Here is a 72,089-nt window from a genome sequence, read left to right on the forward strand (position 1 = left end):
TTGACCAACCACACAGCTGCCAAAGGGTTAAGCCGCCTGTGGCGCCTGTAGAGGCCAGTCTGACCCAGAAGCCCCTCCCTGCAAGCAGCTGTGCTTTCTGATTGTGCAGTCACCTGCTATATAAGGCCCTTCACACACCTACTGTAATCCTGTGCTAGGATCCACCTTCTGCAGGGCGGTCTCCAGGCCAGACTCTGAAGGTGAGGGGCTGAAGCCAAGTTGTGTGTGTGTGTGGTGGGGCAGCTTGGGAGAAGCTGAAACCAAGAGAAGAGCATTGAGGGATGGCTGGGGTCCAGGCTCAGGAGAAGGAAGGCTGGAGAGGAGAGGTGTGTGGGCTGGGGTTTGCTCCTGCGTTGTGCTGGGTCCTTTTCTGAACTTGCCTGTGTATAAAATGAAATCAGTTGTGGTAGGATTCTATCAGAAAATATCCAATGATAGATGAGTGGTAAGGATTTTGCAAAGTGGTTTTTCAGATGCTACTTGTTCTCATTTTCTGTGTGAGGCTTCCTGCCCCAACTGCCACCTCATTGGTTTCTCTCCTCAGAGGTGGCGAGCAGGGCCCACGGTCTTGCCACTTCTAGGCTCTGACTCTCTGTGCCGGATCCTGATCTCTGTGATCTAAAGCCTCCTTTATTTCCCTCTGAAAATGAGGCTAATTATCAGGTTTATACCATAAGGAGAAGTGATTTATGTTTCTGACATGTAGCTGTGGCCTCATTACCTTCATCTCTTTCCTTCCTTCTCCTTTCTCCACACTCACAAGGCTTGAGAGGCCCTTCCCAGGAGCTTTGGCCTCTGAACCTCTCTCCCTACTGGGGTTTCAGGCGTAGAGGGTGATCAGGCATGGGGGCATGCAGGATACAAGGCATGGAATATCTGCCACAAGTTCCAAACCAGATATACTTAATTTTTCTCCTTGGGTTTCTATATAATGTGGTCCTTAGATAACAGATGGGCCCCTCTGCCTCCCCTGATTGAACTAGTTTCAAACTCTTCCTTTTCACCAACCCTTAATAAGTCAACTAAGAGATTATAGTTGCAGTGGTATATGTGGTGGGTATGTGTGTGTGGTGTGTGTGTGGTGTGCTGAGGTGAGAGGTGGGAGGCTGGCTGCAAATTCTAGGTGAAGGCCAGTTCTCCCTTGGTAAGTAGTAGCTGTCATGGTGCAACTCAGTCTTGGAGCTGGAAGGATGCTGAATGAAGTCCCAGTCACCCAACCTAACAGGCTGGGTGAATTTGGACAGCTTTCCTTATCTCTCCATTGGCAGGTTTCTCACATGCCAAGTGGGGCAATAAGCCACACTGTGCACTGGGACTTTCTGTAGTGAAGGGAATGTTCCAAAGTTGTGCTGGCCAATAAGTAGTCCCTAGCCAGGTGACTGAGAAACAAAATGTTTTTTTTTTTTTCTTTCATTCCTTCAATGAATCTAAATTTAAGTAGCCACATGAAGTTTGTGGCTACCATTTATAGGATAAATGAGCTAACAATCGGGAAGGACTCAACACAGAGCCAGATACTGCCCCTCTTTGCTGCTTTGATACATGGGCAAGTTGAAATTCTGGGAGCTCTGATTCAGGATCCTAATGAATCCAGGTAACCTTCAGCTATCCAGTGATTGGTGGACATCAGTCGGAGGTGTGCCGGGGCCTCTGGTTCCTTCCTGCAGGTCGAGGGTGTCCAGGCCTGGGGCTCTGGGAGTCACATCTGTTGGAGGCAGTGTGGGTGGTGGTTAGGGGCCTGGGCCAACCCCAACTCTAACACCTCCCAGGATTGTGACCTTGACTTGGAGTGGTTTATTTGATCTCTCTGGGACTTGATTTCCCCTATGAAATGAGGGTGATGCTAATAATAGTCCCTGACTGCTAGGGTGAAGGCATTACATGAATTAATGAACATAAAGTGCTCAGAATAGAGTAAGTGCTCAATAGGTGTCTGCCTATTGGGGTGGTGATGACAGTGACAGAGCCCCTAAGTGAATTATTTGAATGTGGCAAGATATTAGCTAGAAGACTACATTATGCTCTGGGAGAGAAGAGCCCAGCTTTCTTCTTGGACCCCATCCCCAGTGGGGCTAGCAATCATCTGCCTGCCCATGTTGTATCTGAAGTGGCTATAGGAAATGCCCAAGCTGTGTTTTGTGTCTGTGTGTAGATTCTTCTGCAGGCATCCAGGACTGGGGAAAGCCCAGACCGGCACAGGTATAAGGGCAGCATAGAAACTGCATCACAGCTCTCTGCTCCCAGCTGAGAATGCTGATTCCTTCTGCCACAAGGATGGGCTGTGTGCTGTGTTGAAGTATGACTGCAACCCCAGGGGATGTTGTGTCCTGGCAGCCTTGCAAGCTCCCTGACTGTCTTCTTTGTGTCTCTTCAGGCATAAGGTTCTGCACCACAGTCCTCATCCTCGGGAGACACCAGGTCCTGCACCATGAAGGGTATCCTTGTTGCTGCTATCATCACAGCATTTGTGGTTGCAGCTGTAGGTGAGGGAACCCACTGACACCCTTTGGGAATGAAGACCTCTTTTTATACCTCATCAAAGTCTTCTCACTCTTGGTGTTCTGGGGTCCTGTCCCATGGCCTCTCATGTCAGGGTGTGGTCAGTGGAGAATATGAGACCCCTCTGTGCATACTGCCCTCAGAGGAGCCGCTCTGTGCTATGGGTCTTCCACTGGGAAATGGTGCATGGTGGGGGAAAGTAATGGGGGTGGCTCCATCTCACAGTCTCAGATTTTGGGGGTCCCAGAAGGAAGGGATGCCATCCAGACTATTCTTTTGCCCTGAGATGGATGTGGTGCTTTGTCCAGAGTACAGTCTATAAGTGTCTCCTGAATGTTGACAGTTCTGTCCATCGTGTCTCCCCAGAATCCCTACGTTGTGTGCAGTGTAATTCATCGACAAACTCCTGTGACAACAGCAACATCACTGAGTGTCCCTCACATGCCAATGCCAGCTGTAACAGTTTCGTGACCAACTCTTCTTTAGGTGAGCCTGGGAGGCCGTAACCCCCATTTCTGGGATTTGCATGGGGCAGGAGCTGGAGAGAGTGGCCAGGGAGGAAAGGAAGGCTGAGGATGGGCTAGGTTGTGCAAGGAGAGAGATGGGGTCATGAAGACACCTTCCAGAAGAAGCAACACACAGGAGTCAGATGAGAATGCAGGGGCAAGCAGACAAGCCCTTGTGGAATTGCTGCCCTTGACTGAAACCTCATTCTAGACCTATATTGGTGGATGTGAGAAGCAGGGGCCGCTCTTCGTTAAGTTGCAAAGCAGGCAATTTGCTCTGGGTACTTCCATTCTTCCATTTTTCTGCCCCCCTTTCCTCCCCTCAGTACTCCTTCCTCCTCCAGATCCAACACGCTTTCACCCAGGGTGATCTGCTGGCATGATTGTTACCTCTCTCCTGGAGCACTTAGATTTCTTATTAACTTTTTATTGTGGACATTTTCAAATATACACAAAAGCAGGAAGAAGTGTATAATGAATTGCCATGTAACCACTATCCTGTGTCAAAAATTATCAACATTTTGCTTTTTTTTTTGCAATGGTATTTTATTTTTTTTTAAATTTTTTTTTTAGATTTAATTTATTTATTTGACAGAGAGAGACACAGCGAGAGAGGGAACATAAGCAGGGGGAGTGGGAGAAGGAGAAGCAGGCTTCCCGCAGAGCAGGAAGCCCAATGCGGGGCTCGATTGCAGGACCTTGGGATCATGACCTGAGCCTAAGGCAGACGCTTAATGACTGAGCCACCCAGGCACCCCTTATTTTATTTTTTAAAAGATTTTATTTATTTATTTGAAAGAGAGAGAGAGAGCGAGCACAAGTGGGAGGGAGGGGCGGAGGAAGAGGGAGAGGGACAATCAGACTCCCTGCTGAGCTAGGAGCCCCACACAGGGCGATCCCAGGATCTGGAGATCACTACCTGAGCTGAAGTCAGACAGTCAGAAGCTCAACCAACTGAGACACCCAGGCGCCCCTGCAGTGGTATTTTTTATTTTATTTTATTTTATTATTTTATTTTATTTTATTATTTTTTAAGATTTTATTTATTTATTTGACAGAGAGAGACACAGCGAGAGAGGGAACACAAGCAGGGGGAGTGGGAGAGGGAGAAGCAGGCTTCCCGCGGAGCAGGGAGCCCGATGCGGGGCTCGATCCCAGGACCCTGGGATCATGACCTGAGCCGAAGGCATACGCTTAACAACTGAGCCACCCAGTGCCCCAACAGTGGTATTTTATTTTATTTTATTTTATTTTATTTTATTTTATTTTATTTAAAGATTTTATTTATTTGACAGAGAGAGACACAGCAAGAGAGGGAACACAAGCAGGGGGAGTGGGAGAGGGAGAAGCAGGCTTCCCGCGGAGCAGGGAGCCCGACGGGGGGCTCGATCCCAGGACCCTGGGACCACGACCTGAGCCGAAGGCAGACGCCTAACGACTGAGCCACCCAGGCGCCCCCCAACAGTGGTATTTTAAAGCAAACTTTGATATCATGTAATTTCCCCTAAAAATACTTCATTATTTATCTCTGATAAGGACTCTTTTTTTCCTTTTTACATAACTACCATATCACTATATACCTAAGAACATTAACTGTAATTCTTTAATTTCTTCTATTAGAAGGCCGTCTTAGAAATGTCCCAATTGTTTCAGATGTTGTGTTATAGTTGATGTGTTAGAATTCGGATACAAACAAAATCCCCACACAGCATTTTGCTGTTAGGTCTATTACATCTAATTTGTTTTATAATAACTACCATCACTTTTTGTTGTTGTTGGTTTTGTTGTTGTTGTTGTTCAATACCATTGATTTGTTGGAGAAACTGGAACATTTGTCTTATAATTGTCCCATATTCTGGCTTTGGTTGATTGCTTCCTTGTGGTGTCACTTCTTTGTTCCCCTATTCCTGGTATTTTCCTGTAAATTGGACCCCTGCTGCTCAGTAGGACTGTCTTCAATAATGGAAATGTTTATATCCATGCTGTCCTATACAGTAGCCACACGAGCTATTGGCCACTTGAAATATGGTTATATGACAGAAGAGCTGAATTTTAAATAGCCACATATAGGTACTGGCTACCGTTATCAATTGCTCTGGTCTAGAAGCTTGACTGTATTCAGGTTTAACATCATATTGCACGTAGGACCATCATGTCTGCTTGGCTGTTTTTAGAGATGCTAAGACTGATCAGGGGGCTTTGGAAAGTCAGCCTGAACCACCATTTCCAAGCCCCCATCAGTCTTTTTTTTTTTTTTTTTAACTCAGTTGTCACTTTATTTATTTATTTATTTTTATTAACATATCATGTATTATTTGTTTCACAGGTACAGGTCTGTGATTCAACAGTCTTACACAATTCACAGAGCTCACCATAGCACGTACCCTCCCCAGTGTCCATCATCCAGCCTCCCCATCCCTCCTACCCTCTCCACTCCAGCAACCCTCAGTCTCCATCAGTCTTTGACCTGAAGTTTAGCCTGCATCTTTGCTCATCTCCAGCTAAAGGAAGGAACTACCTCATGGGGAAGGATTTTTCTGTTTGCCAGGAAACCCTCTCCAGTGTCTCTGAAATCACATTGACCTGAGGGAGTGTTTTCTGCTGTTGCCTGAAGCAGTCACTATGCAGGGTCTCTGCCCTTTCTGAAGCCTCCTACCCAGGGCTGACAGTCTGTGTTTCTCTTTGTGTAGGGGCAGCCAACATATACCAGCATAAAGCCTGCTCTGCGGAGAACTGCAGGGAAGAGAGAGACATGGTTGAAGCCTTCACTGTCCATGTGTCTGATAACGAATACTTCCATTTTATCAGCCAGTGCTGCCAAGGAAAGGAGTGTAACGACAGCAGTGATGCTCTGGGTGGGTGCTGGCAGCGTGCCTTCCTTCCTGTGTCCGCCCAACTCTCTCCCTTTCTTTGCCACCCGTGGTCCTCACTTTCTGGTGGACATCTCAAGTCCAAGTACTTCATTGCATATCTGGGTAACATCAACAGCTGACTTACAACAATTGCTTGAAAAACAAATGCGAAAGTCATCACTACTTTCATGCTTTCCTCTTTTCTCAGTACAGACAGAAATAATAGAAACTCCAAGTTGTATGGAATTAGATGCTTATTAGTATTTCTCAAACTTTGTGGTCTCAGGCCCTCTTTTAAGACTCCAAATCTTCAAAATTATTGAGGACTCTATAGAAATTTGATTTATATGAATCATACTATCAATATTTACAGTATTAGAAATCTTAAAAATTCAAAGAATTTCTAAAAAATTTTTAAAATCTTTATTTTTAGTTCACCAAGAAATAATAAACCCATTACATGTTAACATTAATAACATTTTTATATAGAAATAACTCTATCTTCCAAAACAAAAAAATACTTAGTGAGAAGAGTGGCATTTATTACATATTTTCTCAAAGCTCTTTAGTTTCTGGCTTAATAGAAAACAACTGAGTTCTCAGATTTGCTTGTGCATTTAGTCTGTTGCAATCTCTCATGCCATGTAGCCTCTCAAAAACTCCATTGCACATTCATGAAAGAAAGAGAGTAGAAGAGGCAAGGCACATCTTAGTATTATCATGAAAATGGTTTTGAATTTGTGGACTCCCCGAAAAGGTTCTTGGGGATAACCCAGGAGTTCTTGGACCACAATTTGAGAACCGTTGGTCTATACCAAAGCTCTCTTTTTTTGAAGAGAAGAAAACATGGCCAAAAGGACAAAGTTAAATTGCCTTAGTTCTAGAGTCCTGGTCATTAATAGCAGAACTGGGTCTCAATATCATTTTGTATTAAATGCTAAATAATGGCATATGTTCATTTATTCAGAGAAAGATTTAGTAATAGCTACACACCTATTGGCTGATATTCAGAATAGCAGGCTAATGTTGACATTGGTTGGTTTTATTTTTTATTTATTTATTTTTTTATTATGTTATGTTAGTCACCATACAGTACTTCAATAGTTTTTGATGTAGTGTTCCATGATTCATTGTGTATAACACCCTGTGCTCATTGCAGTATGTGCCCTTCTTAAGATCCATCACTGGACATTGGTTGGTTTTAGATCAAAATCTTACCTCTCCCTTCTCAGCCCAACACACCCACTGACCACAGTTCTTGAAGACTGGATGCTTTGTAAGGGGAGGTCTGTGCGGTTGTGTGCTGTAACTATGTTGGTGGGATATGAGGTTAGGATCACTGGTGTCTTCGTGCATTTGTCTCATTCTCAAGATCTCTCTGGCCAGCAGCTTTGCTTGCTTGTCCCCTTCAGTACAAGGCAGTACCATGTTCTATGTTATAACTCTGTTCTAAATTAATGATTCTTATTCTACCAGCTCCTCCCCTGGAAGATGTGTCCAGCAACACAGAGTGTCTTGCCTGTTATGGATCTAATGAAAGTTCCTGTAATGTGCAACACAGGAAATGTTATAAAGAAGAACGGTGTGTCAATCTAGTTGCAGAATTTAAGACTGGTACGTCTTGGGGTTTCAATTCCATTATGGGACTTGAGTTGAAAACATATTAAACCTTGGGTAATAAGTTCTGGGTTAACAATAGAAGCCTGGGGGAGGTTAGTAGGATAAAAGGATAAAGTCAGAATGCCTTTGAGATAATGAGGCTGTTAATGTAGCCTTGGGCTGGTTGCTATTTCTGCCTCCTTAGTCCAGAACCATTCCTCCTGAGCTGTCCATCTCTTGAACCCTGTTCTCCTGTGGCTTATAATCAAGCCAGGCTCATTTAGTGCCTCATGTCATTCCTGACATTTACTTTACTAGGTTGCATTGTTCTGTGGGTGTGTGGGTTTGACTTTTATTTCCTTTTATCCCTACATTTTTTTCTCTACCTGTCACTGAGAGGTGCTGGCTTATGACAACTTGGGTCACCTGACTGAAAGAGTCGGATTGGGCTTTAATATTCAACCAATTGTTCTTTTCTACAGAAATAATTTGATATAAGCCATTATGAAATACAAATTAACTGGTATAAAATACAAAACTAATACATATATTATTCTTTAAGTAGGCAGATGTTATGCCTATTTAAAGAATAATGTATTTATTAGTTAGGGTAAGTTCATTACTGTTAAAGAGCAACCTCTAAATCCTCTTCCTCAATGTAACAGATGTTTATTTCTTGCTCATATGGCAGTTTTTTGCAGGGTCCCGGGGCCTGTGTTCTTTCCATCTGGAAGCTCTGGCCCCCACCCACCCAGGACTTGGCCCCTCCCTGCTGTATTCTTTGCCTCTCAGCATCTGGTGGGGGAAGACGGGGAGTGGAGGAAGGCAGGAAGGTTTTTTTTTTTTGGACCATATTTTTTTATTGTTACGTTAATCCCCGTACATTACATCATTAGTTTTAGATGTAGTGTTCCATGATTCATTGTTTGTGCATAACACCCAGTGCTCCATGCAGAACATGCCCTCCTCAATACCCATCACCAGGCTAACCCATCCTCCCAGTCCCCTCCCCTCTAGAACCCTCAGTTTGTTTTTCAGAGTCCATCATCTCTCATAGTTCGTCTACCCCTCCGATTTCCCCCCCTTCATTCTTCCCCTCCTGCTATCTTCTTCTTCTTCTTCTTTTTTTTTCCTTAACATATATTGCATTATTTGTTTCAGAGGTACAGATCTGAGATTCAACAGTCTTGCACAATTCACAGCGCTTACCAGAGCACATACCCTCCCCAGTGTCTATCACCCAGTCACCCCATCCCTCCCACCCCCCACCACTCCAGCAACCCTCAGTTTGTTTCCTGAGATTAAGAATTCCTCATATCAGTGAGGTCATATGATACATGTCTTTCTCTGTTTGACTTATTTTGCTCAGCATAATACCCTCCAGTTCCATCCACATCGTTGCAAATGGCAAAATCTCATTCCTTTTGATGGCTGCATAATATTCCATTGTATATATATACCACCTCTTCTTTATCCATTCATCTGTCGATGGACATCTTGGCTCTTTCCACAGTTTGGCTATTGTGGACATTGCTGCTATAAACATCAGGGTGCACGTACCCTTTCGGATCCCTACTTTTGTATCTTTGGGGTAAATACCCAGTAGTGCAATTGCTGGATCATATGGTAGCTCTATTTTCAACTTTTTGAGGAACCTCCATACTGTTTTCCAGAGTGGCTGCACCAGCTAAGGCAGGAAGGTTTTTACAGGCAAAGCCTGGAAGCACGTGCATCACTCTCACTCACATTCCGTTGGCCGGGACCAAAACTTCACTGGAGGGTGGAAATGCAGTCTAATGGGGTTTAGTAGAGGTCCAGCAGGAAAGGAAGAGACATGAAGCTAAAATGAACAGCTAGCCAGTCTCTGCCACAAAATGGCTCAGAATAATAACAGTTTAAGAGCACCAACACCCAGGTACAATTTGATTTCAACTTTTATTAATGGCAATTGTAGTACTAGAAATCCATGCTTAACTGTAATTGCAGGTTTCTCAGTGGGGCCAAACACTTCAAGTATCTTGAACCCTTTTCAACTTAAAAAAATAAATAAAATTTATTTTTAGAACAGTTTTAAGTTCACAGCAGAATTGAGAGGAAGGTAGAGAGATTTCCCACATACCCCTGTCCCAACACATACATACCTCCCCCCCGTCAACATTCCCCACTAAAATGGTACCTACATGAATCCATGAACCTACATTGATGCATCATTATCATCCAGAGTCCAAGGTTTACAATAGGGTTACTGTTTATGTTGCATATTCTATGGGTTTTGACACTTGTAGAGTGAGTATAATCTACCATTACAGTATCACACAGAGTAACTTCACGTCCTAAAAATCCTCTGTGCTCTATTAATCTCTAACCCCTGGCAACCTCTGATCTTTGTATTCTCTCCATAATTTTGCTTTTATCAGAATATCATATATTTGGAATCATATAGTCTGTAGCCTTTTCACTAGATTTACTGCACTTAGTAATATGCATTTCAAGATTTTTAAAAAAATTTTAAACTCCCTAGGATGTCTACCCAGCTCTAAAGTTTAATTCTTAAGCTATGTCTGAGGATATGGGGGGTGGGGGCAGAGGGAGAAGCAGACTCCCTGCTGAGCCAGGAGCCAGATGTGGGACTCCATCCCAGGACCCCGGGATCATGACCTGAGCCGAAGGCAGACGCTTAACGACTGAGCCACCCAGGCGCCCCGTTAAAGATATTTTTAAAACGAATAAACCAAGTGGTAGGATTTTTTTAAACTTTTTTTTTAAAAGATTTTATTTATTCATTTGAGACACAGAGATACAGAGAGAGAGAGCGAGCATGAGCAGGGAGAGAGGCAGAGGGAGAGGGAGAAGCAGGCTTCCCGCCGAGCAGGGAGCCCGATGGGGGGCTCGATCCCAGGACCCTGGGATCATGACCTGAGCTGAAGGCAGGTGCTTAATGACTGAGCCACCCAGCTGCCCCAAGTCTACACATTTATTTATTTATTTATTTTTAATTTTATTTATTTGACAGACAGCGAGAGAGGGAACACAAGCAGGGGGAGTGGCAGGCAGAGGGAGAGGGAGAAGCAGACTCCCCACTGAGCAGGGAGCCTGATGTGGGGCTCGATCCCAGGACCCTGGGATCATGACCAGAGCCAAAGGCAGAGACTTAACCATCTGAGCCACCCAGGCGCCCCATGTAGGGTTTGTTTCTTTCTTTATTTTTGCCCAAGGTCACTTTTTTTTTTTTTTTTCAATACTGTAGACATGTGCCACGCAGCACATTTTTCTAGCTCACTGTAATTCAGTCTCCAGCACTGCTATTTGCTATAAAAAAGGAATTAATTGTTTTCTTCAAAGGGATTTGGAGGTTTCTCTTTCCTTCTCGGAACAAGTTTGTAGCCCTTCTGATGAGTAGCCCGTCCCCTCCTCCGTGCCTTGCTCCCCCGTGAGCCTCCTGTTCTCCAGGCCTGTTTCTGTAGCCAACAGAGCACTGCTCGCACATAGTACGAGCTCAGTACAGGGAGCTGCAGTCACAACCACATTTTGCTTGCAAATTCCCTTGGCCTTTTCCTAGGATCTGCACCTTAAAACAGTGTTAAACACAATATAATTCAGACTTAGAATTAAGATCACCTCCAGCTATTTTCCCCTTCTCAGAGAAAACTCAGGCAGAGAGAACTCAGGTCCAGAGAAGAGTGGGGGTGGAAAGCAGAGCCTGGAGGAGGGGAGTCTGGGAGGAGTCCTTCCTGGATTGAGAGCATAGGGCCCCAGGGTGTCTGAGCCCATCCCCAGATTTTATCACCTGCTGGCTCCTCAGGAAAACATTGGAGACTTGAGTCCCAGGCCCATTTCTGACCTTCATCTGTGAGGTCAGACTTGCATCCACCTTCTGGAGCCTCAGTTTCTTTTGGTTTTAGGTGGGGGAGGGCGTCTGGGCTCTGACCTTCATGGTTCCTCTGCCATGACCGTTTGGTGTTCTTGACCCTGGGCTCCTTCCTCCAGGCCCCTGTTTTAGGACCAGACCTATAACAGGTTGCTGGGAGGCCTGTGGAGGAAGGGTGAGAGGGCTATGAAGTCCTTATTGTCTCCACTGCGTTCACAGAGACTAAGAAGCTCGTGCTGAGAGGCTGTTCCAACATCAGTAACTCCACCTGTCAGTTCCTGTCTGCTGAGAACCGGACAGTTGGAGGAGTCATCTTCCGAAAGTTTGAGTGTGTAGACAGTGCTAACTCCTCCTCGACTGCCCCCCTGCCCACCCCTCCTGCTAGCAGCTCCAACGCCTCCTCAGCGCCCACCTCCAATGAGCTCACCACCCCGGACACGGGCTCCAAAGTCTCCTTCACCCCTGCGGCCTTTGTCAGCCTCCTCCTGCTGGGGCTGCTCTTCTGAGATCCATCCTGCCCTCAACTGTTTCACCTCTCCCCTGTTAACTGCTCAGTAACTAGCAGCCATAACCCTCAGGCAAAGCCCTGCGACAGCCACGTTTTTCTCCATTACTGAAGCACTGTTCACAGGCTGGCCAAGTCTGTCCTCACAGGTTCCTTTGAGCTGCTATCCAGCATCACCTCCCAGTTCCTTGCATTTGAAATCTGTGCACCTTAGTGTGTGGGCTCCCAGGACCTCCCAAATCCCTGCCCAACTTGCTTCTGAGAAACAGACCCTTTCACCTTGTTGGCATTTTCTGCCTACAGCCCTGCACTTCTGGGGACTGACCTGCCACCGTCTCCACCCACGCACTGAGGCGGTGCCATGCCTGTAATGCCCTGAGTTGACCCTAGCACTATATCTGCGCCTTCAGTGATTGTCCTGGCTCTGGTCACAGGCCCACAGTGACATGGTCCACAAGACCCAAACAGGGGTGCAGAAGGGCTGCTGAAGGCTGGCAGACTCCCCTGCCTAGCCTCCTAGGCAGAGACATAATGCCGTTGGTGCTCAGGCTGACCAGATATCGCATAGCCTTGTACAGAATGGAACATAGCTACAGAGCCCCAGTCCCCCTTCTCAGAGAACCTACAATCAAAGGCAGAGTTTTGACTCCATATCAGATACCCAGGGAGCAAGAAAGCTATTTAATACAATACGTACAGAAGTCCAGGTTTGACAAATAAAGTGGGCCTTGACCTGGACTTGGAAGAATGGCATTTTCTGTAATAAAAAATTTTAAAGGTGTAAACCAGTGTGTGTCTTTATTGTCCAGACTTGCTAACAATGCATCAAGAGCAAAGCTGCCAGAAAGACAACCTGGAGGTAGCTCATCACCACATCCACGTTAACATGCGGTGTATTATTAGTTACAGGGGTAGAGTTTAGCGATTCATCAGTTGCATATAACACCCAGTGCTCAATATATCAAGTGCCTCCTTAATGCCCATCACCCAGTTACCAAACCAATCCCCCCATCCACCTCCCCTCCAGCAACCCTCGGTTTGTTTCCTACAGTTAAGAGTCTCTTACGGTTTGTCTCCATCTCTGATTTTGTCTCATTTTATTCTTGTTTATGTATTTATTTTATCTTTTTATTTCAAGATAATTTTAGACTTAACAAAAAGTTGCAAAAATAGCACAGAGAATTCTAGAACCCCCTCATGCAGCTTCGTCTCATGTTTGCATCTTACATAACACACTACAATTACTGAAACCAAGAAATTAGCCTTAACACAATATTATTAACTAATAGATCTTCACATTTCACCAACTTTTACTAATGTCCTTTTTCTGGTCCAGGATCCAATTCTTTGCATTTAATTGCTATGTTTCCTTAGGCTTCTACAATCTGTGACAGTTCTGGAGTTTTTCCTTTACTGGCCAGTTATTTTTCAGAATGTCCTTCAATTTGAGCTTGCCTCAAGTTTTGTCATCATAAGATTGAGGTTATGCATTTTTGGCAAGAATCCCACAGAAATATTGTGTCTTTCTCAGTGGGTCTTATCAGGAGGTATATGATGTTGATGTGTTGTATCGCTGCTGGTATTAACGTTGCTTGTTTGGTTGAAGTGGTATCTGCCAGGTTTCTCTACTGTAAAGTTATTATTTTTCCCCTTTGTCATTAATAATAGACTAAGTTGTGCTGCTATAACAAATAGGTCTTAGTCAAAAAATCTTTTTAATACAAGCAAAGGAATTTAATACAATGATAGTTCATTTCTCACTTAAACCTGTACAGATGTTCCTGACTGGGTGACTGTCCTTAGAAGCTATCCTCCGAGAGTGAGAAGGAAACCAGGCTCCTTTTATCTCATGGTTGCCCCATGCCACGGAACTCCTTGGGCTCTCAGTTAAGTGTTCTGCATCCAGCTGGCTGACAAGTGGAGAGACAGGGAGAGCCTAGAGGGCTACACAGCATGCTCTAGGGCCAGCCCTGGCAGAGGCATCCATCACTTATGCTCATATCATTGGTAGAACTGAATTACATGGCCTAGGAGGAAGTAGTTTATCCACAGCCACTTCTAAGACTTTGCCTCAGAGGCAATATGATTCAATGGTCTAGAGCCAGGGAGTATGGCTTCAAATTTCAGCCCTGGAACATTGGGCAACATAAGTCACCTTACTGTGCCTCAGTTTCCCACCTGCACTGCAGGGATAGTGTTAATGCCTGTCACATGGGTCTGTGAGAGCTGCCAACATAGTTCTTCTTGGCAATGAGTAAATACCAGCCATTAGTAAATTACTCCAGTTTGAAAGTGGCTCCCCACATGCTTCAGGGAGAGGGGAACAATCAGAAATGGTGATGTGGAAGGCACATACCTGGCCCACGCCCCTCAAACCATGCTGATCTCACTGCTTTCATGTCCCAGGATTCCCTCTCTCATCTCACCCCTCCCTATACACTTCATGGCTCATGCCATCATGACCCTATAGACCATACCAAGGCTCATCTGCACCCCCACATGGCTGTCTACTCCAGTCAGCCAGGAGCACCACTGGAGCTGATCTGTTCCTAAAACCTCCTGGAATCCCCCAAGCTCAGCATTGATGTGAGGAAGCAGTGGTAATTTTGGTCAACTGCAAAGAGTCACATAGGAATGGAAACCAGGATACTGAGAATTGGGATGGCAGTTGGAGGGTGAGCAAGGCCAGATCCCAGGAGGTCTCTGCATGTTGCAAGGACTCTGGCTTTAGACTGAGAGATGAGCAGAGCTGCAGCATGAGCATATGAGTAGAAGTGAGGTTAGGTTTCCATTCTGGGGGAGTGGGGTTAGGTTTCCATTCTGGGGCGCTCTCCCAGACTGCAGGGTGCAGGTGGAAAGACAGCTGAATGATAGGACAAGGAGGAAGTTTAAACAGAGAAGTAGTGGAGACCTGCCCAGGCAGATGCTCTGTTATCCTGCTATAATCAAGAGTAATTCATATCCTAGAAATGCACTTCTATTTGCACTGATGGCTCCTGACTCCTCACCCAGAGTAGGGAAGAGGACTAAGCACCACTTGCGCTTAATGTCTACCTTAGTTCCCCTAGTTGTCCATGCTTAATTCCAGACTCTTGTCCTCTGGTACCAGGTCTTGGGCTTCCCACTGAGATAAGGCCCTTTGCTGCCAATTCTTCCTTAGTCCTGGTCTAGGCTCCAGGATAAGCCCTTATGTCTGAGAAGCTCCACAGAATTCTACACCCTCACTGTACAACTGGACTAATCACAAACCACTGCCTTGTCTTTCCATAGCACTTTACAGTTTGTAAAGCTTTTTTTGCCTAGGTTATTTTGTTTTATTTAGAATCAGCTTTATTCAGGTATGATTTACATATAATAAAATGCATGCATGCAGACTGATGAATTTTGATAAACAGGCCCACTCCTCCAGTAAAGATACAAGTGTTCCTCCCACCCCCTGAGCTCCCCTAGTATCCCTTGTAGTACATCCTACTACAGCCCCAGGCATGTACCTGCATCTCCACTGTCCCCTTTAGTAAGTGACAGGCAGCTCTTCTGCTCACATTCCATTAAGCTGAGCAGTTAGTAACCACCTGGATGCAAAGCAATGACTCTGGGTTGGGGGGAGTCAAATATTCCCAGCAACAACTCTGCACCATGGAAGGGGGAAATCACAGGACAATTTCCACCAGACTTCAATCCCTTCCATCTACTCAGTGCCTCAACTGGGAAGACAGAAGGAGGGTGTGGGGCTCTGTTCTTTGTGGGCTGGATATAGCACCTCTTGGTTGAATTATGATCTGAAATAAATCTCCAAATACTTGGTCTGAAATATGAACTGAATTAAAGCTAAAACCACTAATCATTGTAAATCTCATCAATGTTCATTTTTAACTGGATGAGTGAATATGTGAGAGGGATGCTGGTCTTGAGATGTTCTGCAAAGGTCTTAAGCATCCGAGTGTGATTGTAGATCTGAGCATCAGAGTGAGGAGGGTTGAGGAAAGGGAAGTCTCAGGCAGGATGGGCAGAGGGCTCAGGGTGTGGTTGCTCTTAGGCTGGAGAGACCAGCTACTTTGGCCAAGTGATTCCAGAGGTTCTTGTCTTCCCGAAAGTGCTGTCACTAACAAAGTTAACAAGAGATAGAAGGCTTCAAGTACAGTATCTCAGGAAAAGAGAAGGAGAACAATCAGTTAAATTTTGATGCTAGGGACTCACAGTGAACCATTCCCAGAAGTGGTTTTTTACTTTTTTTTAAAGATTGATCGATTTTAGTGAGAAAGAGCATGTGCAAAAAGGGGGAGGGGTAGAGGAAGAGAGAGAGAGGAATTCTCAAGCAGACTACTCTCTGAGCATGGAGCCTGATGTGGGGCTCGATCTCATGACCCTGAGATCATGATCTGAGTTGAACGCTTAACAGACTGAGCCACCCAGGTGACCCAAAAGTGGGTTTTAAAGCAGGATGAAGTGTGGGGGGCTTCCATGCTCCTTGAACATCAACCCTTAAGCAGGAGGTGGGTTCTGACCCCTTATTGGGGATGCTGCCTGGACGGAGGGCTCATGAGAAAGCTAAACCAGAAGGTGGGTGAGAAAACTAGGAAGAATCTGTGAGGAAGAAAGATAAGGAGACTGAATCGGGGGTTGAGGACCCCTTAGACACATCAATGAACCATGCCCTTCAGGCACAGGTGCAGGTCCAGACCCAGGCCCCCTCTGTGTGATTTGGAGTTAACCCAATAGCAGAACTAACAATTATGGTAACAGTGGTGATGATATAGAAGTCAATGCTCCCTCTGAACAGCTGGCTCTGTGCCACACTTTATTCTCAAGGAGGTAGATAATACCTGGTTGTCCCCGTGAGCAAAACTTGCAGAGGTCAGGTACCTTAGCACACATGTATGTTCTAGGATCAGATCCCATTCTCCCTGACTACAAAATGGAGGAAGAGCCAAGGAGTGTGTTTGCCCCTCTGTGTGAGCAGCTGGGTCTTTGAGTGAGTTGGCTTCCCTGGCTTCAGGAGCCCTCAGATTCCTCCCTGTCTGTGTCCCTTCAGAACCTTGTAGTCACAAGGAGGACTTGGGCTCAGGCATTAGCCTCTGCAGGCTTCAAGGCAGATACGTGGTGAGTAATACAGAACTTGGGAGTACTTGTGGTCTCAAGTAAGCATGGTAACCTGGGGGGGGCGGGCTGGAGATGGCCAAGCTTCTTCCTCAACTGAGGGAGGGGCTTGGCATCCCAGTGCTCCTGCATTAGGGTACTTAGTTTTCATGTCAGCTTGGAGTGGACTCTCACTGCCTTTCTTCCTACCTCAGCTCTTCATCTCACTTTTCTCTTTGGAGTTTACTGCCTCATTTGTGTTCCCCAAGCTCAGCTGATCTACTTCCATTTTCTCTTCCCTTATGAACTGTACACAGTATAGAAACTAAAGTTTTTCTTTTTTCACTTCTTACATTGAATAATTTCTGTTGTTTCTCTGTAAATTAGTCGATTTTTGCCTGGATGAACCAAGTTTTTATTTGTTTGCTTGTTTACTTATTTATTTTCTTCCTGAGGGTCAGGGACCTTCTTGGCAAAAGGATTCTCTGTTCCCCAACTTCTCCCCATCCTCTCTCTCTGTTCCCCTCACTCTCACCATTTTTGAGACCCAAGCACCCTAGGGAGCTTGGAAAAAGTCCAGGCTGAGCTGCAGAGGATTGTATTCAGCCTGAGGGCTTACCATCCAGGACTTCCTCCTAGAAAGAGCCTGTCTACACTTTGGTGAGGAACAGTCCCCTCCAGCAAAGGACCTCCTGTGGGACTGAGACCTCTCTTGGACCTGATTGTTGTCCTGGTCACTCTGTCTAGTCATCTTGGCTTTGCAGACATCAACAAGTTAAGAACAGCCAGCATAGGGTAGCTTACTGTAGATAGCTTTCCACAACTTTGCTTTTCTCTTCACAGTACATTTTGGAAATCTCTTGGCATTCATTCATGGTGTCTCCTCATTCTGCTCTAGGGCTGCTCAAGGCTCCAGGGTGTGGCTTTGCAACCTCTCCACACTGTAAGGGTGTTTAGGTTATTCCAATATTTTGCAATCAGAAAAAAATGCCTCAACGAATGCCTCAGGGCATACGTATGTCAAATTGCTAGAGGTATGTCTTCAGGGTAGATTCCTAGAAGTGAGTCAAAGAAACGTTAAGTGCATATGTAGTTTAGTTAAGTTTGTCAAATTCCCCTCTTGAAGGGCTATGCTGATCTGCATTCCACCAGCAGTTTATGTGGGGCTTGTTTCCCCACAGCCTGGCCAAAGAATGTGTCATTTTACATTGTAATGTTTTGCTAGTCTGATAGGTGGGAAACTGTATCACTGTGGTGTTTTCATTTGTATTTCTCTAGTTATGGAGTATGAATATTTTCCACATGTTTAAAGGCTACAAGGATTTTATGTAGATCTTACATATTTTGTCTTTTAATGCCTTTCCCCTATTATTCTGTTGAATTTCAGTTCTTTGTCCTTCAATTTTTTTTTCATTTTGATTTAATAGGTGCAGAAACAAATACTATAATCATATCAGTAGTGTGTCTTTTAAATTTACAAAAGTATAACACATATTTTACTTCACTCAAGTTGGGAAAACTGGACAGCAACATGCAGAAGAATGAAACTGGACCATTTTCTTACACCATACACAAAATAAATCCAAAACAGATGAAAGACCTAAATGTGAGACAGGAATCCATCAAAATCCTAGAGGAGAACACAAGCAGGAACCTCTTTGACCTGGACCACAGCAACTTCCTACTAGACATGTCTCTGGAGGCAAGGGAAACAAAAGCAAAAATGAATTATTGGGATTTCATCAAGATAAAGAGCAGTGAAGGAAACAATCAACAAAACCAAAAGGCAAAAAAAACAAAAAACAAAAAACAAACCAAACCCACTAAAAGGCAATGTATGGAATGGGAGAAGACATTTGCAAATGACATATCTGATAAAGGGTTAGTATCCAAAATCTGTAAAGAACACCCAAAAAACAAATAATCCAGTTAAGGAATGGGCAGAAGACATGAATAGACATTCTTCCAAAGAAGACATCCAGATGACTAACAGACTCATGAAAAGATGCTCAACATCACTCATCATCAGGGAAATACAAATCAAAACCATGATGAGATACCACCTCACACCTGTCAGAATGGCTAAAATTAACAACACAAGAAACAGCAGGTGTTAGTGAGGATGTGAAGATAGGGGAACCCTCTTGCACTGTTGGTGGGAATGCAAACTGGTGCAGCCACTCTGGAAAACAGTATGGAGGTTCCTCAAAAAGTTAAAAATAGAGCTACCTTACAACCCAGCAATTGTACTACTAGGGATTTACCCAAAGGATAGAAATGTTCTTATTTGAAGGGCCACCTGCACCCCAATGTTTATAGCAGTAATGCCCACAATAGCCAAACTATGGAAAGAGCTCTGATGTCCATTAACAGATGAATGGATAAAGAATATGTCACACACACACAAACACACACATACACACACACACTGGAATATTACTCAGCCATCAGAAAGGATGAATATTTACCATTTACATTGACGTGGATGGAACTGGAGGGTATTATGCTGAGTGAAATAAGTCAATCAGAGAAAGACAATTATCATATGGTTTCACTCATATGTGGAACTTAAACAAAACAAAGGATCATAGGGGAAAGGAGGGAAGAATAAAATAAGATGAAATTCCAGAGAGGGAGACAAACCCTAAGAGACTATTAACTATAAAAAACAAACTGAGGGTTGCTGGAGGGGTAGTGGGTGGGGGGATGGGGTAACTGGGTGATGGTCGTTAAGGAAAGTATGTGATGTTACACGCAACTGATGAATTATTGAACACTACATCTGAAACTAATGATGTAATATATGTTGGCTAATTGAATTTAAATAAGAATAATAAAAAAAGAGCTCTGGGTGTAATATGCAACCTGATGAATAACTGAACTCTACATCTGACACTATATGTTAATTAATTGAATTTAAATAAAATAAGATAAATTAAAAAAAAAGAAAAAAAGCCATTGCAAATCTAAAGTCATGAAGATTTATTTCTGTTTTCTTTACCTTTGGGTAAATCCCTAATAGTGCAATTGATGGGTCATAGGGTAGCTCTATTTTCAACTTCTGGCTTTTGATCAATAGTCAACACACTTTTGGATTGTTCTGCCCCAGATTTCTTCTGGGACAAGTCTATTGGATATGACAATTTTATGATCAAGTGTCTGCTTATGTGAGCATTCTGTTTCTTTCTAGGTAACTTTGCATTTTCACCCTTTCTGAGCCACCTACCATGTTACCTTATTGTTAGCAAGTCAGTCACCTTTGGCACATGCTCAGGGTCACTGTGTAGGAAACACTGATTGCTCAGTAACTTACCTCATCTCATACAATTGGCAAAAGTCAGGAGGACATTTGGCTGGAGTCTGAGGTTTCAGTTGCATTGCTCTCCTTCCTGGTAGAGGAGGGTCTGGCCAAGGAGGAGGGTCCTGCCTCACATCCCATCTGTGAGGGGCTTACAGCAGCTGCTGTGGGGGATGAGAAAGAGCAGGGAGTGGAGAAGTCTGCCCTCCTTGCCCTCTTGTAAATTTTGTATCCATTCTTCTACCACACTATAAGTGGTCCAAGGGATTTGGGACTAATCATGGAAAAAGATATGACCATGAAAGGTAGCTTTTTTATTGATAGGACATGGATAAGGCTACATGACTGGGAAGTCTTTCCCAGAATGGGGAGAGACTATTTAGAAGGGAAAATGGCAAGGGAACTCCCTGGGCAGAGGGGATCAGAGGAGGGGCTTACACATTTGAGTGATGACACTCAACAACATGATGGGGAGTCTCTAGGTCAGAGAACACTGAAGGGGCTTAACAAATTGGGGCCTTACAACTGCAAGACCCTATCTAAATGCTGTTGGGTGAGGTTTCATGGTAGTATACAAAAGCAGTCTCTAAATGGCTAACATTTTGCTTGTTTGGGCTATTTTAAAAATAATTAAAATTTTGAGTTTGGTGATAGCAGGCTTTTGAGCTAAAGGTCTCAGCTTGCCATGAAGAAATAAATAACCTATGAGCCAATACAATACACAGAGGACATTTATAACTCATTTATATAACAACCAAAACTCAGGTGCTCTCACTTGATGCTTTTGTCTTCGGGGACGTTGTTCAGTGAGCCATAAAAAGATACAGTCATTGCCTTTCTGCAGAGTTACCTTAGAAACTTTTGATTCCAGGACTAGTGAAGGCTGAGAGACAGAGGCCAAGAAAAGAGATGGAACCCACAAATGGAGAGAAAGTTCTCAGATTTTTAGTTATAAAGACAAAGAAAGAAAACTTGGGGAGAGAGTTATAAGGAAAAATAGAGTGAGGTTCTGGTGCCAGACCCTCAAGTCCATTACTGTGGGCTCCCCACTTTTTATGCAGCTGTCTATCTGAGGGCTCAGCAGACTCATCCCACATAGTCAGGGTTAGCTGGAAGTTCTGGGAACTTTATTTGGGACTAGCCTCCATCAGCATGGGATGAAAGCTGGTAGATAGGTGCCCCTTGGTAGGCCTAACTCTGAAGTGAGTTCTACAGAGTGTTAGCTGGCTCAATAACTCACCTTTTACCAGCTTTTCCTGCATCTTTACTGTTCCTTTCCCTGCATCCCTCCTGTCCTGCCCTACTGGTGTTTCCTAATGAATGCACCTCAGGGTCTGCTTGTGCCACCTCTTAGAAATTCTACCATGTACTAGCTTTGCAACCTTGTAACTTCCTGAGCCTCAGTTTCCTCCAGTAGAATGAGAGTCACTGTAGAACCCACCTAATAGTGTTGCTGTGAGGATTAAAGAAGTTAATACATGGAATAGTTTTGAATAGCATCTGGCATATAAGAAATGCTCAGCAAATATTAGCTTTGAGGATTTGCCAACTTTTTATTTTGCCAACTGAGGACATTAAAAAAAAAAAGCATCTACCATCTACCATTGCCATAACCTCTCATACTTCTTGCCTCCTGCAATCCATTTGGCACAGACCAGACAGATCCTTCTAAAACCCATGGTGGCGGGGCACCTGGGTGGCTCAGTCATTAAGCGTCTGCCTACGGCTCAGGTCATGGTCCCAGGGTCCTGGGATCGAGCCCCACATTGGGCTCTCTGCTCAGCGGGAAGCCTGCTTGTCCCTCTCCCACTCCCCCTGCTTGTGTTCCCTCTCTCACTGTCTCTCTCTCTGTCAAATAAATAAATAAATAAATAAAATCTTAAAAAAAAAACCCATGGTGGTTAGGGACACTCTCTTGCTTCAAATGTCCCCAAGTTTCCAAATAAAATCCGTAGCTCCTTCTATGGCCCTTGTGGCTCTGCATTGCAGCCCATAGGTCTCTCTTAGATACCATCTCCCCAGTTCTGCCCTCAGTCTCCCAACCTGCTCCAGAAACACACCCCACTCACTCTCTGCTCAGAGCCTCTGTGATCACAGGACCTCTGCTAGAACATTCTTCTCCACATGTCTGTGGGGCTCACCACTCCATTTCTGCAGGTTCGTTCAAATGTCCTTTTCAGAGAGGTCTTTAGGAAGAGGACTGTCTAAGGGACGGCTTTCCCCCACTCCACTCATTCAGTTTCCCTCCCCTGCACAGCGACCTTTGGCATATGTTGTATGCATTTGATACAGTGTTAGTCTGAGCTCCACTACCCCTGGGGTGTGTTTCTCTCAAACCGGTGAGAGGAATGAATGTTGAATGAATGGACACCTAGAAGAAAGATAAATATTTTAACCCCCGATTTGCAGATTAAAGTATAGAATTGAAATGGAATTTTTTGTTTCTTCCTGGAGTGGTAACAGTGGATATCAGAAAATCCTGCTATTGTCACTGCTCAAGGGAGAGGTTGGTTGAAGCCAAGCCCCTCCCTTTGAAAGAAGGCATCTATGTACTCTCAAAGCAAAAACTGCACCAAAGTTAAACAGGCAAGGAAGACTTTATTCCAGGCTACTGCAGTAGGGGAGAGGCCAAAACTCAGTCTGAACTCAACTCCACTGAGAGAAGAGGATTTTTAAGGACTGGGGTGAGCTAGTGGGAAAATAACATTAGAAGGAAGTCAGAGTCGGGGGCGGAGCAAGATGGCGGAGGAGTAGGAGACCTGGATTTCTTGTGGTCCCAGGAATTCAGCTGGATAGGGATCAAACCATTCTGAACACCTACGAACTCAACAGGAGATCGAAGAAAAGAATAGCAGCAACTCTCTGAACAGAAAAGCAACCACTTTCTGGAAGGTAGGACGTGCGGAGAAGTGAATCCGAGGCGATATTTGGGAGGATAGACGGCGGGGGAGGGGCCTCCGTCGGCCGCTTCTGGCGAGTGATAGAGCCACGGAGCACAAAATCGGGACTTTTAGAAGTCTGCTCCGCTGAGGGACGTCGCTCCAGTGGCTAAGTGGGGGGTGGAACCCTCGTGGGACACTGTGGTCTCAGGACCCCCGGGGTCACAGAAAGACCGGGGGTGCCGGAGTGCAGCAGAGCTCCCAGGTATCGGAGCGGGGAAGCCAGGTGCAGAGACGGAGCCCAGGCGCGGGCTCTCAGCTCGGGGTTGCCATAAACCGTGATCCGCGGCACAGTCGGGCCACTGCTCCTCCAGCAGGGACCCAACAAGCGGCAGATCCAGGGAGACTCACCTTCCTCCCCCGGGAGGAGTGGCGTGGGAGTGCACCGCGGGGATCTGCTGGGTTTGGAGACTCCACCCGGGGTCGGGTGCCAGATAGAAAGGCGCGGTCATAGGCCGGGTGAGCACGGAGTGCGGCCGGAGACTGGGGAGACGGGAGTGACTGACTGCTTTTCTCTGGGGGCTCGCTGAGGAGCGGGGCCTGAGTTCTCAGCTCCTCCGGGGCGGAGATTGGGAGGCTGCCATTTTCACTCTTGGCCTCCAAAGCTGTACGGAAAGCTTGCAGGGAACAAGAGCTCCCGAGAGCAAACCCGAGCAGATTACTTAGCCCGGACCAGCAAGGGCGGGGCAATTCCGCCTCCGGCAAAGACATTTGGGAACCACGGCAACAGGCCCCTCCCCCAGAAGATCAGCGAGAACAGCCAGCCAAGACCAAGTTTACCAATCAATGAGAACGGCAGAGCTCCAGCGCTAGGGGAATACTGCACATAGAATCCATGGCTTTTTTACCATGATTCTTTAGTCTTTGAAAGTTAATTTTTTTTAAACTTTTTTTTTCCTGAATTTTTCCTTTTCCCCTTTTCAACCAACATCTTATCAATCCCTTTTTTAAAAAACATTTTTATTTTTCATTTTTAGAGTCATATTCTATCCTTTCATAGTAGTTACCCTTATTTCTGGCATATATTATAAGCTGTTCTCTCTTTAAAATTTTGAGACACAGTTTCTTCTAACAGATCAAAATATACCCTAAGTCTCTAGTGTATGGCTTTGTTCTAGTCTCCTGCCTGATCATATTCTCTCCCTTTTTTTTTCTTTTTTTAAAAAATCCTCTTCTTTCTTTTTTCAAACAACTTCTTATCTATCAATTCCTTTTATAAAATTTTTAAAAATTTTCATCTTTACAGTCATATTCCATCCCTTCATTGTATTAACCCTTATTTTTGTACATATATGTTTTTCTTTCTTTAAAATTTTGGGAGGCACTTTCTTCTAACAGACCAAAATACATGCAAAATCTAGTGTGTGGCACTGATCTATGCACCAGCCTGATCATATTTGATCATATTCTGTTTTTTGTTGTTGTTGTTGTTCTGTTTTGGTTTGTTTTTATCATTTTCTATTTTTTTTCTTTTTCTTTTTTCTTTCTTTCCCTTTCTTTCCCCCAGTTTCAGGTCTTTTCTGATTTGTTTAGAGTATATTTTCTGGGGACGTTGTTACCCTGTTAGCATTTTGTTCTCTCATTCATCTATTCTCCTCTGGACAAAATGACAAGACGGAAAAAATCACCTCAACAAAAAAAACAGGAGGCAGTACCGACTGCCAGGGACCTGCTCAATATGGACATGGGGGCGGTAACTGCTAGGATAAATGAGGCAGAAGACAGAGTGATATAGAAGACCAAATGATGGAAAATAAAGAAGCTGAGAAAAAGAGATATAAACAACTACTGGATCACGAGGGCAGAATTCGAGAGATAAGTGACACCATAAGATGAAACAACATTAGAATAATTGGGATCCCAGAAGAAGAAGAAAGAGAGAGAGGGGTAGAAGGTATATTGGAGCAAATAATAGCAGAGAACTTCCCTAATCTGGGGAAGGAAACAGGCACCAAAATCCAGGAGGCACAAAGAACCCCTCTCAAAATTAATAAAGACAGGTCAACATCCCGACGTCTAATAGTAAAACTTACAAGTCTCAGAGACAAAGAGAAAATCCTGAGAGCAGCTCTGGAGAAGAGATCTGTAACCTACAATGGTAGAAACATTAGATTGGCAACAGACCTATCCACAGAGACCTGGCAGGCCAGAAAGGACTGGCGTGATATATTCAAAGAACTAAATGAGAAAAATATGCAGCCAAGAATACTATATCCAACTAGGCTGTCACTGAAAATAGAAGGAGAGATAAAAAGCTTCCAGGACAAACAAAAACTAAAGGAATTTGCAAACACGAAACCAGCCCTACAAGAAATATTGAAAGGGGTCCTCTAAGCAAAGAGAGAGCCTAAAAGCAACATGGACCAGAAAGGACAGAGACAATATACAGTAACAGTCACCTTACAGGCAATACAATGGCACTAAATTCATACCTTTCAATGGTTACCCTGAATGTAAATGGGCTAAATGCCCCAATCAAAAGACACAGGCTATCAGATTGGATAAAAAAACAAGACCCATCGATATGCTGTCTGCAAGAGACTAATTTTAGACCCAAAGACACCGCCAGATTGAAAGTGAGGGGATGGAAAACCATTTACCATGCTAATGCACACCAAAAGAAAGCTGGGGTGGCAATCCTTATATCAGACAAATTAGATTTTAAACCAAAGACTATAATAAGAGATGAGGAAGGACACTATATCCTACTTAAAGGGTCTATCCAACAAGAAGATCTAACAATTGTAAATATCTATGTCCCTAATATGGGAGCAGCTGATTATATAAGCCAATTAATAACAAAAGCAAAGAAACACATTGACAACAATACAATAATAGTGGGGGACTTTAACACCCCCTTTACTGAAATGGACAGATCATCTAAGCAAAAGATCAACAAGGAAATAAAGACTTTAAATGACACACTGGACCAAATGGACTTCACAGATCTATTCAGAACATTCCATCCCAAAGCAACAGAATACACATTCTTCTCTAGTGCCCATGGAATATTCTCCAGAATAGATCACATCCTAGGTCATAAATCAGGTCTCAACTGGTACCAAAAGATTGGGATCATTCCCTGCATATTTTCATACCACAATGCTTTGAAACTAGAACTCAATCACTATAGGAGAGTCAGAAAGAACTCAAGTACATGGAGGCTAAAGAGCATCCTACTAAAGAATGAAAGGGTCAACCAGGAAATTAATGAAGAATTAAAAACGTTCATGGAAACAAATGAAAATGAAAACACAACTGTTCAAAATCTTTGGGATGCAGCAAAGGTAGTCCTAAGAGGAAAGTATATAGCAATACAAGGCTTTCTCAAGAAACAAGAAAGGTCTCAAATACACAACCTAACCCTACACCTAAAGGAGCTGGAGAAAGAACAGCAAATAAAGCCTAAACCCCACAGGAGAAGAGAAATAATAAAGATCAGAGCAGAAATCAATGAAATGGAAACCAAAAGAACAGTAGAACAGATCAACGAAACTAGGAGCTTGTTCTTTGAAAGAATTAACAAGATTGATAAACCCCTGGCCAGACTTATCAAAAAGAAAAGAGAAATGACCCAAATCAACAAAATCATGAATGAGAGAGGAGAGATCACAACCAACACCAAAGAAATACAAACAATTCTAAGAACATATTATGAGCAACTCTATATCAGCAAATTAGATAATCTGGAAGAAATGGATGCATTCCTAGAGATGTACCAACTACCAAAACTGAACCAGGAAGAAATAGAAAACCTGAACAGACCTATAACCACTAAGGAAATTGAAGCAGTCATCAAAAATCTCCCAACAAACAAAAGCCCAGGGCCAGATGGCTTCCCAGGGGGAATTCTACCAAACATTTAAAGAAGAATTAATACCTATTCTTCTGAAACTGTTCCAAAAAATAGAAATGGAAGGAAAACTTCCAAACTCGTTTTGTGAAGCCACCATTACCCTGATCCCAAAATCAGACAAAGACCCCATCAAAAAGGAGAACTACAGACCAATATCCTTGATGAACATGGATGCAAAAATTCTCACCAAAATACTAGCCACTAGGATCCAACAGTACATTAAAAGGATTATTCACCATGACCAAGTAGGATTTATCCCTGGGCTGCAATTGTGGTTCAACATCTGCAAATCAATCAACGTGATACAATACATTAACAAAAGAAAGAACAAGAACCATATGATTCTCTCAGATGCAGAAAAGCCTTTGACAAAATACAGCATCCTTTCTTGATCAAAACTCTTCAGAGTATAGGGATAGAGGGTACATACTTCAATATCATAAAAGCCATCTATGAAAAACCCACAGCAAATATCATTCTCAATGGGGAAAAACTGAGAGCCGTCCCCTTAGGGTCAGGAACATGGCAAGGATGTCCACTATCACCACTGCTATTCAACATAGTATTGGAAGTCCTAGCCACAGCAATCAGACAACAAAAGAAATCAAAGGCATCCAAATCAGCAAGGAAGAAGTCAAACTCTCACTCTTTGCAGATGATATGATACTTTATGTGGAAAACCCTAAAGACTCCACCCCAAAACTGCTAGAACTCAGACAGGAATTCAGTCAAGTGGCAGGATATAAAATCAATGCACAGAAATCAGTGGCATTCCTATACACCAACAACAAGACAGAAGAAAGAGAAATTAAGGAGTCGACCCCATTTACAATTGCACCCAAAACCATAAGATACCTAGGAATAAATCTAACCAAAGAGGCAAAGAATCTGTACTCAGAAAACTATAAAATACTCATGAAAGAAATTGAGGAAGACACAAAGAAATGGAAAAACGTTCCATGCTCATGGATTGGAAGAACAAATATTGTGAAGATGTCAATGCTACCTAGAGCAATCTACACATTCAGTGCAATCCCCATCAAAATACCATCCACTTTTTTCAAAGAAATGGAACAAATAATCCTAAAATTTGTATGGAAACAGAAAAGACCCTGTATAGCCAGAGGAATGTTGAAAAAGAAAAGCAAAGCTGGCGGCATCACAATTCCGGACTTCCAGCTCTACTACAAAGCTGTCATCATCAAGACAGTATGGTACTGGCACAAAAACAGACACATAGATCGGTGGAACAGAATAGAGAGCCCAGAAATGGACCCTCAAACTCTATGGTCAACTGATCTTTGACAAAGCAGGAAAGAATGTCCACTGGAAGAAAGACCGTGTCTTCAACAAATAGTGTTGGGAAAATTGGACAGCCACATGCAGAAGAAGGAAACTGGACCATTTCCTTACACCACACACAAAAATAGACTCCAAATGGTTGAAAGACCCCAGTGTGAGACAGGAGTCCATCAAAATCCTAAAGGAGAACACAGGCAACAACCTCTTCGACCGCAGTGGCAGCAACTTCTTCCTAGAAACATCGCCAAAGGCAAGGGAAGCAAGGGCAAAAATGAACTATTGGGACTTCATCAAGATAAAAAGCTTTTGCACAGCAAAAGAAACAGTCAACAAAACCAGAAGACAACCGACAGAATGGGAGAAGATATTTGCAAATGACATATCAGATAAAGGGCTAGTATCCAAAATCTATAAAGAACTTATCAAACTCAACACCCAAAGAACAAATGATCTAATGAAGAAATGGGCAGAAGACATGAACAGACATTCTTCCAAAGAAGACATCCAAATGGCCAACAGACACATGAAAAAGTGCTTAACATCGCTCGCCATCAGGGAAATCCTAATCAAAACCTCAATGAGATACCACCTCATAGCAGTCAGAATGGCTAAAATTAACAAGTCAGGAAACAACAGATGTTGGTGGGGATGCAGAGAAAGGGGAACCCTCCTACACTGTTGGTGGGAATGCCAGGTGGTGCAGGCACTCTGGAAAACAGTATGGAGGTTTCTCAAAAAGTTGAAAATAGAGTTACCATACGATCCAGCAATTGCACTACTGGGTATTTACCCCAAAGATACAAATGTAGGGATCCAAAGGGATAAGTGCACCCCGATGTTTATAGCAGCAATGTCCACAATAGCCAAACTGTGGAAAGAGCCAAGATGGCCATCGACAGATGAATGGATAAAGATGTGGTATATATACACAATGGAATATTATGCAGCCATCAAAAGGAATGAATTCTTGCCATTTGCAATGACGTGGATGGAACTGGAGGGTATTATGCTGAGCGAAATAAGTCAATCAGAGAAAGACATGTATCATATGATCTCACTCATATGAGGAATTCTTAATCTCAGGAAACAAACTGAGGGTTGCTGGAGTGGTGGGGGGTTGGAGGGATGGGGTGACTGGGTGATAGACATTGGGGAGGGTATGTGCTCTGGTGAGTGCTGTAAATTGTGCAAGACTTTTGAATCACAGATCTGTACCTCTGAAACAAATAATATAATATATGTTAAAAAAAAAAAAAAGAAGATAGCAGGAGCGGAAGAATGAAGGGGGGAAATTGGAGGGGGAGACAAACCATGAGAGACGATGGACTCTGAAAAACAAACTGAGGGTCCTAGAGTGGAGGGAGGTGGGAGGATGTGTTAGCCTGGTGATGGGTATTAAAGGGGGCACATTCCTCATGGAGCACTGGGTGTTATATGCAAACAATGAATCATGGAACACTACATCAAAAAGTAATGATGTAATGTATGGTGATTAACATAACAATAATTTTTTTTTTTTTTAAAAAGAAGGAAGTCAGAGTCATTTGTATTCACTAATTGGCTTAATCCAGGAAAAGTAGTTTCACCTTTATGTCAGGAAGTAGTTTTGCAATTTGGAGCAAGGCACCCATCAGAGAGATTGGGAAATGGAGGCACCATCTCCCTTGATGATTACAGTTCAGAGTAATGGGGCCTAGGTCCTTGAGAAAAACTTTCCTGGGTTGTAAAATTGGCAAGAGGCTTTCAGAAACATGTACATCTCATGGGGCACCTGGGTGGTTCAATTGTTTAAACGTCTGACTCTTGATTTTGGCTCAGTTCGTGGGATCAAGCCCCACATCAGGCTCCATGCTGGGCATGAAGCTTGCTAGAGATTCTCTCTCCCTTTCCTTCTGCCTCTCCCTGTGCTCTCTCTCTCTCTCTAAACAACAACAAACCCATATATCTCTTTTAAAGGGAAATGATTTACAATTACAGGTTTACTAAAGTAAACACTCTAAGAAAAGGGAAGTTAGGGGCTTAGAGTCTGGAGGCTGTCTTACGTTTAGTCAAGGTGAGGGGGACGGCAAGGTCATCTAGTGTAGCATCTAATCTCACATACACAATTATATAAACACAGGGAATTCAAGGGCTCCTGAGCTCATTCCCAGACCAAGAAGAGGAGACCATGATTTTGGAGGTAGAAGTGACTTGGGGGCAGCTGCATCTGCATGGCTGAGACAGGAAGAAGGAAGAGAGGCTAGAGAGGAAAACAGAAGTGCAGACAGAAGCTATGAGAATGTGGAGAGGGGGAAGCAGCATCCCAAACACACAGAGTGGGGGAGGTCCACAATGGAGACCCACAGTGGCAGGAGGGGCCTTGGTGGGGACATGGGGCATGTGTGGACTTTTGTCTCTTGAGTCCTCGGTGGGGGTCATGGGGAGGGTGCCCTGTGGACTCTTGAAGAGTAAGTTTTCTATATTTTTTTCAAACCACTTTATTAAGGTATAACTTAGATGTAAAAAGCTGTATGTATTTAATGTATATAACTTGGCGACTTAAAGGGTAAGTATATATTCAGGAAACCATTACTACCATCAAGTCCAGAAACATGTCTATCACCATCTAAAATTTCCTTCTTCTCCCTATATTATTATTATTATTAGTAGTAGTAGTAGTCGTCATAGTAGTAGTATATGTGTTTGGTAAGGACACTTAACATAAGATCTACTCTCTTAGTCAATTTTAGGTGTACAGTGCAGTATTGTTACCTATAGGCACTTTGAACTGGTTTTCTGACAAGAGTGATAAAGGGGGCAGGAGAGGGGAGGACACTATACAGAAGCCTGCTACAGCTCACAGATGCCTGGTTTGGTCACACATTTGCCTCTTGTTTCCTTTCTCCTCTTCTTGCTTGCATCCTAGCCTGGCACCTGCACCCTCCCAAACTGGGTGGGGTCCCTGCTCCTCTGTCCTTCCCGCCTGTCCACTGGCTCTCTACCCAGCTGTCTTGGATCTGCTTTCACATCTGCTCCAATTCAGGCCACTTCCTTGCACTCCCACTGGAGGCATCTGCTCAGGGCTGCCTTGTGTGCTCTGGGGTGGTCATCAGATCCAGGTCTCTGTGCTGGCCTCTGCCCCTCTCTCCCATCCCCTGTGCAAATGCTCTTCCTGGGCATGCCATGTATGTGGTTAAGCCATTGTTACCTTGGGGCAGAGACTTACCCTGTCTCTTCATCTCTGAATCCAAGTCTCTTCATCTCCCAATCTCCACTGAACTTCAAGTTTCCCCTATAATAACCACCATGATGCAAAATGAGGACATTCTGGGCCCAGGAGTCTCTGCCCTGGGCATGTATAGGTGGTCCGGGCATGCCCCCTAGCCAACCACTCTGGAATGTACATCTACATTTGTTATCACCAGGAATGCTTCCTTTGTAATAGCCTTTACTTTAAAAATCATGCATTATTTTAAAATATTTTCAAAATGACTCTGAGAAACAAACTGAGGGTTCTAGAGGGGAGGGAGGTGGGGGGATGGGTTAGCCTGGTGATGGGTATTAAAGAGGGCACGTTCTGCATGGAGCACTGGGTGTTATATGCAAACAATGAACCATGAAACACTGCATCAAAAACTAAGATATAATGTATGGTGATTAACATAACATAATAAAAATAAATAAAATATTTTCAAAATGAGTTGCTTTATTCAGATTATGTAAGTACAGCAAACTTCTTTTAAACTTCAAAAACATGCATAAAGACAAAGAAGAAAATACTATATATAACTCATCTAATGAGATAATCACTCATAAAATTTAAGTGTATTTCTTTACACTCTTCTACTTACTTCCAAGTCAATTGGTATCACTTTTTACATTTATAGGATTTGGTGTCCTGATTTCTAACCCCAATAATGCCCCATGAGCATTGCTGCATACTAATAGCACCTCCTCAGGATTGTATTAATTCCATCACATGGGTGTGCTGTAGTTTATTCACCATCCTCTTCTGTTTGGGCATGGAGGTTGCTTCTAACTACTGGACACGATGGGGGATGCTTGCTAGAGTGGACTCTAGACAGGTCTGGGAGCCAGCCTCCTGGGGAATACAACTCCCTTTGCCTGAAGTAGGTCCTCAAAACCAGGCTGGGTGATTTGGCACCAGGTGTTTGCACCTGGCTAGGAGGCAGGCAAATGGCTTCATTTTCCAAAACCTCTTTTCCCACTTGGATCTATATTTCATGTTGTTTATGTGCTCTGGGAATCCTGGAATGGGGACCTCCACCTGAGCTTAGGTGGTTTCAGCTCCTCCTTCATGTGACTTTCCCCAGACATCCCGCTACCTTTACCATTAAGGAGACTGCATCTTTCCACCATGGCTGTGGCTTCCCTGCTGTACTCCTCAGGGTCTTGAGTGACAACCATGCAGTGCTGAGGTGAACAGTTATGTGCAAACTTTCTCACATAGGATGTGTCCTTGGGTAGATTCCCTCAAGTGGAATTATTTAAATATAATATAGAAATCTTTCAAGGCTTTCCAGGCCTTTGCTATGTTGGGCATAAGTATTTTCCCCTGGTACACCCGCCCCCGCACCTGTTTCTTGTTCTGCTTTTCTCTTGGCCCCTATTGATGATTTTGTGCTTTTTTTGTATGTTTCTTTTGCACATTCACATTTCCCACTATTTGTCTATTTATCTGTGTGCTATTTCTACCCATAAACTCTTGACATACTGATTTCAGATTCAAATTTTCTAATCTAACGGCTCTTTTACTCCTAATGTCCTAGGACTTCCAACCTCCTTTACTTCTTTAAGTCTTGGTTTTGTATATAAATATATATATTCAAGACATTTAAATTAGGTTTTATTAATAAAACATATCAAAAATGATATGTAAGTCTTTACATAGATTCTAGATGAAGCTGAAAAACAATGTCTATTTTTTGCTATCTTTTTAAAAATCTTTATAGAAGATGAAAAAAATAACAAAAGAAAAAAAATTTAAAAGTATTTAAATTATCTTTTAAATTCCAGTATAATTAACATACCATGTAAGTTTCAGGTGTACAATATAGTGATACAGCAATTCCATACATCACACAGTGCTAATCACAAGCGCCCTCCTTAATCCCTATCACCTTTTTCACCCCCCCACCTCCCCTCTGGTAGCCATCACTTTGTTCCTAATAGTTAGGAGTCTGTTTCTTGGCTTCTCTTTCTCTCTCTCTCTTTTATCTTTTGCTCATTTTTTTTTAGTTTCTTAAATTCCACATATGAGTGAAATCATATGGTATTTATTTTTCTCTGACTGATTTTGCTTAGTATAATACTCTAAGTCCATCCATTTTGCTGCAAATGGCAAGATTTCATTCTTTTTTATGGTTGAATAATATTCCATTGAATATTTTCTTTATCCATTCATCTATCAATGGACACCTGGACTGCTTTGGCTATTGTAAATAATGCTTCTATAAACATAGGGGTGCATGTATTCTTTTGAATTAGTGTTTTTGTATTTTGGGGGGTAAATTCCCAGTAGTGCAATTACTGGATTGTACAGTAGTTCTATTTTTAACTTTTGAGAAACCTCCATACCATTTTCCACAGTGGCTGCACCAGTTTTCATTCCTACCAACAGTAAAAGAGGGTTCCCCCTTCTCCACATCTTGACCAACACCTGTTGTTTCTTGGGTTTTTGATTTTAGCCATTTTGACAGGAATGAGGTGATATCTCATTGTAGTTTTGATTTGCATTTCTCTGATAATGATGAGTGATGTTGAGTATCTTTTCATGTATCTGTTGGCCATTTGTATAAGTCTTTTTTGGAGAAAAGTCTATTCATGTTTTCTGCCCATTTTTAAATTGGATTATTTGGTTTTTAGGTGTTGAGTTGCATCAGTTCTTTGTATATTTTGGATACCAACCCTTTACCAGATATGTTATTTGCAAATATCTTCTCCCATTCAGTAGGTTGCCTTTTAGTTTTGTTAATAGTTTCCTTTGCTGTGCAGAAGATTTTTATTTTGATATAACTCCAATTGTTTATTTTTTATTTTATTTCTCTTGCTTCAAGAGACATATCTAGAAATTGTCAGAGATATTACTACCTGTGTTCTCTTCTAGGATTTTTATGGTTTCAGGTCTCACATTTAAGTCTTTGATCCATTTTGAGTTTATGTTTGTGTATGGTGTAAGAAAGTGGTCCAGTTTCATTCTTTTGCATGTTGCTGGCTAGTTTTCCCAACACTGTTGAAGAGACTGTCTTTTTTTCCCATTGGATATTCTTTCCTGCTTTGTCAAAGATTAATTGACCATATAATTGTGGGTTTATTTCTGACTTTTCTATTCTGTTCTATTGATCTATGTGTTTATTTTTGTGCTAGTACAATACTAGCATTGTTTTGATTACTACAGCTTTGTAATAGAATTTAAAGTCTGGATTTGTGATACCTCCAGCTTTGCTTTTCTTTTTCAGGATTGCTTTGGCTATTAGGGATTTTTTCTGGTTCCATACAAATTTTAGGATTGTATGTTCTAATTCTGTGAAAAATGCTGGTGGTATTTTGATAGGGATTGCATGAAATGTATACATTGCTTTGGGTAGTATAGATATTTTAACAATATTTGTTCTTTCAGTCCCTCAGCATGGAATATTTTTCCATTTCTTTGTGTCATCTTTAAATTTTTTCATCAGCATTTTATAGTTTTCAGAGTCTTTCCCCTCTTTGGTTAGCTTTATTTTTACATTCTTATTATTTTCAGCAGTCCTACTATGACTTTTGATTGGAGCATTTAGTCCATTTATATTCAAAGTAATTATTGATAAGTATGTAGTTATTTGCCATTTTGTTACTTGTTTTAAGGTTGTTTTTGTAGTTCTTCTCTTTGCCCTCTTGCTCTCTTCTCTTGTGGTTTAATCGTTTTCTTTAGTGGTATGCTTGGATTCCTTTCTTTTTATTTTTTGCATATCTATTACAGGTTGTGGTTTGTGATTAGCATTAGGTTTGTATATAATATCTTATGCACATAGCAGTGTATATTAAGTTGATAGTTAAGTTTGAACCCATTCTAAAAGCACTAATTTTTTACACACCCTCCATTTTAAGTGTATGGTGTCATACTTTACGTCCTTTCATTTTGTGAATCCATTGATTGGCTTTTACAGATATAATTTATTTTACTGCTTTTGTGCCTGTACTGGTTTTATAAGTGATTAACCTTCTAGTTTTAGTATGCATATAGTACCTGGGAAATTTTTTCCTTTCCTACTTTTCTTCTGCTTATGGTCTTTCTTTCCCACTCAAAGAATCCCCCTTAACATTTCTTGTACAGCTCGTTTAGCAGTGATAAATTCCTTTAACTTTCATTTGTTTGGCAAACTCTCTCTCTCTCCTTCTATTCTGAATGATACCCTTGCTGGATAGAGCATTCTTGGTTACAAGTTTTTTTCCTTTTAGCACTTTGAATATATCATGCCACTCTTTTGTGGCCCACAAAGTTTCTGCTGAAATTCAGCTGACAGCCTTATTGGGTTTGCCTTGTATGTAACTGTTTTCTCTTGCTGCTTTTAAAATTCTCTTTTTTACATCAATTGGATGATGGGCATTAAGGAGGACACTTGATGTAATGAGCATTGGTGTTATGCATATAACACTGATGAATCACTAAATTCTACCCCTGAAACTAATAATACAGTATATGCTAAAAAATTGAATTTAAATAAATTTTTTAAATCCTCTTTTTTTAGCTCATTACTTTTATTTTTTTTTATATAGTAGGATTATGTCCTTCTGTTGATTTTTTCACAGTAGCTTCCAAATAATATTCTTATCATTTTACTATCTACTTTATGTTTACTTTATTTATTATTTAAATTTTAGGTAGTTAACATATAGTGCATTATTGGTTTCTGCAGTAGAATTCAGTAATTCATTACTTATATACCACACTCAGTGCTCATCATGACAAGTGCTCTCCTTCATACCCATCACTCATCTAGCCCATCCCCCCTACCTCCCTCCATCAACCCTCAGTTTGTTCTCTATTGTTAAGAGTCTCTCATGATTTATTCCCCCCTTTTTTCCCCTCCCTATGTTCATCTGTTTTATTTCTTAAATTCCACATATGAGTGAGATCATACGGTATTTGTCTTTCTCTGGCTGACTTATTTCACTTAGCATAATACACTCTAGCTCCATCCATGTTGTTACAAATGGCAAGATTTCATTTTTTGATGGCTGAGTAATATTCCATTGTATTTATATACCACATCTTTTTTTTTTTAATTTTTTTAAATTAAAAACAAAAAATTTTTTAAAGATTTTATTTATTTTTTTGACAGAGAGAGATATAGCGAGAGCAGGAACACAAGCAGGGGGAGTGGGAGAGGGAGAAACAGGCTTCCTGTGGAGCAGGGAGCCCGATGTGGGACTTGATCCCAGGACCCTGGGATCATGACCTGAGCCGAAGGCAGACACTTAACGACTGAGCCACCCAGGTGCCCAGATACCACATCTTTTTTATCCATTCATCAATTGATGGACATCTGGGCTCTCTCCATAGTGATCCAGTAATTGCATTACTAGGTAGTTACCCAAAGGATACAAAAATACAGATTCGAAGGGATACATGCACCCCAATGTTTATAGCAGCATTAAAATTCTCTATTTTCAGTTTTGTCATTTTAATTATTATGTGTCTTGGTGTGGACCTACTTGGGCTGATTTTGTTGGGAGTTATCTGTGATTCCTGGATCTGGATATCTGTTTCCTTCTCCAGATTAGGAAAATTTTCAGCTATTATTTCTTCAAATATACTTTCATCCCCACTTCTCCTTTTGGGATCCCTATAATGTGATTGTTATTACGCTTTATGATGTCACTGAGTTCCCTTAACCTATTCTTATTACTTAGAATATTTTTTTTCTTTTTTCTGTTTCAGTTGGATGCTTTCTATTACTTCGTCTTCTGGCTCACTAATTCATTCTTCTGTTTCCCCTAGTTTTTTTTTTTTTTTTTTCTTCTAGTGTATTTTAAATTTCAGTTATTGAGTATTTCATCTGATTTTTTTTTTTTCCATTTCTTTGTTGTAGGTCTCACAAAGATCCTCCACTCTTTCCTCAAGTCCAGGAAGTAACTTTATGGTCATTATTTGGAATTCTCTATCAGGCATATTACTTATCTTCATTTTGTTTAGCTCTTTTCCTGTGATTTTGTCCTGTTCTTTTATCTGGCACATACTTTTCTGTCTCTTCATCTTGTCTAACTCTTTGTGTTTGTTTTTATGTATTAGAAAAGTCACCTATGTCTCTACTCTTACAAGTTGTGGCTTTATGAAGAAGAGGTCCTGTAGTGCCATGCAGTGCAATCTCCCTGCATTGTACCCTGAGAGGCTTTTCATTCGTGGGCGGGCCTATAGTCAGACCAATTGTCTGCCCTCAGTCTGTCTTTTGGGGTTGCAGTGACTCCAAAAATACTGAGCTCTCTTTTTGTACTGCTCCTTGTGAAATTTTTGTTGATGGGTGGGGTTGGAAGTTAAATCTGATGTCTGCTCCCAGCCCAGTACTTGGGGCTTCAGTCAAACTTTGGCAGGGGTCACTTTTGAATTGTGCTGGCCACTGTTGGAGCTGCTTGTATGATGCCATGCTTGTGGCACTGCTTTGGATGAACTCCTACCAAGTTAGGTGGGTTGGACGGGGCAGTCTACAGGAGAACATAAGGGCAGGGCACCTGATTTTATTAAGGTTTGTGCAGGTCTGCCTGAGGGATGTGACCGGAGCCATTTTGGGGGGACTTTTGTCAAGTGGGGCCGGTTGGATGAGGCAGTCTGTAGGAGAGTGTGGAGTAAAGGCATGATTTTAGCAAGATATACTTGTCTGCTTACATGAGGAGACTTGGAGCCATTTTGCAGGAACTCCTGCTAAGTGGGGTTGGTTGGATGGGAGGATCCACAGGAGAATGTGGGGACAGGGTACATGCTGTTAGTAACTTTGTTCCTGCAGGTGTCCACATATCAAGGCTGGTGAGGGGCTGAGGGAGAGAAAAGTTCACCTGCCAGCACTCTTTTTCTTGGAGAAATCTCCTGAAGATCCCTGTTCTTCTCTCACATGTTCTGGGATTTATAAATAAATATTCCCTTATACACAAGGTGCTTTTCAAACTGCTGCTTCTATTTTGTATCTCAGCAGCGTTGCTTGTTATGCCGTCTCTTTAAGGGCAGAGATTATTTCCTCTTGCCCTCTGGTTCTCCCAGAGCTGAGCCTATAATTTTTAAATTTCCCAGTGTTAAGCCCCACTGGTTGTAAAAACTCAAATTCAAGCCACTCTGTTTTTCAAAGTCATATGTTATGGGGATTCATCTTTCCAGTGCAGGTCCACTGTACCTGTGTGCCTGATGTGGGGTCTGCTCTTCTCCCTTCTCCATGCTTGTACTGTCTCTCCCTTTTGTGGTTAGTCTCATAGATCAGTTTGGTTCTGACCATGTCTCTGCTCTTCCTACCAATTTCAATGTGACCTCCTTTCTGATTAACTGTGGGGAGCCTGTTCTGCCAACCTTTGGGTCATTTTCTGGGTTAGTTTACACTGATGTGCTTGTTATCTAGGTTTATCTGTGGGATGGGTTGAGCTTAGGATCCTCCTACTCTTCCATCTTCTCCAGAAGTAACAATGTCTGCTTTTTAAAATGAATGCATCCAGGGGTGCCTAGGTGGCTCAGTCAGTTAAGCTCTGACTTTTGATTTCTGCTCAGGTTATGATCTCAGGTTTGTGAGATTGAGCCCTGTGTCATGCAGAGCATGCTTAAGATCCTCTCTCCCTCTCCTTCTGCCTCTCCCCTGCTCACTCTTCCTTCCTTCCTCCCTTCCTTCCTTCCTCTTTCTATCTTTCTTTCTTTTCTTTTTCTTTCTTTCTTTCTTTTTTTTACTTTAATTTTTTTATTGTTATGTTAATCCCCATACATTACATCATTAGTTTTAGATATAGTGTTCCATGATTCATTGTTTGTGCATAACACCCAGTGCTCCATGCAGAACGTGCCCTCCTCAATACCCATCACCAGGCTAACCCATCCTCCCACCCCCCTCCCCTCTAGAACCCTCAGTTTGTTTTTCAGAGTCCATCGTCTCTCATGGTTCTTCTCCCCCTCCGATTTCCCCCCCTTCATTCTTCCCCTCCTGCTACATTCTTCTTCTTTTCTTTCTTAACATATATTGCATTATTTGTTTCAGAGGTACAGATCTGAGATTCAACAGTCTTGCACAATTCACAGCGCTTACCAGAGCACATACCCTCCCCAGTGTCCATCACGAGTCACCCCATCCCTCCCACCCCACTTTTCTTTCTTTCTTTCTTCTTTCTTCTTTTTCTTTCTTTCTCTATCTCTAAAATAAATAAGTAATTTTAAAAAATGAATACATCCAATGCAAGGGCTTTGGTCTATAGCCAAATTGATGGGGATTGCTCCACTTCTTCCCATTTACAATGTACAAAGCCTGTAATCAAGGATCGGACACAGAAGAATATGACCATTTTATTTATGCTTAGTGTCCATGGTAGGCATTTCCAGTGGAAGGACATTTTGCATTGTTTCATCTTTGCTACATTTCAGCTCTTTTTTGGCCTCAATTCTAGGCATTAGCACTGACTTTTAAAATGCATTCTATTTCTCAAAAAAATTTTATTGTGGTAAAATATACATAACATGGAATTTACCATTTTAACAATTTTGGAGTGTACAATTCAATGGCAATCAACTATATTAACAAAGTTGTGCAACCATCACCACTACCCATCTCTGGAATTTTTTCATCATCTCAAACTGAAACTCTATTACCACTAAATCACTCTCTTGTTTCTTATGCTTGATTTCACTCAAATGCATTCTTAAGTCTCTGGATACTTATTTATTTTTTTATATTTATTTTCTTATAAAATACATTATCAAAAGAAAGAGCTACTTGAGTTTGCTTTACTGTTCAAGTTTGCTTGCTTTCTTTTCCCAGTTTTTCTTCCACTGCCCTAAATATAGTTAGCCTTCTTTTATTTATTTATTTTTTTGTCTGCAGTTATTAATTTTATTTTATTATGTTAGTCACCATACATCATTAGCTTTTGATGTAGTGATCCACGCTTCATTATTTTTGTATAACACCCAGTGCTCCATGCAGTACGTGCCCTCCTTATTACCCATCACCAAGCTAACCCATTCCCCCACCCCCTCCCCTCTAACACCCTCAGTTTGTTTCTCAGAGTCCATAGTCTCTCATGGTTCATCTCTCCCTCCAATTCCCCCCCTTCATTCTTCCCTTCCTTCTCCTAATGTCCTCCATGCTATTCCTTATGTTCCACAAGTAAGTGAAACCATATGATAATTGACTTTCTCTGCTTGACTTATTTCATTTAGCATAATCTCCCCCAGTCCCATCCATGTTGATATAAAAGTTGGGTATTCATCCTTTCTGATGGCTCAGTAATATTCCATTGCATATATGGACCACATCTTCTTTATCCATTCATCTGTTGAAGGGCATCTCGGCTCTTTCCACAGTTTGGCTATTGCAAACATTGCTGCTATGAACATTGGGATGCATATGGCCCTTCTTTTCACTACATCTGTGTCTTTGGGGTAAATACGCAGGAGTGCAATTGCCAGTTAATAGGGTAGCTCTATTTTTAATTTTTTGAGGCACCTCCACACTGTTTTCCAAAGTGGCTGTACCACTTATTTCATGAAGTTTTCTTATTTCATAGGGTTCATTTGTCCTGACTTCCTTAAGTACTTCCCTCTATTTCATCTTCTGAGTGCAAGTGTGTGTGAATGTGAGTGTAAATGCATATGGAATAGTGTGTTGCCTCTGCTTGCTTGTGTCTCTGTGGAGGGAGGTCTTTCTATGCAGTATACCTGAAGTCTTTTGGGTTCTGTCAGAAATTCAGTGGCACCTGCCTGTTTAGATTTTATAGACTCTAAAGAAAGGAAAGAGAAGATTTTATATTTGTATTTTCTTTGCCATATGAGAAACCTAGCTGTCAGAGGTGTTCAAAGGTGTTTATCAAGGGCGTTCAAGCTGGAGATGGTCATGGAGTACTTTATTTGGAACTGAACAGCTCTGTGTTTATGATGCTGTCAGGGTAGCTGGAGTCCTGGGTCACTTCTACAGTGGATACAGCTGAGGTTCTGCTTACAAAGTCAAAATCTTTAGGAAAAACCTTATGTCAAAAAGGTAACATTAGCTTCTTTGATTTAAGACACCGATTGCACTTTATTTTTTTTTTTTTTAAAGATTTTATTTATTTGACAGAGAGATACACAGCGAAAGAGGGAACACAAGCAGGGGGAGTGGGAGAGGGAGAAACAGGCTTCCCTGCTGAGCAGGGAGCCCGATGTGGGGCTCGATCCCAGGACCCTGGGATCAGGACCCAAGCTGAAGGCAGACGCTTAACGACTGAGCCACACAGGTGCCCCCGATTGTACTTTATACTCCTTTTAGAGAAATACCAAAATATATTAACGGAAGAAAAAGGCTAAACTCAAGAAATGTGGCCTGTAGGGTGAAATCTATCATCACATGTTGTTTCCCATATGTTTTTTTAAATTTTATTATGTTATGTTAATCACCATACATTATATCATTAGTTTTTGATGTAGTGTTCCATGATTCATTGTTTGCATATAACACCCAGTGCTCCATTCAGTACATGCCCTCTTTAATACCCATCACAGGGCTAAGCCATCGCGCCACCAGCCTCCCCTCTAGAACCCTCAGTTTGTTTCTCAGAGTCCATAGTCTCTCATGGTTCGTCTCCCCCTCCCATTGCCCCCCTTCATTCTTCCCTTCCTGCTATCTTCTTCTTTTTTTTTTTTTTTAACATATAATGTATTATTTGTTTCAGAGGTACAGGTCTGTGATTCAACAGTCTTACACAATTCACATCGCTCACAGTAGCACATACCCTCCCCAATGTCTATCACCCAGCCACCCCATTCCTCCCAACTCCCACCACTCCAGCAACCCTCAGTTGGTTTCCTGAGATTAAGAATTCCTCCTATCAGTGAGATCATATGATACTGTCTTTCTCTGATTGACTTATTTCACTCAGCATAATACCCTCCAGTTCCATCCATGTCGTTGCCAATGACAAGATTTCATTCCTTTTGATGGCTGCATAATATTACATTGTATGTATATACCACATCTTCTTTATCCATTCATCTGTCGATGGACATCTTGGATCTTTCCATAGTTTGGCTATTGTGGACATTGCTGCTATAAACATCAGGATGCACGTACCCTTCGGATCCCTATATTTGTATCTTTGAGGTAAATACCCAGTAGTGCAATTGCTGGGTCATATGGTAGCTCTATTTTCAACTTTTTGAGGAACTCCATGCTGTTTTCCAGAGTGGCTGCACCAGCTTGTAATCCCACCAACAGTGTAGGAGGGTCCCCCTTTCTCCGCATCCCCGCCAACATCTGTCATTTCCTGACTTGTTAATTTTAGCCATTCTGACTGGTGTGAGGTGGTATCTCATTGAGGTTTTGATTTGGATTTCCCTGATGCCAAGCGATGTTGAGCACTTTTTCATGTGTCTGTTGGCCATTTGGATGTCTTCTTTGGGAAAATGTCTGTTCATGTCTTCTGCCCATTTCTTGATTGGATCATTTGTTCTTTGGGTGTTGAGTTTGATAAGTTCTTTATAGATTTTGGATATTAGCCCTTTATCTGATATGTCATTTGCAAATATCTTCTCCCATTCTGTCAGTAGTTTTTTTGGTTTTGTTGACTGTTTCTTTTGCTGTGCAAAAGCTTTTTATCTTGATGAAGTCCCAGTAGTTCATTTTTGCCCTGCTTCCCTTGCCTTTGGTGATGTTTCTAGGAAGAAGGTGCTGTGGCTGAGGTCGAAGAGGTTGCTGCCTGTGTTCTCCTTTTGGATTTTGATGGACTCCTGTCTCACATTGAGGTCTTTCAACCATTTTGAGTCTATTTTTGTGTGTGGTGTAAGGAAATGGTCCAATTTCCTTCTTCTGCATGTGGCTATCCAATTTTCCTAACACCACTTGTTGAAGAGACTGTCTCTTTTCCATTGGACATTCTTTCCTGTTTTGTCAAAGATGAGTTGACCATAGAGTTGAGGGTCCATTTCTGGGCCCTCTATTCTGTTGCATTGATCTATGTGCCTGTGTTTATGCCAATACCATACTGTCTTGATGATGACAGCTCTGTAATAGAGCTTGAGGTCTGGAATTGTGATGCCACCAGCTTTGTTTTCTTTGTCAATATTCCTCTGACTATTCAGGTCCTTTTTGTTTTCATACAAATTTTAGGATTATTTATTCCATTTCTTTGAAAAAAGTGGATGGTATTTTGATAGGGATTGCATTGAATGTGTAGATTGCTCTAGGTAGCATTGACATCTTCACGATATTTATTCTTCCAATCCATGAGCATGGAACGTTTTTCCATTTCTTTGTGTCTTCCTCAATTTCTTTCATGAGTATTTTATAGTTTTCTGAGTACAGATTCTTTGCCTCTTTGGTTAGATTGATTCCTAGGTATGTTATGGTGTTGGGTGCAATTGTAAATGGGATCGACTCCTTAATTTCTCTTTCTTCTGTCTTGTTGTTGGTGTATAGGAATGCCACTGATTTCTGTGCATTGATTTTATATCCTGCCACTTTACTGAATTCCTGTATGAGTCCTAGAAGTTTTGGGGTGGAGTCTTTAGAGTTTTCCACATAAAATATCATATCATCTGCAAAGAGTGAGAGTTTGACTTCTTCTTTGCTGATTCGGATGCGTTTTATTCCTTTTTGTTGTCTGATTGCTGTGGCTAGGACTTCTAGTACCCTGTTGAATAGCAGTGGTGATAGTGGACATCCCTGCCATATTCCTGACCTTAGGGGGAAAGCTCTCAGTTTTTCCCCATTGAGAATGATCTTCACTGTGGGTTTTTCATAGATGGCTTTTATGATATTGAGGTATGTACCCTCTATCCTTATACTCTGAAGAGCTTAGATCAAGAAAAGATGCTGTACTTGTTCAAATGCTTTTCTCCATCTATTGAGAGGATGCTATGGTTCTTGTTCTTTCTTTTATTAATGTATTGTATCGCAGTGATTGATTTGCGGATGTTGAACCACAATTGCAGCCCAGGGATAAATTCCACTTGGTCATGGTGAATAATCCTTTTAATGTACTGTTGGATCCTATTGGCTAGTATTTTGGTGAGAATTTTTGCATCCATGTTCATCAAGGATATTGGTCTGTAATTCTCCTTTTTGATGGGGTCTTTGTCTGGTTTGGGGATCAAGGTAATCGTGGCTTCATAGAACGAGTTTGGAAGTTTTCTTTCCATTTCTATTTTTTGGAACAGTTTCAGAAGAATAGGTATTAATTCTTCTTTAAATGTTTGGTAGAATTCCCCCTGGGAAGCCATCTGGCCCTGGGTTTTTGTTTGTTGGGAGATTTTTGATGACTGCTTCAATTTCCTTAGTGGCTATAGGTTTGTTCAGGTTTTCTATTTCTTCCTGGTTCAGTTTTGGTAGTTGATACATCTCTAGGAATGCATCCATTTCTTCCAGATTATCTAATTTGCTGATATAGAGTTGCTCATAATATGTTCTTAGAATTGTTTGTATTTCTTTGGTGTTCGTTGTGATCTCTCCTCTTTTATTCATGATTTTATTTATTTGGGTCATTTCTCTTTTCTTTTTGATAAGTCTGGCCAGGTGTATTCTTGTTAATTCTTTGTTAATTCTTGTTAATTCTTTCAAAGAATCAGCTCCTAGTTTTGTTGATCTGTTCTACTGTTCTTTTGTTTTCTATTTCATTGATTTCTACTCTGATCTTTATTATTTCTCTTCTCCTGCTGGGTTTAGGCTTTATTTGTTGTACTTTCTCCAGCTTCTTTAGGTGTAGGGTTAGGTTGTGTGTTTGAGACCTTTCTTGTTTCTTGAGAAAGTCTTGTATTGTTATATACTTTCCTCTTAGGACTGCCTTTGCTGCATCCCAAAAATTTTGAACAGCTGTGTTTTCATTTTCATTGGTTTCCATGAATTTTTAAAAATTCTTCTTTAATTTCCTGGTTGACCCATTCATTCTTTAGTCGAATGCTCTTTAGCCTCCATGTATTTGAGTTCATTCCAACTTTCCTCTTGTGATTGAGTTCTAGTTTCAAAGCACTGTGGTCTGAAAATAGGCAGGGAATGATCCCAATCTTTTGGTACTGGTTGAGACCTGCTTTGTGATGTAGGATGTGATCTATTCTGGAGAATGTTCCGTGGGCACTGGAGAAGAATGTGTATTCTGTTGCTTTGGGATGGAATGTTCTGAATAGATCTGTGAAGTCCATTTGGTCCAGTGTGTCATTTAAAGTCTTTATTTCCTTGTTGATCTTTTGCTTAGATTATCTGTCGATTTCAGTGAGGGGGGTGTTAAGTCCCCCACTATTATTGTATTGTTGTTAATGTGTTTCTTTGCTTTTGTTATTAATTGGCTTATATAAGTGGCTGCTCCCATGTTAGGGGCATAGATATTTACAATTGTTGGATAGGCCCTTTAAGTAGGATATAGTGTCCTTCCTCATCTCTTCTTATAGTCTTTGGTTTAAAATCAAATTCGTCTGATATAAGGATTGCCACCCCAGCTTTCTTTTGGTGTCCATTAGCATGGTAAATGGTTTTCCACGCCCTCACTTTCAATCTGGGGGTGTCTTTGGGTCTAAAATGAGTCTTGCAGACAGCATATCGATGGGTCTTGTTTTTTAATACAATCTGATAGCCTGTGTCTTTTGATTGGGGCATTTAGCCCATTTACATTCAGGGTAACTATTGAAAGATATGAAATTAGTGCCATTGTATTTTCTGTAAGGTGACTGTTACTGTATATTGTCTGTGTTCCTTTCTGGCCTATGTTGCTTTTAGGCTCTCTCTTTGCTTAGAGGACCCCTTTCAATATTTCTTGTAGGGCTGGTTTCGTGTTTGCAAATTCCTTTAGTTTTTGTTTGTCCTGGAAGCTTTGTATCTCTCCTTCTATTTTCAGTGACAACCTATCTGGATATAGTATTCTTAGCTGCATATTTTTCTCATTTAGTGCTCTGAAGATATCACCACTGTCCTTTCTGGCCTGACAGATCTCTGTGGATAAGTCTGTTGCCAATCTAATGTTTCTACCATTGTAGGTTACAGATGTCTTATCCCAGGCTGCTTTCAGGATTTTCCATTTGTCTCTGAGACTCGTCAGTTTTACTATTAGATGTTGGGGTGTTGACCTATTTTTATTGATTTTGAGGGGGGTTCTCTGTGCTTCCTGGATTTTGATGCCTGTTTCCTTCCCCAAATTAGGGAAGTTCTCTTTTATAATTTGCTCCAGTATACCTTTGCCCCTCTCTCTCTTTCTTTTTCTTCTGGGATCCCAATTATTGTAGTATTGTTTCATCTTATGGTATCACTTATGTCTCGAATTCTTCCCTCATGATCCAGTACTTGTTCATCTCTCTTTTTCTCAGCTTCTTTATTTTCCATCATTTCGTCTTCTATATCACTAATTCTTCTGCCTTATTTATCCTAGCAGTTAGAGCCTCCATTTTTGATTGCACCTCAGTAATAGCCTTTTTGATTTCAACTTGGTTAGATTTTAGTTCTTTTATTTCTCCAGAAATGGCTTCTCTAATATCTTCCATGCTTTTTTCAAGCCCAGCTAGTATCTTTAAAATCGTCATTCTGAACTCTAGTTCCAACATCTTACTAATGTCCGTATTGATTAGGTCCCTGGCTGTCAGTACTGCCTCGTGTTCTTTTCGTTGAGGTGATTTTTTCCGTCTTGTCATTTTGTCCAGAGGACAATAGATGAATGAGAGAATAAAATGCTAACAGGGTAACAACGACCCCAGAAAAAAAACACACTAAACAAATCAGAAGGAACCTGAAACTGGGGGAAATGAAAGGGAAAGAAAGAAAAAAAAAAGGAAAAAGATAAAGATAACAAACAAACAAAGAAACAAAACCAGAAATGATCAAATATGATCAAGCTGGTGCATAGATCAGTGCCACACACTAGATTTTGGGCATATTTTGTTCTGTTAGAACAAAGTGCCTCCCAAAATTTTAAAGAAAGAAAAACTTATATATGTACAAAAATAAGGGTAAATATGATGAAGGGATGGAATATGATTGTAAAGATGAGAATTATAATAGATTTTATAAAAGGAATTGATAAGAAGTTGGTTGAAAAAAGAAAGAAGAGGATTAAAAAAAAAGAAAGGGAGAGAATGTGATCAGGCAGGAGACTAGAACAAAGTCATACAGTAGAGATTTAGGGTATATTTTGGTCTGTTAGAAGAAACTGTATCCCCAAAGTTTAAAGAGAGAACAACTTTATATATATATAAAGGGGGTGATATGGGATATATATATATATATATATATACCAAAAATAAGGTTAACTACTATGAAGGGATAGAATATAACTCTAAAAATGTAAAATAAAAAATAAATAAAAAATAAAATTTAAAATTTAAAAATAAAAAAGTTTTTTAAAAAAGGGATTGATAAGATGTTGGTTGAAAAGGGAAAAAGAAAAATTCAAAACAAAAAAAAGAAGAAAAAGTATGTTAAAAAAAAATTAACTTTGAAAGACTAAAGAATCATGGTAAAAAAGCCATGGATTCTATGTGCAGTATTCCCCTAGCGCTGGAGTTCTGCCATTCTCAGTGATTGGTAAACTTGGTCTTGGCTGGCTGTTCTTGCTGATCTTCTGGGGTAGGGGCCTGTTGCTGTGGTTCCCAAATGTCTTTGCCGGAGGCAGAATTGCCGGCCCTTGCTGGGTCTGGGCTACATAATCTGCTCAGGTTTGCTCTCGGGAGCTTTTGTTCCCTGCAAGCTTTCCATACAGCTTTGGAGGATGAGAGTGAAAATGGTGGCCTCCCAATCTCCAGCCCGGAGGAGCCAAGAACTCAGGGCCCCACTCCTTAGTGAGCCCCCAGAGAAAAGCAGTCAGTCACTCCTGTCTCCCTGGTCTCCAGCCGCACTCTGTGCTCACCCGGCCTGTGACCAAGTGTTTCTATCTCTGGCACCTGACCCCGTGTGGAGTCTCCAAACCCAGCAGATTCCTGCGGTGTGCTCCCCCGCTACTCTTCCCAAGGGGAGGAAGTGGAGGTCTCCTTGGATCTGCCACTTCTTGGGTCCATGCTGGAAGAGCAGTGGCTCGACTGTGCTGCAGATCACAGTTTATGGCAACCTCAAGCTGAGAGACCACTCTTTGGCTCTGTCTCTGCAGCCAGCTTCCCTGCTCTCATACCTGGGAGCTCTGCCGCACTCAGGCATCCCCGGTCTTTCTGTGACTCCGAGGGTCCTGAGACCACACTGTTCCAGTGAGGGTTCCACCCCCTGCTTAGCCACTGGAGTGATGTCCCTCAGCAGAGCCGACTTCTAAAATTTCCAATTTTGTGCTCTGCTTCTCTATCACTTGCCAGGAGCAGCTGACAGAGGCCCCCTCCCCTGCCATCTATCTTCCCAAATATCATCTTGGATTCACTTCTCCGCATGTCCTACCTTCCAGAAAGTGGTCGCTTTTCTGTTCAGAGAGTTGCTGCTATTCTTTTCTTCGATTTCCTGTTGAGTTCATAGGTGTTCAGAATGGTTTGATCCCTATCTAGCTGAATTCTTGGGACCAGACGAAATTTAGGTCTCCTACTCCTCCGCCATCTTGCCTGTTTCCCATATGTTTTAAAAGCTAAATAAGAAGCAGCAAACAATTGTTTAACAAATGGTGTTCTTACAGTGAATATCATTCTCATTGGGGAAAAATTGAAAGTTTTTCCCTTAAGGTCAGGAACATGGCAGGGATGCCCACTCTACCACTATTGTTCAACATAGTACTAGAATTCCTAGCCTCAGCAATCAGACAACAAAAAGAAATAAAAGGCATTCAAATTGGCAAAGAAGTGAACCTCTTCCTTTTCACAGATGACATGATACTTTACATGGAAAACCCAAAAGAGTCCACCCCCAAATTGCTAGAACACATATAGCAATTCAGCAATGTGGCAGGATACAAAATCAATGCACAGAAATCAGTTGCATTTCTATATACTCACAATGTGACTGAAGAAAGGGAAATTAAGGAATTGATCCCATTTACAATTGCACCAAAACCATAAGATAGCTAGGAATAAACCTAACTAAAGAGGCAAAGGATCTGTACTCTAAAAACTACAGAACACTGATGAAAGAAATTGTGGAAGACACAAAGAGATGGAAAAAACATTCTTTGCTCATGGATTGGAAGAATAAACATTGTGAAAATGTCTATGATGCCCAGAACAATCTACACTTTCAGTGCCATCCCTATCAAAGTACCATGGACATTTTTCATTAAGCTGGAACAAACAATCCTACAATTTGTATGGAACCAGAAAAGATCTTGAATCGCCAGGGGAATGTTGAAAAAGAAAACCAAAGCTGGGGACATCACAATGTCTGACCTCAAGCTATATTACAAAGCTGTGATCATGAAGACAGCATGATACTGGCACAAAAACAGACACAGAGATCAATGAACAGAACAGAGACCCAAGAAATGGACCCTCAACTCTATGGCCAACTAATCTTCAAACAAGCAGGAAAGAATATCTAATGGAAAAAAGACAGTCTCTTCAATAAATGGTGTGGGAAAATTGGACAGCCACATGCAGAAGGATGAAACTGGACCATTCCCTTACCCCATACACAAAGATAAACTCAAAATGGATGAAAGACCTAAATGTTTGACAGGAATCCATCAAAATCCTAGAGGAAAACATTGGCAGTAACCTCTTTGACCTTGGCTACAGCAACCTCTTGCAAGACATATCTTTAAAGGCAAGGGAAACAAAAGCAAAAATGAACTATTGGGACTTCATCAAGATAAAAAGTTTTTGCACAGTAAAGGAAACAATCAACAAAACTAAAAGGCAACCTACGGAATGAGAGAAGATATTTGCAAATGACATATCAGATAAAGGGCTGGTATCCAAGATCTATAAAGAACTTCTCAAACTCAACACCCAAAAAACAAATAATCCAGTCAAGAAATGGTCCGAAGACATGAACAGACACTTCTCCAAAGAAGACATACAAATGGCCAACACACACATGAAAAAATGCTCCACATCACTTGCTATTAGGGGAATACATATCAAAACCACAATAAGATACCATCTTACACCAGTTAGAATGGCTAAAATTAATAAGACAGGGAACAACAAATGTTGGCAAGGATGTGGAGAAAGGGGAACCCTCTTACACTGTTGGTGGGAATGCAAGCTGGTACAGCTATTCTGGAAAACAGGATGGAGGTTCCTCAAAAAGTTAAAAATAGAGCTGTCTATGACCCAGGAATTGTACTACTGGGAATTTACCCCAAAAATACAGATGTAGTGAAAAGAAGGGGCACATGCACTCCAATATCCATAGCAGCAATGCCCACAATAGCCAAACTGTGGAAGGAGCCGAGATGCCCTTCAACAGATGAATGGATAAAGAAGAGGTGGTTAATATATACAATGGAATATTACTCAGCCATCAGAAAGGATGAATACCTACCATTTACATCAATGTGGATGGAACTGGAGGGTGTTATGCTAAGTGAAATAAGTCAGTCAGAGAAAGATAATTTTTCTTAAAGATATAAGAAATAATGCAGAGGACCACAGGGGAAGGGAGGGAAAACTGCATGGGAAGAAATCAGAGAGGGAGTCAAACCATGAGAGACTCCTGACTCTGGGAAATAAACTGAGAGTTGAAGAAGGGGTGGTGGGTGAGTGGATAGTGTAACTGGGTGATTGGCATTAACTAGGGCACGTGATGTGATGAGCACTGGGTGTTATACGCAACTGATGAATCATTGAACACTACCCTTGTAGTGTTGTAATATATGATGTAATATATATTGGCTATTTGAATTTAAATTAAAAAAACAAAAACAAAAATACAAGAAAATAGTGTTCCTATGAACATCAAAGATAGTAGGAGTGATCATTTACCAATATTACCAAGCACAAACTATTAGATATTAGCATTAAAGGTGTTGAGAGTGCAAGAGCAAACAAAGTAGATGGAAATCCCACCCCATGGAGCTTGCAGAAAGGGAGCTACAAGATTTGTCCACATAACAATTAAAAACATTTTCGTGAGAAAAAAAATTCTCCCAAATTGAATGTTGAACAACAACCTTGAGCCATGTAAGAGTAATTTAAAGTAAAGATTGACATCTTATGTATGAATTATACATATGTCATAAACTGTTAGGAAAAATACCAAAATGTTAATGATTTACATGATCAAAGGATTTGAACAAAGTGAAATATATCAAAATGTTAATATTTACATGATCAAGGGTTTTGAACAAAGTGAACAAAAGTGAAACACTTCAGCACCTGCTCTTTGCCTTGACCTGCATGTGATTTACTGATATTTGACTTTCAGTTTCTGAGCAGTTGAGGCCACTGTTTCGAATCTGCAGGTGAAGCTTCATATGCCTGGGTCATAAAAGGGGAGAGCAAAAATGGTAGTTGAGGGAGGACAGTGGAGATGGGGCAAAGCCTTCTTCAGACCACACTGTCCCCAGGATGTCCCACCTGAGTCTGGCTCTGCTGTCTGCACCCTCTCAGATCTTGCATGTGGCCCAGAGGGACCTCCACCCATGAAAGTCCCCACCCTAACCATTTTATCCAGATGAGGAAGTCATTGATCTGCATCCTGGATGGTGAAGTTGACACTGTCCCCTCCTGGGTCAGCTCTGGCCTCCCCCAGAGGCTGCCTGAGTCCAGTGGTGCCTGCATCTCATCCTGGCCTCTGGACATCCTTGGGCTCACACACAGTGGACAGCAGCTATCCCTGGTTGCCCTCCTGACTCCCTTATTATAGAGAGGCTCATTGGGCTTCATGGGCCCCAGGTAAGGCCCACTGTTCCTCCCACCTGTGGGAGATTGGCAGTTTCTGACTCGGAGGCCTGTGTGCACATGCTTTCCACTGGTCCTTTCTCTGGAACATGCCACCTGAAAGAATGAATCTGACTGGTCCAGTTGGATTCTTGCCTCTCTTTTTTCACAGAATGCACCAAGCTTAGCCAACTATGTGCAATGCTTGGGATGAGTGAGAATTCTCCTTATCTCTAGGGGGCCTCTTCACCTGTTCCTTATTCTTTTTCTCTTTCATTTTCCCTCTTTGAAGATAAGGTCTGTGTCCATTCACTGTGTGCCTAGCCGTGTAGGCACACAGTGGGTATTCAATAAATGATGACAACAATAGCAGCAACTCTTGGTGATAGCTTCCTTGAGCTAGGCACTGTTTGCTCTAAGTGCTGTATACATGTTAATTCATGCAAAACCTCACAAACCACTCCATGAGATTACTCCTATCTTATCCTTATTTTGTAACTGAGGAAACTGAGCAAGAGATGTTGAGTCACTAGATGAGGGTCACACAGCAGAATGAGGATGAAAACCCAGGTTGTCTGGACCTGGAAACCTTTAGGTCAGGAAGCAAGGTGGTGTCTGACCTCTCTCAGTAAAGTAGACTCAGGGAGTGCTGAGGGGTGAGTTACATTTGTGCTTGGGCCTCCCACTCCTACCCAGGAAATGTGTCCAGGAAATGGGCATTATAACATCATGGCCAGCAGGCAGAGGTAGGAATCATGAGGACAAACCTCTTGGCACCAAAAGCAACGTAAGTGAAAAAGCACCCTGGATGACTCCAGAAAGTATGAAGTCAGACATGCCCCAAGTGGCAGTCCCAGAACTCTGTCTGTCCTCCACTCTTTGGCTGGAATATTGACTGTGTGGAAACTTTCACCTGATTTCTCTGCAGGTGCCAGCTGATCTACAAGGCTGGCCTCCTCTCTGAGCCCTTAATGCATTCACTTTGACGTTTTTTACCAAAATAGCACATGGCACCTTGGAGGTCCCTGAAAACTGAAAAAGGAGAAGCCAGAGAACAAAGAATGAGAGTGAAGGTAGTAAAGGTGAGGAAGGGCAGGCCAGTGAGGAGTTCATTCAGGGCCTCAGCTTGTGTTTACATCTCATTTGACCATGACAATGCCCTTCTGTGTATGGATAATGGATCCTACCTAGTGCCATTTGCCCAGTGGCTCCCACCAAGTGACTGAATGATAAGCCCAGAGGGCAGTGGTCATTTGTCCTCACTCCTGTGCCCACACCATGCCCATACTGCTTGGCCAAATACAGTAGTTAGGGAGGGAAGTAGGACTGGGCCCAGAAGTAATTCTCCAGAGGGTCACCCACTGCAACAAATAAGCCTCTGAGATACCACATGCTAAAATAGGACCAAGAGAGAAGATGAGGAGACACCCAGTGTCCTAAACCTTCTGGTTACACCCATTGTTCTCAAGTAGTGCAGAGCACCTAGAAGCCAGGAGCACGTATAGGATGTTGGCTTTGTCCTAAATTTGTTCCTCCTGAAACAATGCCCACTCATTCTGCCTGTACCTTCTGTTGTCAGAAACCCCATCCCTCTGTTGCTTCTGTCTCCACCTGTCCAGGTAATTTCTGGCCCAAATCTCAAAGTTCTAACCAGGGGCTGGGTACTAGTCCATGGCTGAACACAAAGGATGGCGTTGGGCCCAAATGAAGATAGAGGGTCTCCCCATCTTGGTCAGCTGCTCTGACTGGACTGGTCCCCATTGCTCTGTTTCTTCTTCTACTATCTTTCAGCCCTCTAGTAAGGTCCATGTCCATAGGAATGACCCATGGTCACTGTGCCCATTCCCTTCCTGAGTGCTCAAACTTGTAAGGGAAGCCAGATTCCCACTATGAATTCTTCATGAACATTGGCACTTCACCCAGTCATCATGGGGCTCAGCCCTGGCTTCCTGGCATATCAGATGTTTCCTGGGATGGGGCACAGCACTCCCCTCAATTTGACTCAACCCACTGAAGACTCATGGATCAGGTGTCAGATTCCTCTGACCAGAGGAAGTCTCATAAGAGGAGGAGGTCTCCCTCCCAGGAAGACTTCTTGGGGTTCACCCAAGCTTCCCATCTAGCCTAAGGCTCTCTCAGGACATAGGACAAGACTACAGTATGTCTAGAGAAAGGGGCTGCCACCTTCTCCTGACTGGCCTTGTGAGAGGCTGCCCTATAGCCCATATCCAGCTGGTCTGGGTGTAGAGTCTTTGTCTGATCCCTGGACAGTCCAGGAGCTTAGTCAGAAAGCAAATGTTCTATAAGAAATGCCACCTAATCTTTGAAAGTAAAGACATGAACATGGAGATTCTAGTTGGTGCTGGTGTCAAGAGCTGTTTTCAGAGTACAGGCAGACTCATGTTATCTCACATAAAACGAAGTTAAGAAGTGTGGTCAGGTCTTATCCCTACTTTACAGAGGGGGAATGGACAGCTCGAGAGGCAGGTGAGTGGTTCCCAGGTGTGTGTCTTTAACCACAGTCCTCTCTATTTCCCTCCCATTGTCCCCTGGGAATGTCAGGGAGAAAAGAAGTGTGGGTCCCTCTTAGAACTATGCCCAGGAGTTGGGCTGACGGGATGGGGATAATTCCACATGACATGGTTTTTATTTCGGACATAGTAAAGAATGTTGTTTCTTGTCACAAGAATAAGCTAAACTGATCTAAACAGTGGGATCTCTGCAAGGGGTTCTGTGGGGGAAATTCTGAAGGTGAGGGGCGGGGGGGGGGCGCACAACTCAAAACAGTGAACACCTTAGACACTCCCATGCCTTAGGTATTCCCACTATTTCTCTTTTTCCCCAGGAATGGTGGCCTCTGGGTGGGCCTCTGGCAGCCTCCCCCTAGTAACCAGAACGCTGAAGGGTGCACTGAGGACCTGCCCTGAGAAGCAGAAGTTGGCAGAGTTGGGCAGTCCCAGGCCCTACGTAATGTTCTATTCTCCATGGAGTTGAGTGATGGATTCACATCTCTCCATCAGTGAAGACAAAACTGGCTCATTCCACCTGACCATCCTTCCTTTCCTGCGCCTGGCCTGTGCTTCAAGATCCAGACCATACTGTGAGTCAGGTGGGGCTGGATGACTAGTGTCAGTAGATGACAACAGATAGTTGGATTTAGTTAGAGAACATCTTGACCAAGTCCACACTGTAAGTTTGTCCTCCTGACCTCGTACCTCTGCCAGAAACCATCTTTATCTCCAGCCATGTCAGCTGGTCAGGAGTTCATGGGCAAGTAGTACTAGGAGAAAGGGAAAGGTTTAATGGGCTAAGAACTATAAAATGTATAATCTTGGGCACACTTCCCTTGTGGACATGGAGACAGAGCTCTCTTTGGGAGGGAGATAGTGCTTTTGCTATTTCCAGAAGTGGGATGGCAACCCTGGGTCCCAAGACATGCAAGGTTGGTGGACCCCTTCTCATAAAAAAAAATCAAACCTCATAAAATTACAGTTATATTGAATACAGTTTAAAAAACTCTTCTAATGTATGGAATAGTAACAGGTGTGATTCACCAGGCCCCTGCAGGGGGCTGATAAGGACATAAATATGGAAGTAGTTGATGAGGGCAAAGAATACTTTCTGTCTGCAGATGTCACATGATAGGAGAAACTCAATGATTTCTAAGGATTGGTGGTTGATGAAACCACCATGAAATGTAGCCTTTTTTCAGTTACAGGATAGGGAAAGAAAGATGTAATTTTTCTTCTTATCCAAGCATGACAGGACCCTGTGTTGCACCTCCCAGACCCAGAGTCTAAACCTCTGGGGGCTTTTGTGTGTCTGGTTACCTGTCAGATGTCTCCTGGTGAGATGGCAGAGGGAAAAGCAAGGCATGCACTTATCTTATAATTTAGATCCCAGACGTTCATATCCATATTGACATATGCACAGCATTTAAACAAGATCCACTGCCTCTCGTTCTGCCAGAAGCAAACAGTTGCCCATTTTTGCTTACATGTTTCTGATGTGGATAGGGGCAAAGTCCATTGTGCTTACACTGTGATGGGCATTTCACACTCTCCTTAAACCTTCACTTCCACCCTACAAAGCAGGCATCACTGTTTCCCTGCACAGAGTAGGAAACTGAGCCTCTGAATAGTGGAAACCTGTGTCCAGGTTCACACAGCACTTAACCCCAGAGCTGGGAAATGCCTTGCTCCAAAGCCTGTGGTCACTGTGTTAGGCTAGATTCTCTGTGCAAAATAGCCCTTTTCCTTTCTTTAAAGAAAGCAACGTAGCAACATACAACATTTTTATCTGTCGTTTTGAGGTTGTGACATAAGCTGAGCAGGAGAAACTTAGAATTAAGTTGGAGGTGATTCTTGGATAGGCATCATATATATATATGTTTTTGTCTCTGAGACTGTTTGGGTTAGTTCGTGGTTACTTATGGAAAATGAGACCTGGAATTCAGAGTGTGAAATTAGGTTTTGTCATCTCCTGAAAACTTGCTTTCAGGAAGGAAAAGGTGGGTGACCTCCAACCACTCCCTAATCTTTAAATAGTGATCTTGCAGGCTTTTCCTCAGCCTCCTGGGAGGATAAATTTTAAGGTAGGTGGGGTGTGGGACAGGAAAGTTGGATTTCCTTCCTAAATTGGCAAAATTCAAATGGGCTTTTGGAAGGGAGCATGGATTAGAGGTTAGAAAGAATGCCAGGATCTGTCTAGCAAATCCTGACTTCATCATTTTGTTAAAGAACCAATGTGTCATGGATCAGGCTCTTTGTGAGAAGGTGACTTTGGAATCAAGAAAACAGAGTTTTGGGCTAAGGGGTTATTTGCCTGAGAATATGGCAAGCTCAGAACTTTCTAGTACATGGAGAGCAGCCATCTGTTCCCCAGAATAGCGATTTCTGCATCTTGGCCAAATCATCCTATTTCAGCTTTGGAAGGAGCTCCAACACCTTCCATATCCATGTGAAAAAGAAATCCTCTATGTGAATTCTTCCTAGGGAAGGAAGGCCCTTCTCCTCAGGCCCTTTAACGGCAACGATAGCTTCTTTTTCATCTTTGCATTCCCAAAAAGAGGCATATCTGGCATAAAAACAGGGTTTGACAAATTCTGCCTTGCCAAATGAATGAGTGGATAAATTAATGGGCAACCCTGTCCAGGACTTGGGTTGCTAGACAAGAGACCTGGGCCCCATGGCCCTGACCCTTCTCCTCTCACTTAAGCCTTCTGCAGGTCCACCATGCCTTCATCTTCAGCCCTAAAGAATCTCCTTACCTTCTGTGTCCTTGGTGTTTTGGTTTCCAGCATTGTAGGTAAGAATGAACAAATGGCCTCTTTTTCCCCAAAATTGGAAGAGTAAGCTGGACAATACAGAAGAGAAATGCCTACTTGGGAGAGACTAGGTCCTGCTTCAAGAACAGGGCTAAACTCTGCAGGGTTGATTAAATATCTCAGGCAGTGGGCAGCTGAAAGGGACTGAGCCTGAGCACTGAATGGGGCCTGATGTGGCCGTCAGGGAGCAACTGTGGACCGAGTGGGTCTATTCAGCCCTACAGGGAGTGGGTTTCATGGTATCTTGACTCTCAGGGATGTTTGGCTATTGGAAGCATTATCTATGATTCCTGATGGTTTTCATTCCTGAATTAGTTTTTAAACATTTTTTTTAAGATTTTTTTTTTTATTTATTTGAGAGAGAAAGAGAGAACAAGCAGGAGGAACAGCAAAAGGAGAGGGGGAAGCAGATTCCCTGCTGAGCAGCGATGTGGGGCTCAGTCCCAGGACCCTGAGATCATGACCTGAGTGGAAGGCAGAGGCTTAACTGAGTGAGCCACCCAGGTTCCCACTTTTTAAACAATTTTTATTTCCTTTCCATAGAGACTTATAAATGTACAAGCTGCTCTCTTAATGCATGTAGTGCTGACATGCAAACAACTTGTGAAGCCTCTCAAAGCTGCTTCAGATATCAGCAAGAATTAAGGACATCAGGTATGCTGTGCGAGGCCCCTCCCCAGGCTGTTGGTCATGCAGGACAGACAGAAAAGGTGCTTAGCTTGAGGGAGGTTGCTGTTTAGCAACTTGATGGAGTTCCTCACTTTCCTGTGCATCTTCTATTTTACCCTGCTTTCTTATGTAGCATTCTACCCAGATGGGGCTGGGAGTATGGGGTGGTGGGAGGAGGCAGAGTGGGAGACACTGGGAAAATGGCTGGACAATCCCTGAAGTATGACACTCCCATTCCAAGTGGAAAGACTAAAGACAAAAGGATTTGAGGCACAGAATCCTTTAATACTGGCAGCCCATTTGGGCATCACTCTCCCTAGGGTTCAAAGGGGAAATTCCTTCTGGGGTTTGGTTCTTTGCAGGGAAGCTCTTACAATATGTTGAGGAGAAAGGTTGTTCTTCAAGCAAGTGTGTCCCAAGGATCTTCTCAGCAACACTGGGGGATAATCAAACATTTGGGTACAACCACCAATGCTGCCAAGATGAGCTCTGCAACCAAGGGGACTTACAAGGTGAGTGCCAACACATCTCTGCTCTCCCTCCCTTCACATCCTCTTTCCCAATTCATTGCCTTAAGTCTCTGTCTTCTAAGTACCTTCCTATGACCTGTCCCTGCTTCTGAACTGTCTATTGATTTTGCTCACTGAGAGTCTTTCCTTCCTGTGAAGGGATAGGCACAAGCCCTTTTTTTACATGGAAGACTGAATGACAGCTGGGTGGCTGGGATGGGTCCTCGGGATTCACTCTAAGTATGAGTCTGTAGGTTTAAATTTATTTTCCTTCCCATTCCAGTTGAAAAGTTGTTTGTCCTTGCCTATTTAATTTCTCACTCTCTTAACAGTATTTTTTTATTGAAGTATAATTAACATAAAGTTTAAATTAGTTTCAGGTGTACGATATAGTGATTCAACACTTCTATACATTGCTCAGTGCTTATCAAGATAAGTGTATCCCTTCACATATTTCACCCACCCCCCACTGACTTACCCTCTGGCAACCACCAGTTATTTTATTTAAGAGTCTGTTTTTTGTTTGTCTTGCTCTTTTTTTAACCTTTTTTAAACCTTTGTTCATTTGTTTTATTTCTTAAATTCTACATATGAGTGAAATCATATATTTGTCTTTCTCTGACTGACTTATTTCACTTAGCATTTATGCTCTAGATCCATCCATGTTGTTCCAAATGGCAAGACCTCACTCTTTTTTATGTCTAATAACCCCTTGTGTATATATATATATATATATATATACACACACACCACATTTTCTTTAACCATTCATCAATCCGTGGACACTTGGGTTGTTTCCATATATTGGCTATTGCAAATAATGCTACAATAAACATAGGGGTGCATGTATCTTTTCAAATTAGTGTTTTTCATTTTCTTTGGGTAAATACCTAGTAATGAAATTACTGGATCATACAGAATTTCCATTTTTAATTTTTTGAGGAACCTCCATACTGTTTTCCACAGTGGCTGTACCAATTTGCATTCCCACCAACAGTGCATGAAGGTTTCTTTTTCTCAGCATCCTCACAAATACTCATTATTTCTTGTGTTTTTTTTTTATTTTTATTTTAGCCATTCTGACAGGTATAAAGGGATATCTCATTATAGTTTTAATTTGCATTTTCCTGATGATTAGTGATGCTGAGCATCTTTTTTATGTGTCTGCTGGCCATCTCTATATCTTTTTTGGAACAATGTCTATTCAGGTCCCCTGTCCATTTTTAATTAGATTATTTGTGGGATTTTTTGGTATTGAGTTGTGTAAGTTCTTTATCCATTTTGAATATTAACCCCTTATTTGATATATAAATTGCAAATATCTTCCCTCATTCAGTAGGTTGCCTTTTTATTTTGTTGATGGTTTTCTTTCCTATGCAAAAGCTTTTTATTTTGGTGTAGTCCCAGTAGTTTATTTTTGCTTTTGTTTCCTTTGCTTAAAGAGACATATAAAGAAAAACGTGTCTATAGCTGATGTGAAAGAACTTACTTCCAATGTTTGCTCATGGACTGGAAGAACCAATATTATGAAATTGTCCAAACTACCCAAAGCAATCTACAGATATGCAATCCCTATCAAAATACAACAGTATTTTTTTTACAGAACTGAAGCAAATACTAAATTTGTACCACAAAAGACTTTGAGTAGCCAAAGCAATCTTGAGAAAGAATAAAGCTCAAAGTATCACAATCCCAGATTTCAAGATACACTACAAAGCTGCAGTGATCAAAACAGTATGGTACTGGCACAAAAAATAGATAGATCAATGGAACAGAGTAGAGAACCCAGAAGTAAACCCACACTTATATGGTCAATTAATCTATGACAAAGGAGACAACAATATACAATGGGGAAAAGGCAGTCTCCAAAAAAATGTGCTGGGAAAACTAGGCAGTCATACAAAAGAATGAAACCAGACCACTTTTTTTTTTTATCATACACCAAAATGAACTAAAAATGTATTAAAGACTTAAATGTGAAACCTGAAACCATAAAATTCCTTAACAGTATTTTGTAAAACCACAAATTATCTTCTATCATCTATGCATTTTTCTCCAGCCAGGGCAGAGAGGGCCAATTCATGAAAGCAGCAAATAAACCAAATTCCTATAAGATCTTTGGTTATATCTTTCCATTTAACACCTACTTCCTCCCACACCCTCCATACCACCCCAATTTTAAATAATTTTGATTTTGGGTGGAGGAATCCTGGAATAACTATGATCTTGCATGGGGGATAATAATGCTCTGAGCTTCTTTTATGGTTTATTCCTTAAGATGAAATTTTTCTTTCTTCGTTCAGTGCCTCAGAAGTCCTCAGTACCCAATGGCATTAAGTGTCCTGCCTGCTTCAATGTGTATGACATTTCCTGTGACCCAATTCTCCTCGCCTGCACTGGTACAGACACAAAGTGTGTGGAAGTTATTGGCATAGGTATGGATATTTCCACAAAATTTGGTGTTCATTTTCTCAAAGTGTATAGCTGTGTCAGTTACCTTTGCTGTGTAATCATTACTCCAAAACATGGCAATTTAAAACAATGAACATTTACTATTTCATGGTGTCTGTGGGTCAGGAGTCTGGGAGTGGCTTAGCTGAGTGCTTCTGGCTGCGTCTTGAAGTTTTAATCTAGCTGTCAGCAGACCTTGTGGTCATTTGAGCAAAAGATCTGCTTCCATGTGGTTGTCAGGCTTGGTTCCTCCCCATATGGGTCTCTGTGTGGGCTGCCTGGATGTCCTCATAATGTAGTGGCTAGTTTCCCCCAGAGCAAGTGATGAGAGAGAGAAAGAGAGGGAGAAAGAGAAAGAGAAAGAGAGAGAGAGAGAGACGAGAGATGGAGGGAGGGAGGGAAGGAGGAAGGAAGAGCACTAACTGGCATTTCTCAGGGCAAGTGATGACAGAGAGACGAAGAAGAGGTGGAGGAGAGGAAGGAAGAAGATACATCAGTTTTAAAGTAACTGAATCTGAGAGGGGGGAAAAGATGGCGGAGGAGTAGGGGACTCTATTCTAACTGGTCCCCAGAATTGAGCTGGTTATTTACCAGCTGAACACCCATGAAATCAGCCTGAGATGTAAGAAGATAGACCTGGATCTCTACAAACAGAATATCGCAGGCGGTTGGTTTCAAGGTACAAAGCGGGGAGCCGTGATTTGGGGGAGATATCAGAGGATAAACAGCAGCAGGAGGGAGCCTGGCCATGGGGATCCTACACTGCCAGTGAGCAATAGCCTCCCGCTCTGGGGACGGGGCACAGACTCACAGACCGGTAGTAGCGGGGAAAGGACTTTAGGGCAGCCCCCCAGATGGAAACCTGGAGCGGTGAGGTCACGCATGTGAACTGGGGGTGGCTGGTGGTTTTAGAAGCACAAAGGTTAGAGATGTGCCCCCGTGCCCTGACCTGGAGGCAAGGACTGGGAGCTCTGCCGAGGGGCAAACAACCCAGGACGCTGCAATTTATAGCAGCACAGACAGAAATGGAGACAGTGTGGCCTGGAGAGCTCACTGAAGAACAGACTCTGAGGCAGAGGGTTGGAAATGGTCTCTTCTGCTCTGACTCTCGGAAGAGACGCGGAAAGCTGCCAGGGAAAGCCACCAGAGAACAAAAGTCCCCGAAAAACGGTTTTCACTGAGCCCATCCCCTGCCACAGGGGGGCAGGGCAACTCTGCCCAAACAGGGTTGCCTGAAAAACAGCGCGGCAGGCCCCTCCCCCAGAAGACAGGCTGGGAGAACAAGAGGCCAGCAACCATAAGGTCCCTAGAAAACAGGTACACCTTGCTTGGGTTCTGGTCAATAATTTGGACTCTATACATTCCCTCAACTACCCATCAACAGAATGACTAGGAGGAGGAACCCCCAAAATAGGAAAGACTCAGAGATTATGACTTATGCAGCAGATTTACAAATGGATGCAGATATAACCAAGATGTCGGAGATGGAATTCAGGCTAGCAATTGTGAAGACAATAGCTAGAATGGAGAAACCAATTAATGAAAACATAGAGTCTCTAAGGGCAGAAATGAAAGCTGAATTGGCAGAATTTAAAAATGCTATCAATGAGATCCAATCTAATCTAGATAAACTAACAGCTAGGGTAAGTGAGGCAGAAGAACAAATCAGTGACCTGGAAGACAATTTAATAGATGATAAGGGAAAAGAGGAGGCCAGGGAAAAACAACTCAGAATCCATGAAAATAGAATCAGAGAAATAAGTGACACCATGAAACGTTCCAATGTCAGAATTATTGGAATCCCGGAGGGAGTGGAGAGAGAGAGAGGACTAGAAGATATATTTGAGCAAATCATAGCTGAGAACTTCCCTAATCTGGGGAATTAAACAAACATTCTTGTCCTAGAGGCAGAGAGGACCCCTCCCAAGATCAAGGGAAACAGGCCAACACCCCGGCATGTAATAGTAAAACTTGCAAATCTTAGAACCAAGGAAACCATCTTAAGGGCAGTTAGGGGGAAGAGATTCCTTATGTACAGAGGGAGGAACAGTAAAGTAAACAAGTACCACAGGGACTTTTTAGCTGATACTCGAGTTCTGATCGCAGGCTTTTTTCTCTTTTCCAACTATCTCTCCCCTAGTCAGGATGCAGGGGCTCCAGTCTCAGCCATGCATCTGAGACAGCAGGGGCCCTTTGGGATCCCTCCTAAACTGAGATGTTGGGCCCAAAGGGAACTAAGGCTTGGTCCCTGGACAGAGATGGAGCTGTGGTTGTTGCTTCTTTCATGGAAGACAGAGGGGGATTCTGGGGCACTCTTCCCCTAGGGAGGCAGATAGGATAAGATGTGGGTGAATAAAGGAGACAATATGAGAGACACTAACTTTTGGATTTTTCTTTTGTCAGATGGCCCTATATTTATGATTTTTGCCATGGGTTGTGCTACTGAAACTGCCTGCAACTTGAAGAATATAACTATATTGAATAACATAAAAATCCGTACCTACTGTAGATAACAAAGCAGTGGAGATCCCCATTGATGTTTGTCACCTCATCAATCTTGACTGGTCCCTTCATGCTCAAAGTCTTGCTTTGGAGTTTCCAGCACTACCAAGCTCATAATCCTACAAACCTGAAAAAGTTGGAGTCCTCAGATGACTCCCCTCCCCAAAATTCCCCCAGATATTGCAGAATTAAATTGCTGATATTTCCTTAAGTATGTGTGTAATCATTTGTTAGTACTTCAGGTTAAAAAAAAAATCTTATTCATTCTCCTAATGGGTTCTTTCTTCACCCCAAGTAGCAAGTAAGGAAATCTGAGACAGCATCTCTAAGAATTGCTGTAATCTCATTTCTGTCACTTAACCATATACTCACACTTGCCCCAGGACACATTACTTTCCTAATGTTCTCAGTTTCTACTGCTAATCCGTAACTGCCCATTGCCAAGGAGAAAGCTTTCAAATGAACAATTCAGGCTCAGAAAGTTCCTTTCCCACAGTTTGTAAAGTCTCAGGTATAATATAATCTCTCCTACCTGGGAAACATGACATGTACTCAGGTTGGATGTGCCAGGGATAAAGGACACAGACAGAAGTGACCTGTGAAGTTCATTCTAAATGCCAAGGAAGAGGAAGGTGCACGTACTGGAAGTCCAGAGGGCTGTGTCCTCACAAGTCAGGGGTGGTCACAGCCATTCTTCATGCGATGCCAGTGAAGAAGCAGAGGGTCCAGGAAGAGCCCTTACAGGATCCAAACTATGATGTCCTTGTGGTCCTGAACACAACTGAGAGACCCTGTAGCCTGCTCAGATGGATCTCTTGATTCTCCAAATTCAGTTTCCTACAGGGTGCAGTAAGTTGCATAAAAGAAAAGAATGCCCCCCATGTAGTGATTACCTTCTGGGAAGCAATCTGTTGTCTGTATCATGCTGGGGCCCAGCACTCTATAAACCTGTCTGGGCCTGAAATCTACATAGACAGATTGTGACCTTACCTTCTCCTTGGGGCTCTTCTCCATTTTCTTCTCCCTGGGCTTTTGAGGAGGCAGGGTGCAGGGTTTATCTGCCCAGGACTCACTGATTATCTTCACATTTTATGCACATTCCCACTGTGTGCTCAGCACAGTGATGTAAACTAGAAAAAACACAGCCCCCCCACCCCCCTGCAGGGATAAGGAGATAATCCATTGAGAACAACGACAGGATTGCATGTAACTGCATGGACTTCTAAGCACAAATAATCAGAGGGGCAGGGAAAGCTCTGGGAGGAAAAAGGAGGTAGAGTCAATGCTGGTACATAAAGGTCATAAATTGAGGCAGGGCTTGAGGAAGGAGTGTGTATGCAGGTGAAGTCCCCATTGGGGAAATGGTAGGCTAAAAAATGGTTAAACAGTAAAATCCCCAGAGAAGTAGTAAATTAAATGGAAGCTGCACAGGAGACCTTTCATAGGAAGCCCTTGGGGAATAATGGTGGAATAATGGGGAATAATGGGGAACCCTGTTCTGATTCAACTCCTGAGGAGGTCACATCAGCTCAAGTGGGCTGGTGTTGCTGTTTCACCACATACATTTTACAGAGAAAAACTGGCAACAGGATGGGGACTCTAACCCAAAAGGTCAATTTACAGTCTGTGCCCTTATTCTCTGTGCCATACTGCCTCTCAACTGATCACCAAGTCCTGGAAACATTACTCAGCTTGGGCTACCATAACTAAGTAACATGAACAAGGTGGCTTAAGCAAAAAAAAAAATTATTTTTCACAGTTCTGGAAGCTGGAAGCTTGAGACCTAAGTGCCATCAGGGTTGTTCTCTTCTGAGGTTTCTTGGGCTGTCTTCTCCCTGTGTCTTCACATGGTCCTTCCTCTGTATGTGTCTGCTATATAGATTGGATCTTTGTGCACCCTACTTCCAAATTCATATGCTGAATTCTAACCTCCAAGCAATGGTATTGGAAGGTGGGGACTTTCAAAGGATACAGCTCTCATGAATGGCATTAGTGCCCTTATAAAAGAGGCCCCAGAGAGCTCCCTTGCCCCTTCCATGGTGTGAGGACACAGCAAGATGGCTGTCTATGAACCTGGAAGAGAATCCTCACCAGACATCGAATCTTCTCATCCCTTGGTCTTGGACTTCCAGGCTCCAGAATTTTGAGAAATAAATTTCTGTTTATAAGACACCACTTGTGTGTTATCTGATTATAATAGTTCAGACAGACTAAGACAGTGTCTGTATCCCAATCTCATTCTCTAATAAGGATATCAGCCAGATTGGATTAGGGCCCACTCTAGTGACCTCATCCTAAAAGCCTATGTCTCCAAATACAGTAACATTCTGGAGTATTGGAGACCAGGACCTCAACTTATGAATTTTGGCAGGACACAATTCAACCCATAGTAAAGGGTTATAGAGTAAATGAGTTTAGGTATTGAGAAAAACTTTTCAGTTATTCCAGTAGGAAGTGGTTGGCACAGTGTCAGTACACAGTATATGCTTAATAAATATAACCCATTACTGTTTTTCTTCTCTGCATCCTTCTCATCTATACACATTATTTTCTCATTTCTGTTTCCCCAGGTTTCATTTCATTTTTCAACTAATTATTTCCCAGTCTTGCTAATCTTTCCCTGAACTTCTTTCTCTTCTGGAATAAGCAATGTGGGTGCCAACAATCATGTTTCCAAGAGAGCACTGAGTCATGGACATGGAGCCAATTGATCACCATATTCTAGGGGTAAGACTATGGGGCTCGAGAGCAGCCTCTCCATCTCAGGAGGGAGCCCTGTGAGGTCAGGGTCCCTGAAAGAACAGACTTGTCCCTTTCTTCAAGATACGAAATAGGGAGATGTGGTAAGACGGTGGAATAGGAGGACCCTGGGCTTGCCTTGTCCCTTGAACACAGCTCGATAAATATCAAATCATTCTGAACACCCAAGAAATCAATCTGAGGACTAACAGAAGAAACTGCACAACTAGAGGGAGAAAAGAGGCCACACCATGAAAGGTAGGAGGTGTAGAGATGTGATTTGGGGGAGAAAAGAGTAATGGGTGCTGCAGAGGGGAGGGAGCCCTGGTCATGGAGAGAGGCTAGAGAGAGAGAGAGAGGAATGAACAAGGGATCGCAGAAGGAAAACACTTCCTTAAAACCACTGACTAGGAAAATGAGAGGGACTGACTTCCATGAGTTTTACAACCAGTGGGCTTCAAAGACTGGAGTTTTAGAGGTCTGCTCTGTGGCTGGTCAGGAGACCTGGGGGCACTGCAGTGCTCCTGTGGAGAAGGAAGACAGCCTGGGGAAAGACAAATAACTTGCTAGAAATATATAAACTAGGAGAACTGAAACAGAAAGAAATAGAAAATTTGAACAGACCCATAACTAGCAAAGAAATTGAAAGAGTAATAAAAAATTTCCCAACAAACAAAAGTCCAAGTTTGATGGCTTCCCAGGAGAATTCTGCCAGATATTTATTTATTTATTTATTTATTATTTATTTTTTGAAGATTTTATTTATTTATTTGACAGAGAGAGAGCAGGAGAGCACAAGCAGTGGGAGCAGCAGAGGGAGAGGGATAAGCAGGCCCCCTGTGGAGCAAGGAGTCCGATGCAGGGCTCGATCCCAGGACCCTGGGATCATGACCTGAGCCGAAGTCAGTTGCTTAACCAAGTGAGCCACCTAGGCGCCCCTCTACCAGATATTTAAAGAAGTTAATACCTATTCTTCTCAAAGTGTTTAAAAAATAGAAGAAAAACTTCTAAACTCCTCTACAAGGCCAACATTACCTTAATTCCAAACCAGACAAAGACCCCACTAAAAAGGAGATTACAGGCAAATATCTCTGATGAATATTGAGGCACAAATTCTCAACAAGATACTAGATAACAAATCCAACATTACATTAAAAGAATTATTCACCATGATCAAGTGGGATTTATTCCTGGGCTGCAGGGGTGGTTCAATATCTGCAAATCAATCAACGTGATACAGCACATTAATAAAAGAAAGGGTAAGAACTATGTGATCCTCTCAATAGATGCAAAGAAAGCATTTGACAAAATATAGCATCTATTCTTGATAAAAACCCTCAACAAAGTAGGAATAGATGGAATATACCTCAACATCATAAGGGCCATTTATGAAAGACTCAAAGCTAATATCCTCAATGGGGAAAAACTGAGAACTTTTCTTCTATGGTCAAGAAGAAGACAAGGATATCCACTCTCACCACTATTATTTAACACAGTACTGGAAGTCCAAACCTCAACAATCAGACAACAAAATGAAATAAAAGGCATCCAAATCAGCAAGGAATAAGTCAAACTTTCACTATTTTCAGATGACCTGATACCCTATGTAGAAAACCCAAGGACTCTACCCAAAAATTGCTAGACCTAATACATCAATTCAGCAATGTTGCAGGATATAAAAATCAATGTACAGAAATCTGTTGTATTTTTATACACCAATAATGAAGCAGCAGAAAAAGAAATAAAGGAATTAATCCCACTTGCAATAAGATTCCTAGGAACCATCTGTATTCTGAAAATTAGAACACTTACGAAAGAAATTGAAAAGGACACAAAGATATGGAAAAACATTCTATGCTTATGGATTGGAAGAACACATATTGTGAAAATGCCTATACTACCCAAAGCAATCTACATATTTAATGCAATCCCTATCAAAATACCACCAGCATTTTTCACAGAGGTAGGTAAAATTTGTTACCTCCAGTTGGCAGCTCCACAACTGCCATGGGTTGGTTGTCATCTGCCAGGCCCTGCTGTTCAGAATCACAAAGGACTCTGAATAGACAAAGTGATCTTGAAAAAGAAAGCTGGAGCCATCATGATTGCAGATTTCAAGCTGTATTACAAAGCTGTAAACATCAAGACAGTATGGTATTGGCACAAAAACAGACACATAGACCAATGGAACAGAATAGAAAGCCCAGAAATGGACCCTGAACTCTATGGTCAACTAATCTTCATCAAAGCAGAAAAGAATATCCAATGGAAAAAAGACAGTCTCTTCAACAAATGGTGCTGGGAAAATTGGACAGCAACATGCAGAAGAATGAAACTGAACCACTTTCTTATACCATACACAAAATTAAATTCAAAATGGATGAAACACCTAAATGTGAGACAGGAAACCATTAAAATCGTAGAGGAGAACACAGACAGCGACCACTTTGACCTTGGCCTTAGCAACTTCTTACTAGACACGTCTCTGGAGGCAAGGGAAACAAAAGAAAAAATGAACTATTGGGACTTCATCAAAATAAAAAGGTTCTGCACAGTGAAGGAAATCATCAACAAAACTAAAAGGCAACCTACGGAATGGGAGAAGATATTTGCAAAAGACATACCTGACAAAGGGTTAGTATTGAAATCTACAAAAGACTTATCAAACTCAACCCCCCCCCCCAAATTAAATAATCCAGTTAAGAAATGGATAGAAGACATTGAATAGATAGTTTTCCAAAGACTTCCAGGTGGCCAGTGACACATGAGAAGATCCTCAACAGCACTCATCATCAGGGAAATACAAATCAAAACCACAATGAAATAACACCTCACACCTGTCCACATGGCTAAAATCAACAACACAAGAAACAACAGGTGTTGGCAAGGATGTGGAGAAAGGGGAACCCTCTAACACTGTTGGTGGGAATGCAAACTGGTACAGCCACTCTGGAAAACAGTATGAAGCTTCCTCAAAAAGTTAAAAATGAAAACCCTATGATCCACCAACTGCACTAGTAGGTATTTACCAAAAGGATACAAAAATACTGATTCAAAGGGGCACATGCACCCTGATGTTTATAGCAGCAATGTCCACAACAGCCAAAAAATGGAAAGCCTAAATGTCCATCGACAGACAAATAGATAAAGAAGTGGTATATACAATGGAATATTACATCGCCATCAAACAGAAGGGAAAAGTGGGCATAAATTTATATTTAAAAATGTCTCCATTTTGTGGTCATTCTGTTGTAACTGCTAATTAAGTCAAGTTTTATCTTCGTTTGTTCATCTCTCCATCTTTGCGTGCATTTATCCACAAACCTAACTGACATTCTCCAGTGTAATGTGGCAGGCACTGTTCTAGGTACTGGGGATAGAGTAGTGAACAAAATTCCCTGCCTTATGGAACTTCCATTCTGGTTAGAGTTTACATGGGTGGTGATTAAACAACTATAATGTGTGATATGTTAAGTCAGAAAAATAGGGGTGGGGATATCAAAAGCTGTTGGGGGTGGGAGTTAGCATTTTCAACAGGGTGACTTTTAGTAAGGCCTCAGTGAGGAGGAGACTTTGGAGGAAACGCCTGAGGAAAGGGAAAGAGGGATCCCCTGGATGTGTGGGGAAAGAACCATCCAGGAAGAGGGAACAGTCAGTGCAAAGGCTTTGAGTGGAAGACTGGTGCTCAAGGAGGGTGAAAAGACTGGGGCTGGAGTGTGGTGAGCAGGGAGGTGAGTGAGGAGGTGAACATCTAGAAGAGCTAAGAGGAAAAACAGGAGGTGAGAAAGGAAGTAAGCCACACGAGGAAGAAGAGCAGGTCTGGATCATACAGGCTTTGGCGTTGAGTGAGGTAATACAGGATTTTGAACACGGGAAGGATAACATATGACATGCTAACTCTGGCTACTAAGTTAGAGTAGGCTCTAGGGAATCAAGACTGGTTAGGGCCACTGAAATTCTACAGGTGAGAAATGAAGCAGGCTTGGATCAGGGCTATGGGGATGGTAAAAATGGTAATATTCTAGATATATTCTGGAAGGAGATTCAACAGGGTTTTTGCAGTGTAAGTGCCTGAAATTCAGCTTTTGATTGCTGAGGCATACATTTCATAGATATCCATCTTGAATAAACATATTGACAGCTGTATGACACAGCTACTGGTAAAACAACTAGATAAGGAACCAGGCTGTTCCATCTATGAGTTTCCCTTTTAGAAAGTCCTGGGCAACTGAGAGAATTGGCCACTTGAGGGACCCTGTTATTTCCCTTTTTGTGCCCTATTCCTGCTCTTATGTTTTTACATTTGTGAGTAAAGAGTAAACCCAAGAAACCGTAGGTACCCTACCCTCAACCTCAATAAAGGCAGAACCCCAGGTCTGCACTATCTGACATCTTGGGCGTGCCATATACCATCTAGGATCTGTAATAAATTTCTTTTTTCAAAGTCCCCTGATGGTTGTTGCTGAGAGGCATCTTCCAATAATAGTAAGAACCACAAGAGCCAGGCCAGCCACAGTATTGGCTCTAGTTGGGGAAATGTCTGTGGGGACTTGCCATAAGTACTGGGGGCCCAGGTGAGTGTCTTAGGCATTCCAAGCCAATAACATCACTATCAATAGGCTGAGACTGACACAGAACAAAAGTGTCAAGGGAAAAGGAAAATACAGGAGGATGAATTTTTTTTCCACATTCATTCCATGTATTATGTAAAATTAAGCTAAGAATTTACAATTCTACTCCAGAAACTTTTAGGTAGTCTTAATTATATATAAAACACAACAGTGACTGTATAGCCCCTCAAAAGTTAAAAGTTAAATTTATATGAGATTGTTAGTTAACAGCTCAATTAAGAATTGGTAGAGGAGAGGAAGATGGCAGTGTAGCAGGAGGATCCTAGACTAGTCTCATCCCACAAACACAACTAGATAACTATCAAATCATCCTAAAACCCCATAAATCTACCTGAAGACTGACAGAACAAACTCCATAATTAAAGGGAGAGAAGAGGCCACACCCAGGCAGGTAGGAAGTGTGGAGATGTGGTTTAGGGGAGAACTGATTATAGGTGCTGCTGAGGGGATGAGTCATGGTCATGGAGAAAGGTGAGAGGGTGAGAGAGAGAGAAAGAGAGAGGGGAGCACACAGGGGAATGAATAAGGATAATGTTTCCCCAAAGTTCAGAATGGGCCCAGAGTCCCCCAAAACCCCCAGTAGGCCTCCACTCACTCCTCTGAGTATAGAGAACATCCTGACCCATGAGCACCACTGTGTGGCTGTGGTCAGCGCCAGCTTTGACGTTTGGTGGACAAGACCTCACATACCAGGCCTGCAGTCATCCTGGAGAGAGAGGCACCAGACACCAGTGGCCATACCAAGATCTATGAGCTGGTGGCACTGGGCACAGGCAGCAGCAGCTGTGCACCTGGCTGGAGTTCTCCAGTTGGCAGCTCCACAACTGCCATGGGTTGGTTGTCATCTGCCAGGCCCTGCTCAGGTTCTTGTTCCGGCAGCTCCTTCTGGTGACACAGGGTGGCCCCAAAGGCAAGGAATGGTTGGTACTGGTCCCCCAGCCTGGGCCTGGGCCCCCCTTTGTCCTCAAGCCTCAAATATTCCTGTACCTCTACATCAGCAACACCTCCAAGAGAGCCTCATGACATCTACCTCTTACATCTTCTAAGGTCAGCCTCCTGCTCTGCC

General features: G+C 42.3%; 1 protein-coding gene across 1 annotated transcript; it reads left to right on the forward strand.

The window, feature by feature from the left end:
• Positions 1-2,428: 2,428 nt before the first annotated feature.
• Positions 2,429-11,830, forward strand: LYPD8 (LY6/PLAUR domain containing 8). Its single transcript, XM_032395773.1, has 6 exons — positions 2,429-2,483; positions 2,866-3,000; positions 5,708-5,860; positions 7,334-7,471; positions 11,272-11,277; positions 11,544-11,830. The coding sequence occupies exons 1-6, from the start codon at positions 2,429-2,431 to the stop codon at positions 11,828-11,830; spliced, it is 774 nt and encodes a 257-aa protein (XP_032251664.1).
• Positions 11,831-72,089: the final 60,259 nt, after the last annotated feature.

The sequence above is a fragment of the Phoca vitulina genome, unplaced genomic scaffold (genome assembly GCF_004348235.1).
Source record: "Phoca vitulina isolate PV1807 unplaced genomic scaffold, GSC_HSeal_1.0 scaffold87, whole genome shotgun sequence".
Lineage (NCBI taxonomy): Eukaryota > Metazoa > Chordata > Mammalia > Carnivora > Phocidae > Phoca > Phoca vitulina.

What these genes read in the sequence shown, in the direction of transcription:
- LYPD8 (XM_032395773.1), top strand. Translation starts at nt 2,429, where the DNA reads ATGAAGGGTATCCTTGTTGCTGCTATCATCACAGCATTTGTGGTTGCA. An exon ending in TTTAGGTGAGCCTGGGAGGC is followed by an intron (nt 3,001 to 5,707) that starts CGTAACCCCCAT and finishes GGGCAGCCAACA; the next exon opens with TATACCAGCATAAAGCCTGC. An exon ending in CGACAGCAGTGATGCTCTGG is followed by an intron (nt 5,861 to 7,333) that starts GTGGGTGCTGGC and finishes TTATTCTACCAG; the next exon opens with CTCCTCCCCTGGAAGATGTG.